The sequence below is a fragment of the Mytilus edulis genome, chromosome 6, assembly GCF_963676685.1.
Source record: "Mytilus edulis chromosome 6, xbMytEdul2.2, whole genome shotgun sequence".
Classification (NCBI taxonomy): domain Eukaryota; kingdom Metazoa; phylum Mollusca; class Bivalvia; order Mytilida; family Mytilidae; genus Mytilus; species Mytilus edulis.
The window spans coordinates 93,106,433-93,178,521 of NC_092349.1; the positions used below are offsets into that span (position 1 = coordinate 93,106,433).

At 32.0% G+C, this 72,089-nt stretch overlaps 1 protein-coding gene across 1 annotated transcript; it reads right to left on the reverse strand.

Annotated features, from left to right (window-relative positions):
• Positions 1-1,414: 1,414 nt before the first annotated feature.
• Positions 1,415-41,147, reverse strand: LOC139526770 (uncharacterized). Its single transcript, XM_071321937.1, has 11 exons — positions 41,076-41,147; positions 40,479-40,531; positions 30,793-30,845; positions 30,031-30,091; positions 29,300-29,495; positions 26,250-26,561; positions 23,003-23,069; positions 21,244-21,299; positions 20,020-20,094; positions 8,481-8,543; positions 1,415-3,360 (listed from the first exon to the last, which is right to left on the reverse strand). Exons 4-11 carry the CDS (start codon positions 30,073-30,075, stop codon positions 1,415-1,417), a joined length of 2,760 nt encoding a protein of 919 aa, XP_071178038.1. The 5' UTR covers positions 30,076-30,091; positions 30,793-30,845; positions 40,479-40,531; positions 41,076-41,147.
• Positions 41,148-72,089: the final 30,942 nt, after the last annotated feature.

Here is a 72,089-nt window from a genome sequence, read left to right on the forward strand (position 1 = left end):
CAACAGAGCTGCAGTCAGTTGATTATTCTTTACGTGTAGCTAAGTGCATTCATCATTAACTATATAGTTAAGAAACGTATTCTGTCTTCCGAACACGTTATAGCTTATGCCAGTAGTTAGGAATTTTAACGTAATCATACTCACGTATTATTTTCATTACCTTTAGCAAATGTTTAGGATAAATAAACTCTACTAAAACTATACAATGTATATTTAAATAGTGGTAATATATGAAATCGTTCAAATCCTTAGATTTCAATTCTTCTACTATTGATGGTAATAAAGACATAGTTTTCAATTAATTATTGCACCCTCAACAGAGTTGGGGTGACATATTGTTATTCTACGTTTCTTTTTTTTCTTATTCTTCCACACATTTTGTCCACGCTAGTTCTTGGAATCCAATGAACCAATGTTGATTGAACTCTACTATATTAAGTACCCTCATGTAAAGTTGTGTACCTTGCTATTGAAAGGTCTAAGATGGCCTCCGTTTCCATGGAAACGGTAAAAATGTAAAAACAAAATCAAAATTCCAAATCGTTCATTATAAGACCCAACTGAATGAAACTTTATGGAAATGTTCCTTGGTATGCCTAGATGTACTGACAATATTTAAATATTCCAGAATGGCTGCCATTGTCATAGAAACAGGGCGAAAGTTTTACATTGGCCCTATGGGAAAAAAACATTAAAGCTGCTTTTTCTTTAGGAATATCCTATTAAACCTATAAAAACTTTAAGGGTAGGTAACATGTAATGAGTCAAAGTGGTATATGTCTTTGGAATTTTGAAAATGGCTTCCGCTACCACGAAAACTACAAAAAACACCAAAAATGCACCAAACTTTACAGAAATGTTATATGGCATGTGCAGAGTTGAATTTGATTTTGGAATTTTCCAAACGGCCGCCGTTACCATGGAAACAGCCAAAATGCCAAAATTTTCAAAATACTCAAAATGGTATAAAGAATTACTATAATGTTAACTGGTATGTTTAGATGCGACTTTCGACTTTAGAATGCTCAAAATGGTTGCTGTCACACTGGCAATGGAGAGACGAGGGTGCCATCCGTTATTGCTAGCAATTACAAATCTAGTTTATGATTTGTGTTTTAATTATTTAGATGTTGTCCAATGTGAACCCTGTATTGAATTGCTCCTGATTACAAAAGCATTTTACCAAGCTAAATTTAGTAGTGTTACTTAGAAATAGTACAACTATTGAAACAAATAATGGCAGATTTCTGGATAGAGGGAAAGCAGAACATGTGTTATTTCTGTGTGTCAATTTTGTACAAAGGAATCCAAATCATGGTCTGTCCATTAATCTCTGATTTATATTTATAGCTAGAATATACAGGTACATGTGCCGGGACCAATTCGGGACGTAATCAGTTGTTTAAAGACAGTATTATCTCATATATAGGGAACTGTTCCGTGACAATAACCTTATTATATCAGTATGGCCATTCTGACTTGCTATGTCCAAAGGACTGAATCCATTATTGTCACGTTGATCAACTTTAGGATTCGCCTCTAACAATAACTTTACTATTTCAGTATATCCGTCTTTACTTGCCATGTGAAGAGGACTGCATCCATCCTTGTCGCAAAGATCAACGTTAGAATTCCTCTCTAACAGTAACTTTACTATATCAGTATGTCCTTCTTTACTTGCCATGTGAAGAGGACTACATCCATCCTTGTCACAAAGATCAACGTTAGGATTCCTCTCTAACAGTAACTTTACTATATCAGTTTGTCCTTCCTGACTTGCTATGTACAGAGGACTACAACCGTTACTGTCACATATATCAACATTAGGATTCCTCTCTAGCAGTAACTTTACTATATCAGTATGTCCATCCTGACTTGCCATACTTAGGGGACTACGGCCATGATGGTCCCATTGATCAATGTTAGGATTTCTCTCTAACAACAACTTCACTATGTCAGTATGACCTTGCTGACTTGCCATGAACAGTCCAGTAACCCCATCATCTCGACATTGATTCACATCCACATCATTTTGTAACATCCACTGTAACATATCAGTATAACCATCAAAACAAGTCAGTATCAGCGGAGTAGAACCTGAATCGTGGTGCTCTTTTGGTAATACTGTATCACTGGTTTTGGCTAAAGTTTTTTGCTGTGATTTGTCCAGTTCTTTTAAGTGCTGTAAAAGATGTTGTCTAAATAATAGTACTTTCATATTGTTGTTAAGGAACGAAACCCTCACTTTTCCAGTTGACCAGTCCTTTATAAATCTGTTTAAGTATGTTTCCAAAAAAGCGTCAGGTATTTCGATAATGAACTCTATGTTACTGTTCTTGTCATCCTGTGATTGTTTCCATATAAAACGTTCATGTACCAAATCACTATCACCATGGTCTATTAAACATTCAATCATTTTCTGACCAAAGTAATGAGCAAGGAAATCAAACAATTTGTCATGTAAAGTTCTATATATACCATCCTGATAATGTACAAATGTACCTTCTAGAGTGAGAAGGGCCTCTTTAAGTTTTGCCTTGGAAGTACCTCTGTTTAATCCACAAGCATCACATGTAGCTTTGATAATATGTCGTTGCTCACGTGTTACTGTACCCTGAATCCATTTGTCTTTCAGTTGATTATTAAAGAGAACTACTAAAGCTAGACTGCAGATTTTATAGTTCCCTTCATCTCCAAGCCTACTCAAACAGTCTAGTTCATTTTGATAGACGAAAAATGGATTTTTGAAAAATTCCTTAACATCTCCATGTTTTTCCCAATGATATAAAGAGCACAAAAGTGGAAAGAATTCATTATTTTGTGATAATTTATCAATTTCGTCCAAGCTTGAATCAATATAAATGCTTGCCATACTATCTTTTTCTTCAGCTGTAAGACATAACTTATCTGACATTAAATTGCATTCACATGATTTAAAAGGTACTAATATATTAAACTTGTCATCTTTATAAACTTGTGATCTACAACATACAATAATTTTACAAAATTTGTTTGCAATAATAGTGTAAATTACAGGTAACAGTTGTTGCCAGATTTCTATATGCTGTTGGTTTGCTGTGAAATTTCCACAAATATCATCTATGATGAAGACTGTCTGTTTGCCAGGTTGATAATAATCTCTGATATCATCTGGCGTTCTCACAGGTATTATTTGGTACCCTTCCTTCTTTAACACAAGTGCTGTGTGCCTGGCAATAAACGATTTTCCTACTCCTGATGGGGCCGTTAATGTCAAGCAACTGTTGTCCTGTAAATATTCCATGACATACTTACTGGCATTAGTAGACACGAACATCTTATCTTTGTTTTTCCAGTCTTCTATTTGAATGTTTATCTGATCTGAAAAACAAAAACATATGTAGCTATCAAATATAGAGCAATGCTTATATATATTAATTTTGGTTTTGTTTTGGTATTCGTCTACCGTAACAAGAGAACTTGCTTTACGATATTAATCAAGGTTCGACCTTATTTTCTTAATACAATAGTGTATGCTTCTTTTCAAAATTGTATTTAAAATATTTTTTTCGGTTGTTCTCGTCCGAACCACTTTCTTAACGTTGTGTTTGTGGAATTTAGTTATCCGCAAAATGAAAAAAAGTAAAAGAACTAAGATAACGAACTCTAAAGAAAATAGAAAACGGATAGTCTCTCATCAAATGATAAAATCCAAAGCAGAAACACATCTAACAAATGGACAAAAAACTTCATATTTTTTTACTTTTCAATTTAAAATCAGTTTTGATTTTTATTTAGTAAGAATTCTACAAATTGATTATAAAATGTTTTCACTAGTGATTATTTGTTGGAGGTACGTATAAATACCCTGTCACGTGTACTCTGTGTTTTCTTAGATATAGTTCTTTGTATTGATCTGATGAGCATTAATGAAAGAAGGTTTCGGAATAGGGTTTTAAACATATATATACTCTCGATTATTTTGGGAGCAGGTAACAAGTCAAGGTCAATTAACACCCTAGAACACAAAATAAACCCACAAAATATTCGTTAAAATGATACCTGTAAGACTAATATAAATCTGAAAAATGTCCGGGTTAAATAACTACCGGCCGACCGTCATAGAAAGATGATAAGGTATGACTAAAGTGTCATCTGGCATGGAGACTGTCAAAATTGGTCAAGATAAATTTTAATTAAATCTAATAAAATAGGCATCAAGTTTTGGTTGAAAATTGTTTCATTGGCAGTCATACCACAACTTATTATTTGTATATTAACTATAAGAAGGTCCGTTATGGTGTCATATTTCACATACGCACATAGGCACAAGCATGCGAAAAGTAAAAAGACTAGAAGATGTGATATTATTGCAAATGAAAAAAGTTTCCACAAGGAAACAAACAAGTGAAGTTACAACTGTTTGACGGATAGAGAAATCAAACATTAAGGTTTCACCTTGTTTCCATTGTCCGACAGACTCGGACACCGAAATACCTTCATGTCAAGTTACACGTGTTATATAAATATCAACACACACATAAGGACCAACTTCAGTAACACATGCAAGAAATGATTCAAATAAAAATATGGATGATATAATGACAAAATGATATAAGTCAAACAGGCAAATACACATGATATTGTTTCTTTGAAAAAAAACCTGTACCCTGGCATACAGATAACACAAATATACAGTTGAAGGATATATGTCAGACAGGCATACACACATAATTATAATTAAGTTAAGTAACACTTAGAACTTGTTTGGCTTTATAAATATTTTGATTTGAGCGTCACTGATGAGTCTTATGTAGACGAAACGCGCGTCTGGCGTACTAAATTATAATCCTGGTACCTTTGATAACTATTTACACCACTGAGTCGATGCCACTGCTGGTAGACGTTTCGTCCCCGAGGGTATCACCAGCCCAGTAGTCAACACTTCGGTGTTGACATGAATATCAATAATGTGGTCATTTTTATAAATTTCCTGTTTACAAAACATTGAATTTTTCGAAAAACTAAGGATTTTCTTATCCCAGGCATAGATTACCTTAGCCGTATTTGGCACAACTTTTTGGAATTTTGAATCCTCAATGCTCTTCAACTTTGTACTTGTTTGGCTTGATAAATATTTTGATTTGAGCGTCACTGATGAGTCTTATGTAGACGAAACGCGTGTCTGGCGTACTTAATTATAATCCTGGTACCTTTGATAACTAATTAGAAGGATGATAGAAAAAAAGTATGGTCTATGTTAGTTGTCAAACAGGAATGAGAACACAAAAAGGCATAATAAAAAAGGGAATAGACAGTATCAAGTAACTATCAAAAGTTGTTCAAGTTAAGGGATGAATGCCAGACATAAATATACAGATAATTGAAAATTGTCAGAAAAAACATAGGTCAGATACCATTGTCTGTCAGGCATACATTGGTAGAAAATAAGATCAATGTCATTTTCAAAGTACTACACAGATAGGCTTTATTTGTAAATTGGCATTGCAAAAGGTCAAGTTTTTCTCTAACTGTTTATGACGTCTTTACACAAAAACTTTTGAATGTTGGATGTGTACGGGTTGATAGTTTAGTCTTAGATGCATGATTTTTTTTATAAGTTGTGAGTGGCTTGGAACTAGCTGTCAGATAACTGCAAGTACTCTCAGATCTGTTCATAGTGTCTATTTATTGTCGGGATATACAAGTACCCGGCCACGTCCACTTGTATTTTTATCCATCTGATGAGTTAAGCCTTTTTCAACTGGTTTTTATAGTTCGTTCTAATGTTGTACTGTTATACCACTGTCTCAGGTTAGGGGGAGGGTTTGGATCCCGCATTTATTGTGTAAGTGCCTGTCCCAAGTCAGGAGCCTGTAATTCAGTTGTTGTCGTTTGGTTTTTTTTTTGTTACATATTTGTTCTTCGTTAATTTAGGCCGTTAGTTTTCTCGTTTGAATTGTTTAACATTTTCATATCGGGGCCTTTTATAGCTGACTATGCGGTATTGGCTTTGCTCATTGTTAAAGGCCGTACGTTGGCCTATAGTTGTTAATGTCTGTGTCAATTTGGTCTCTTGTGGACAGTTGTCTCATTGGCAATCATACCACACCTTCTTTTTTTATATTTTGCAGCAAATATAGAAAAGGTCGAAAGAAAATCTGTTGAACAAGCTTACACATTAAAATGGTCAAAGTCAATAACCATGCGTCCTTCATAGACATAGACAGACAAATAAATTTTAAGTCAAGTGACATATCTTAGTGAGGCATTTAGAAAATAAATAATAAGACACAAGCATAGTGACACTACATAGAAAGGCAGAGTATTACACAGAAAAAAAGGTTAGGTCAAGTGATCCCTGTTAGACAGAAATATTCACTTTAAAATGACACTGACAACAAATGTGACAAATTACTTCTTCCATTAAATGCAATGGGATATCTAGATATGTTGAGGATAAATTCCCCTGCAAACAACTTCCTGTTTTCTAATGAGAAGATCGATGGTGGTGATATTCATGTCATTACAAGTGACGATTTGTCTGAAATTTCAAATATTTACACCAAGCGTGCATGGAATAGACAAAAACCACAAAAACTAGACTCACTGTTCTCTCCTAAGGGGTAAACGTTATAGTTCCAATTCCGTCCATTGATTGGGACCCTGTCGACGAGAGAAAAATAAATGGTGTGGTGTTGAATATGAATTAGCATAGCGGCTGTATAATTAGAACTAAAGTTAGACAACTAAAGGGATACTTTTTAGTAGAAACCAAATTCTTATGTGTGCAATTGCAACTTAAAATGTGTCTATAAGTCCCATTGAATGATATGAATGTGACAGAGATAGAGCGTAATATATCATTGAGTTGAGGGCAAGGTTTAGTGCATTATCAGTTGCAGAAAGGCAGTTATAATTCTGGTAGGTGTATATGTAGAAGAATGAGTTAAGTGCAACTCAAGGGGTCACATGTCTCTGTCTTGTAGCTACAAGTAAAAAAACAAAAAAACATGGTTTCAAAAATATGTGAAAATGTAGTGTTTGTTGCATGCAGTAAACTATGCAACTTCTTTTGCATTTGATTATCGTTCTTTATTATGTAATAAATTTCAAACCATAATCCTTTTTTTCTAATTTCATTTTCAAATTTTGTACAGGTTAAACCCATTCATGTTATACCATGTAGAAATTATTGCTTAAAAGTAATAATTTCTACATGTTATAACATGAATGAGGTACTCTTGTTCATGTTATAACTTTGATATTTGTATTGTACAAACTATAACAATTTTTTACATGTTATAACATGTACGAAATCACAACTTGTGCACACCCTGTTGATTGCCATTGATGATTGCAAAATAAATTGATCACAAGGTATAACAAAATTCTATATTGATTTAATAACAAGTAGAAAACAATAAACTTGCGGCAAAGATGATAAACCACAACATGAGGTGCTATTTTTTTACACAATATCCGGATTTCGACAATTAATGTCTCTTCAGTGAAAAGCTGAATCGAAACGATATTTGGAAGGCCATATAGTCGACCTCAATTTTGGATAGACAATGGAATTTTAAGGAGTCGAAATAGGATAAACGGATCATTAAAACCCGAAGGAAAAAAAAAGTACAACCTCAAAAGAAAAACATTTAAACACAAGTCTAAATTGAAAGTTCAAATCTATGATTGCGTTGGATAAACACCAAAATTATTATATGTGAGCAGGCAAAACAAATTTCATGGTACAGCACAAACAACATTTTTAAAAAGATCAAGTGAAAAGTTTATTTTTAACAAAACGCATTGACTAGCAGGTCGAAAAACGGATGTTCTTTATCCCATTGACGATAGTTAAATGAACGAATCACCAGATGCAACACGATGGTTCTTTATTAATAATTTAATTGCAAATAGAAAAATAAAAGACTTGCAGAAAATATGGTATACCTCAAACAAAAAATACAAAATGTAGTACTCTATATCTTCATTTCGACACTAATGTCTGTTCAGTGATGTTGGGCATCGAAACAGTTTTTGGAAGGCAATAAAATTTACCTTTTGATTTTGCAGAAGTCGAAATAAGATGAGCGGATAATATTAACCCGAAGGCTCATATAAAATAAGCTCACACGAAAAAATATAAAAAGTTTAAATTGAAAACAACGCTGAAAGATATGATTGCGTTGGATAAAATCCACAATTTTTATACTGGTGCATGCCAAAAAAATTTCGCGGTAGAGGGGTCTAAATACAGCTAGCACAAACAACATATTCCAAAAGACCAATAAAGTGAATAAGTGTATTTGGCAAACAGGTCGAACAATGGATGTTCTTAAACCCTGCTGACTGCCATTAGCGATTGGCAAATAAACGGATCACCAGATGTTTCAACGTTTTTGTTCTTAATCTTCAAACATGTTCAAAGATTGGGGGTTCTTATTGTTATGTTAATTTATCACAGGCTGTCAAAAATACATAAATTAATAAAATACCTCTTATATGCCTTGGAATCAGTGTTTCCTGATCAAATTCTAATTCTTTTTGTTCCTCTTTTTCTGTAATAAGAAAACTTATAATAATAATAAAAAATTCTTATACAAAAAAAGCAATGATACGAAATTAACAAGAATCATGCAAGACAAACATTAACTCGTCTAAACATCAACCCAACAATGTTAGATCTGTAATTTTGCTCTCGCAAATTTTTTTTTCTTCCCTCGCCGGGATTCGAACCCATGCTACTGTGATATCGTGACACCAAATCGCCTGCACTGCAGCCGTCCCGCTAGACCACATGACCACCTGGGCTCTACAATAATAAAGCTTTCAGCGGCCGTGTGTTACCTTTCCTCGTCAGTTTTAATCTAGCGGCGTACTACAGTACATGATATATAAGGCATGGAGATGTTATTGTTACATAAGTATAATGAGTTGCGCTGCTATCAAACTATTTTGAATCAGAAGTTCGAAAGTCGAAGATCACTGAAAACCAACATTTTTAATGTTTCGAATATGAAGTAAATTTCTAATGGCGAACCCTAGTTTTGGTGGGGGTTCGTTTTGTTTATTCTTTAGTTTTCTATGTTGTGTCAGGTGTACTATTGTTTGTCTGTTTATCCTTTTCATTTTTAGCCACGGCGTTAACAGTTTGTTTTAGATTTATGAGTTTGACTGTCCCTTTGGTATCTTTCGTCAATTGCGTAACGACATACGATACAATTTAATACAGGGGATGTAATGAACGTAATTAACAACTGTACAGTACATACGTAACTCTTCATAAGGTATGACCCTTCTAGTTGTCACTTCAATAAAAAGACAACACGTCCCTCTTTTGAAACCCGTAAGTAATTCAAATGAATTAAAGCATTTTTTGTAATTAACAGACATAAGCCGTTCAACGCTCAATGTTGGTTTAAAGATCTTTTTATTTAAGGAACATGTATGGGTTGTTAAAACAAGAGAACCCTTCAATAACTCTACTAAGTCAGGTTATGACAGGTGTTTTTTATTAGCTTTATGCTGTTTGAGCTTTTGAGTTTGTTATGATGTCTTAAATCTCATGTGTAGGAAAATTACTTACGTCGCTAAATAGGAAAATGTGGAATTATTAACGTTGAGAGAAACATCAAAATATATGTTATAGAGTATGTCAGTCAAAGATCAAATGTATTGAGACTGCGACGTTATGTTTGTTTTTTCACTTGTATTTCTGCTTTTATGGCGAGAGTAAAATAGGTGTTTTTCAATTCTCGTCTTTTATATAGATTAGACCGATGATTTTCTTGTTTGCATTGTTTTACAAAAGTCATACTTTACCCTTTAAGGGTTTAATTTTGAAAATTAAGATTTGGATGAAGAGTTGTTTCTATGGCACTCATACCACATCTTCTTTTAGTAATGAATCATTACTGTAGTATTATAGAATACTTTTTTATTAGTACGACTAAATATTATCAAAACTTATTTATTGATACTAGAAATTAAATTTATCATTTGATATATATATCAAAACAAACCCCAGAGCTTTATTTTCGAAATGATCTGTAATTTAAAAAAAAAAAAACATGATAATAATTACAACCAACCTTCCAGTTTTTGAACCACACTCCACACTACAAAAAAAAAGAAGACATGCGTACACTATAAACATCAAAATAATATACAATTGAAACACAATTCATTATTTTTTGTGCTGTTTTGGTTATCTAATTGTTATGGTATTGGAAAATCATCAACTGTTCTGAGTAAAGTGTGTTGTCTACACTTTTTTTCTAAAATAAACAGATTAAAACTTGCTTTCGTAGTCTTTGACAAATTCATAGTATAATGTTTTCCTAGTCAATAATCATTGGTATGTGTAAATTATAATGTTTTTGACTCCAATACATAACTGAATCGCTATAGACTATTTACCCATCCATCAATCCACTGAAAGATCAATTTACTTAATTACAATGTTTTAAATAAGCCAACCAAGCGCATATAACGTTTCTTCCTACAAACATACTAAAATCGATTTTTGTTATAGTCACCACGGGTCCTTCTCTCCGATCTTACATTCTGTAACTAAAATTCCGCCTACCTTAAACATAGTTGACTATCGATGATTTAGGTTAAGTTTTGTGGTCAGATTGAACTTACAGTGGTAGAGTTATATACATCCTTATCTTTCAAATGGTTGGGTTTCTGGAGAAAAGTGCATCGGACATACGAAATAGTTAAGATGGTCTTTTGATTGTAGGCAGAACATGTAATAGCATTTTGTCCACAAACTGGTAGGCATCATTAAAATCGGGAGATCTTCATTATATAATCCTTTTTTTTTGGTAAAAATATTCAATTTGACAAAATCTTTCAAATGAGTAGTTTTGCTACCCTGATTTAATTGACATTTTTATTAATTTGTTACTGAAATAGTTTCCTGTCGCAAGTATTCGGGTTCGTGTTGCTCATTAACAAGTTTTCCATTTTTTTCTTTTTTTGGTCTTTTTTCGCCATTGCATCAGTAGTTTGTTTTCGACATTGGAATGCGAATATCCCTTTCTGATCTTCTTTGCAAACTAATATAAATTTAATTTTGAAATAATCATTGTGATAACGGCCTTTTTTTAAAATTTAGATCAAGAAATGTAAATGTTACTGTAGTTAACAAGTTTTGGGAACTCATTCCATATTCGAGTAAACTATAGCTTTTGACTATCAAACAGATATTTGAATCTAATGTCACCCCACCAAATGGCATTTTACATGTCAAAAACATTCCTTCATTGAGTGAACAGATACAAAATAATCATTTTATGCTACATTTAAACTTAAATTTCAATTATTACACGTTTATTTTTGATGCTATAAAAATAACTGCATTACACATAAAAGAGGGACTAAAGATACCAAAGGGACAGTCAAACTCATAAATCGAAAATAAAATGACTAAAAATGAAAAAGACAAACAGACAAACAACTGTACACATGACACAACATAGAAAACTGAAGAATAAGCGACACGAACCCCACCAAAAACTAGGGGTGATCTCAGATGCTCCGGAAGGGTAAGCAAATCCTGCTCCACATGTTGCACCCGTCGTGTTGCTTATGTGATAATAAATCCGGAAACTAGTCTAATTCAGTAGGTCACATTCATGAAAGGGAAGGGGATGTAGTTACGACGTAAGGAACATATACGATATCATTTGTGAAACGGTTATTCCATAACGGTCAATCAGCTCGTGGTGGCGTCCGTAAAATTTACAGAGGACAGTGTTTTGAAAATATTTCAAATAGACGCTACTCATATGTAACTGTTAAAACACACGAATCTGATGTACAATAGTTGTCGTTGGTGTATGCAATTTATACCTGTTTCTTGTTTCTCGTTTTTTATATAGTCTAGATCGTTAGAAGTCTCGTTTGAATGGTTTTACAATAGTAATTTTGGGCCCCATTATAGCTTGTTGTTCGGTGCTAACCAAGGCTCTGTGTTAAAGGCCGTACATTGACCTATAATGGTTTACTGTTATAAATTGTTATTTGGATGGAGAGTTGTCTCATTGGAACTCACAGCACATCTTACCATGTTTCTTAACATACATTTGTTTAAGATTTGAAGGTCCAGAATAGTTTTTTTTCTTTATTGAATTCATCCACCATGCAAGTAATTAGATATAGAAAGATGTAGTGTGAGTGCCAATGAGACAACTCCCCGTCCAAATAACTTTAAAAAAAAAGTAAACCATTATAGGTCAATGTACGGCCTTCAACACGGAGCCTTGGCTTACAGCGAACAACAAGCTATAAAGGGCCCTAAAATTACTAGTGTAAAACCATTCAAACTGGAAAACCAACGGTCTAATCTATGTAAAAAAACGAGAAACGAGAAACACGTATAAATTACATAAACAAATGACAACTACTGTACATCAGATTCCTGACTTAGGACAGGTGCAAACATTAAACGTAAGCATAGTTACTCAGACAGACAAAATAGATAGGTAAATAATCATCAAGTGCTTTCGTTACGATACATCTCAAAAGGATTTCAAATACTGTAAATTAAGAAATAGTGGCAATTAGTATTGAGCATTGTGATCAGAAATTGCGTTCCGTACCGATCATCATGTTGTCTGCATATTGATATTGTAAAATATCAGATGCATGTCCCAATAGTACGATTCTTGTCGAATAAGGGCAGCGAGTTCAAAAAGTTTTTAATTGTGTCAAACAGCTGATATTTTCAACAAGAGGATTTTTCTGACAATCGAATAATTGGTTTATCGGGTTGTGTTTGATAAAATTGAGAATGGAAATTGGGAATGTGTCAAAGAGACAACAACCCGACTATAGAAGAACAATAGAAGAAGGTCACCAACAGGTCTCCAATGTAGCGAGAAATTCCTGCACCCGGAGGCGTCCTTCAGCTAGCTTTTTAACAAATATATACTAGTTCAGTGATAATAAACGCCATACTAAACTCCAAATTGTACACAAGAAACTAAAATTAAAATAAAACAAGACTAACAAAGGCCAGATGCTCCTGACTTGTGACAGGCGCAAAAATGCGGCGGGGTTAAACATGTTTATGAGATCTCAACCCTTCCCCTATACCTCTAGCAAATGTAGAAAAGTAAAGGCATAACAATACGCACATTAAAATTCAGTTCAAGAGAGGTCCGAGTCTGATGTCAGAAGAGGTAACCAAAGAAAATAAACAAAATGACAATAATACATAACTAACAACAGACTACTAGCATTGAGTATTTTTATGATAGAAAACAACTGTTTTTTTTTAAATTTCTAGCAGACTGGAAGATGACATTACAAGTTGAATATATCAACGTTTGCTTATTAATTCATTATGACGTTAATGGTATATCTGGGTCAACGTTACAAAGGCCGGGTAAACATACTGTAAACCAACTTATTTTCGCGAGCGATTTAATTTCGCGACTTTCTCGAGTAGATAAATAACGAGAATATTAATCGTCATGAAAATTGATTTCCTGATCTTACTACATACATTGAATTAGAAAATCGCAAAAATAAATCGCCGCGAAGTGGTCTAGAAAAAGCTGAACGCGACATAAAGTATCCGCGAAAATAAGTTGGTTTACAGTATTTGAATTCACGATGAGTAGATATGAATTTTATTTAGCGTTAAATCGATTGATAAAACAGTGGAACGACCGATAAGATATTTTTAATGGAAGAATCTTCTAAATTTATTTATCATGTTTATTGGATTTAAAATACAAACCAACATCGTATTTTTATTCAGTACTATAATATTTTCTAAGAAGGACATTGTTTTTTAAATTACATACTTGCACTAAATATGAAGATTATTTCTTGGTAAAATTTTACGGCATAAGATTCGCATTTCGTCAAAAACTTATCTTCATTGATGCGCGAAGCCATTATATTTAAAAAAACAAAATCAAAATCTTATAGTCAACACATGAGTGTAAAATTCATAAAGGACACAAGAAATAGCCAAAAAAGAGGACAGGGAACCAGCGCTTTCGATGTTAACAAACTTGGTTGACTAGTTAAGTTTAGGTAGCTATAAAATCATGATTAATCCACTACATAAGAAAATACTTGTACCAAGTCTGGACTACAGCAGTTCTTTTCTTTTTGTTTAATTTGCTTGCTATTTGTGATTTTGCTATTTTATAAGGGTTTTTCCGGTTTGAATTTTCCTTAGAGTTTGGTACTTTTGTTATTTTACTTTTACACATACGAACAAGATATTCATGTTGAAATACTGCAGCACACCATTTTTCATTGAGTTTAGACATATTAAATTATAATTTCTAATTTAGGGAGTATGTTCATTTATCAATCTACTTTTCTTTATATAAAAAATGCATATAAATATATAGAGCATTCTTACTAGTTTCATATCTAATAATCGTCAATTTTTCATATAAGCTTAACCATTTTGATGTTACATTTCATAATAGATAGTATTGTACAAATAATATGTCTTGTCCAAAAAGTAAAAGTTAAATATGTTTCCGTATCCCCCAATACATATTTGATTGTCCTTGTATTCTTTTGAACATTATATTTCATGTTTATCACAGTCAAATTAATGACTTACCGTTAAAAACATGATTGTTACAATTATTTTGATCGTTCCATTTTTATACGTTTTAGTTATGACATTTTGCTTTGTCACTGTCGTTTTTTGGTTTTGCTTCGGAAGTTGAAAATATCGGTTCAAACAGAACAGTGACCAACCTTATGCAGATATTATTGGTGAAATTTACACATTGATATATAAAAAAATAAAAGAATGTATATGTTGCAAATTTGATGTATTAAGATATCGATATACTACAAAACATAAAAGGAAATGAAATAAATACAAACCCTCATCCAAATCTTGCCCTACAAAGTTCAAATGTTTATTAAGTATAAATCTTATCATACAAACAACATATTATTACTATAAATAATTTTTTTAACACCTTTCTGTCAATTTGAATTGGTATCAATTTTGGTTCAATTAACAACCATTATCATGTTCATTAAACAAGTCGAGTACACTTACATTTCAGGCCGGTAACTTTGAATTTAGTAAAAACAAATATATGTATTGTTTTACTGCCTCAGGGCAGATAAATCCTAATATGATGAACATTTTTGCAACCTATAATATTTGCTGTAAATGGTTTAATTTCAGAGCATTGCATAGAAGAGCATAACTGCATTTAATCCCTATGTTATATTTTTAGCCATGTCGGCCATGTTGTTTGGCAGGTGGGGTCATCGGACCCATTTTGTAAACTATATACCCTAGTGATAAATGTGGCCAATTTTGGTTAAAATTTGGTTTAGAAAATTCAGATGAGAATTTTTTTGTAAAAGTTAACAGACGACGACGACGACGGAAGACAGACGACGGACGCCAAGTGATGAGAATGAAAAAAATGATAACACATCTGTTACTCTGACTTTGAAATGCTGTAATTTTCAGGACGAAAACAAGTTAGCGATAAATTCAATAGGTAGGTTTTGTCATAATAGAGGCCATTTTGGGATGATGGTCAAGGAAATTTGGACTGCCAATGGAAAATGAGGGTATATTGGATAGAGACACAAATTTTGCCTTGCAACAGGCCACCTACGGACCCCTGCAAAAGTTGTTGCAAGGGTTCTTAACGTGCAAAGAGCCACTTCGGCAAGCGTTTTACTGCTAGTCGGGAGAAGACCGAGTGACCATATTTCGTTTCCCCAGTCATCCTTGGAGGACAAATCAGACGAATATGTTGACCTTTTACGGAAAGAGTTCTTATTTGCTCTGTAACGTGCTGCATACAGAAGGACTAAGTTAAATGTAATAAACATTTAAATATTAGATTGAAAGCGTTTTGTAGTAGTTGAAGGAATAAAAAAAAGATTGAGGATATCTTGGATGACGAATAACGAACCGAAGGTTGACTTAATATACATGGGAATATTGATTAAAACTTTAGCTTCAAAATAAAAGGTTTGTTCGTTGATTTGCATATTGAATAATCAAATGTAGTTAGTTTGAAATATAAGTGGACAAGAGTAATAAGTATCATTTAGCTATTTAGCAAATCAAAATTAAAGTGGACTGGATTCTATTAGCGTGCATGCGTTCAACAATCAAATAGAATATATGTTTTCAGCAAGCTTTAACATATTATATCCTTGACACCCGACTGTTATTGCTGTTATTCATACAGTTAAGATAGAGATTTCATGGAGCACATTGGAGCCCTATCAGTATTACGCTTTTTGTAACGACATTATCATAATAAAGTATTCACTATGTATAGTAAAGCAAGATCCAAAAAATAAGTTCTTTTATTTTTGTTTTAAATACTCAAAGAAACAAAGAGCAAACTGTTAAATGCGAAATTCCTTTATCGAGCAGGTTTATTCTATATGAATGATATACGAAAACGATGTTATTTTGGCTTAACCTGCATTGACATGTTATTTTTCATTTTAGTATGACATATGCTTAGAAACATTTAGGTGTATAAAAATTATCTAACATTTGTTAACATAGACCATTATCCCCAACTCATTCTTGGCTTTCTTTTAAAATGTGCTTCTTGAAAGGTTAAACCATTGATACCATCATTATTGAAAGTTTGATTTCAATAAAAGCATGTACGGATGAAGGCTCAACTCACGATAGTTCAGTCTTGTATTATTAGCGATGTTCATGTCACCAGTAATAACGTGACCAGTAGGAGTATGATACGATGGTGAAACTAACTGAGTCAATAGGTCAATACAGAGATTCTGCTCACTTTTTTTTTAATTGAGAACTTAAGTCAAAAATGCTTTGTTAAAGTTAAAAGAGTTAAAGCAGGGAATTATGTTCTATTGAACTACAAAAATGTATTAGAGTATGACGAAAACTGCACAAGTTGATGATCTTTCTTGGCAAATTAAACTTTTAGAAATAATGTTTTCCCCGTTCTATTAATTACAATGCAAAACGACCTAAAAAGTTTGTAAATGAATGCAACAGTAGTATATCGCTGTTCGAAAGTCATAATCGATTGAGAGAAAACAAATCCGGGCTACAAACTAAAACTGAGGATGCACATGTAAATGATACATGTAGCTGTACATTTTTATTAATTTGAATCTTGAACTAAAACATAAGTTGTATAAAAAAAAGTTTTGAAAGGATACTGAATATTGGACATTTTGTGGATGTTATAAATATTTCACTACCCCCTATATATATATCAGATGTAAATTGCACACAAGAAGCAAAAATAAACAAACAGTAATTAAACATTGTTTAAAAGTCATAAATTAATAGAATGAACTTGAACATATTTTTCTGATTTGACCTAATGAACGAATAGGCAATAATAGTAACGAACACATGATGTACTTACTTGTATTTCTATTAATCAAAAATGCGATAGTCGTCATGAGACCTGAAATATGAAAACAACAAGCGATAAAAGTAGCAACCTACTAGTAATGGTGTCCTTTAAAAGAGGGACAAAAGATACCAGAGAGACAGTCAAACTCATAGATAGAAATAAATTGACAACGCCAATGCGAAAAATAAAAAGACAAACAAACAAATAATAGTACAGAAGACACAACATAGAAAACTAAAGACAAAGCAACACGAACCAAATAAAATAAAGGCAACAGTAGTATACCGCTGTTCAAAATTCATAAATCGATTGAGAAAAAACAAATCCGGGTTACAAACTAAAACTGAGGGAAACGTATCAAATATAAGAGAACTACGACACAACAGAGACACAACACCGAAATGTAACACATACAGATACGAACTATAATGTAACAATGGCCACTTTCCCTAAAACTGGGGGTGACCTCAGGTACTCCAGAAGGGTAAGCAGATCCTGCTCCACATGTGGCACCCGTCGTGTTTTTGTATGTTATTACAAATCCGGTAAATAGTCGGTATGTCAGATTCGCGAAAAGGGAGGTTATTGTAAGGAAAAAAGGAACATATCCGATATCATCTGTGAAACGGTTATTCCATAACGGTCAACCAACTCGTAAAACGACCGAAGGATGACTTCAACCTGACCACTTGGAGCTCTTGGTTTGATAGCTTCCATATGAGCAGCAACCTTCTATCAAGGAAATCATGATAGGAAAAATAAGCTCTTGAATCCTGCATCAGCTAGGAGATATATACTTTATATGCAGGCGCTGCTAGGGTGTGGATACATAGAATTGTAAAGTTCACAATCGCATGCGTCCGAATTTCATTTCTGGATTAATCTCATTTGTATAATAAACAATTGATAATTTTTGAATTTGAACGAAATTGAAGAGTTTAAATTATCTTATTTTTTTCTCGAAAGTTTCATGCAAAGATTTCTCTCATACATTAATAGATTCTTTGAATGATCATAATTAATACAAAATCGTATGGTAAATTTTCTTTTGACGCTTAAAATGACCAAAATGTGTAAAAGTCTCGCCAGATCGGGAAAATTTATGTAAGCACAATCCCGAATTTAACTATTATGCTATCGAAGACATATGATATAAGTTTTTCTGCGGATTTCGTAATATTCCATAACAAAACTGTTTCAACAATGTTCCGTTTAATCGATTTATTATTCTATTTTGGGAGAATTTACTTGATTAAAAATCAATTTAGCCATATTGATTATTATGGACAACTGAAACTGCTTGTATAAAATAAAGCAAGCTCTTACATTTCCATTATCAGTATATCAAATCATCAATTTTGTCATATAAGGCTCGTATAAATGTAGATGTATGATCGTCTTCAACCTACTACAAAAGGTACAATCAAAATTTTTCGATATAGAGAATCCGTTTATCGCCAAATTGCAAACGAAGATTAATTGCGCATCACTTATTGCGGACATGTCTCAGCATAAATAGGAATCAAAATGTAAATATAAAATCAGTAAAAGATCTATCGAAACAACACCTGATGCAAAAATGAACGAAATGGTAGATGGAAAAAGTCTATACAGAACTAACTGTTTTTTTTTCATCTTGGGTAAATAAGGGAAAATGTTTGTTAAGTAATGACAGAGGTACGGAATGACCAAAGTACGAAATGACTACCCCGTAAATAAGAGTGAATACTGCCCAGTACAAAATTTGATGTTCATATCATCAACGGGAAGTATATTACAAATACTTATATTCCTATTGTTAATTACTCGTTTTTATATTTATAATACTGTGACCTATAGTTGTTAATGTCTTTTTTTAATGATAGTAATTTTAGTCTCTTGTGGACAGTTGTCTTATTGGAAACCATACCACATCATCTTTTTTATAATGTGTTGATGAGATTAATTAAAGTCTGGAGTTTGCATGTCAGTAAATGATAGAAGTCCTTTTGCGAGTTTCTACTGTTACACCTTCTCAAATCAGGGTCAGAATGAATTTTCTGGCATATTTGTTTTTCCCACATTGTCTAGCGGTAGAGGGGGTGGTTGAATTAAAGTAGACATTTTAATCCCGCCACATTTTTTAGTCTATACCAAGCCAATATCGTGCTTCATTTGTGTGATTCGGGGTTCTGTGTAGCATACATTTCACAAAGTTTATGTATCTTATTGTTTAGATGCGGGTTTTTTTCTAGCTGCATTGATGATCTTAGTATGTTGTAGGCTCTTATGGTATGATTGTTGATTTTCTTTACAACATTCCCTGTTTCTATTCTCTATGCTACGTGAGATATCCTGCAGCTATACAGTATCATTGATATAGGTGTATGGATGAGGTCGAAACAATTCGATGACTACTCTTCATGTTCATCAAACACACAAGAAAGATCGAAACGTTTATTAATTCTCAAAGTTTGAAAGGTTTTATAAAAAGAATCTTAATCTAAAATCCCGCGAATTTAGCACGTCAAACGAACGATAAAACTAGATCAATGCTTTTTGCTGTCTTCTGCTCTTTATTCAGGTTGTTGTCTGTTTGACAATTCTTCGTTTCAATTCTCAACTTTATTTATTTTCAAATTGTAAGATACGAAACAATACTTGCCTAAAATCATGAGAACACCAGATGTCAAAGTGACTGCTATACGTGCGTGTGATTGATAAACTGTTCCAGATAAGTCTGCAATATATACATTATATAATAATATAATCAAATCAAATCAAAATCAAATATATGTTATTGTCAATTAAAGACGCCCATTACAGGCAGAATAATCACAAGTTAAATTTGGTACAAATGATTACAAAATGATTATAATTATTTGAATACTAGTACAACTAAATCAATGATTACAATGAAGAGAAAAGACAGACACACTAATGCATATTCATAAAACAATGTATCATGTTTCAAAACAGTGATCCTAAAAAATATAGGAATCTGAATTTAAATATTCTGGTTTTTCCCCTGATTATACAATAAGAAGCTAAAATTACAAATATCTAAATTATGCCTTTGTCTTTTAGACAGTAAAATATATAAATTTACTTACTTTCCAATAGTTGTTGTTATAAACTAAATTGCTCACTTGATTAAAAATGTGACTATCTTCATTGGACATTAGCCAAAAAAAATTTGATTGATAATCTAAATTGTGAAAGTTTTGTAACTTTTGACAATGTTGGAAATAATGGAAACTCTCTCACTTTCCAAAGATGAACATTTTACAAAGATTACAAATTCTATCCATTGCCTGAAGTCCCCTGTATCTATCTCTCTCTACTTCTAGATCATGGTTACTAATTCTGAATTTTGTCATCTGAATTTTTAGATTCCTATTACCTATAGCCAAATAAGATTCAAAATATATATTTCTCGTAAAAATGTATGTAAGTTCTAAGTTTATTTCTAAATGACATATTTTTTCTGTCATCGTTTAAAGAGGAATACCACAACTTATTATACTTTTAATAAGTGATTAGATATTGCACTCGTTTTACTAGCGACAAACTTATAGTTTGTGGGAGAAAATTAGAAGGTGACGAAGGTCACACCCATCAGATACGACCCTATACGGACTGTGTAATTATTTGGCGTCTATACATGTCCTTCATTATTTCAATTAGTCTTAAAATGTGCCATATTCAGTGTAATGTATGTCAGAGTTATGCATTAAAGAAAATACATGTCTGTTTATGTCCAATGAGTTGTAGTCAACAAGAATGTCACAATGAACAGATACATATCTACATGTGTATAGTGGTATACATATAAATTAAAGCTAATAAGTACACATTTTGTTGACAAGCAATATTATATGCAACTAACCTTTTTCAATATCTGGGCATACTGTTATTTGTTTCATCTTATTATCGTCGGTGATTCTGATAATTTTATAAAAATAAAAATTGATTAAATATTTTAATGTACATAACTTATAACGTTGTCTTGATGAATTTGTATCTATATCTTCTGTTTGAATGTGACATGTATTGCTTATTTAACGCGTCATAGCTTGATGCGACGATTTAATACATATCAGAATAAAACTGGCATATTGATGACAGAGAAAATCATGTAAATGTATTCTTGCTTTATCTTGCATTTTTAGGTTGATTTTTTTTTTTATTAAAATCATAAAAAACTTAATCTTTCTTAATGATAAGTTGTTGGACCTATTAATAAGCAGAAACATGTTATCAGCTTCTCAAGTACGCTTATTATAGAACTTTGTTTCTTAGAACAACAACACATACTACATATAAGGTAGGATCTGCTGGCAGGTGTTCCTGACATCACTCACGGCTTTTTTGTGTGTTTCTTCTGATGTGTTTGAGATTTTGATTTTCTCCTTTTGATAACGGAATTTCCGTTTTAAATAATCTCGGAGTTCGGTATTTTTGTTATTAACTTTTTTAGATTACTCAGAAAATAGAGTACAAGGTAGAGAGTATTTTTTCGTCGTTATTTTATTCGCAACATTGTGTTGTCGATTGCTCTCGACATATGCCTATAGTGGTGCTTGTCCTTGTTTCCTACGTTCTTATTATATCTTGCATATACCCGTCAGCAAAAACGAAATCCTAATGTTTATATGGAAGCCTATTCAATGAAATAATCTGCACGATTGATCTGCGTAAAAAATTGTGTTTAATTGGGCTCTTTTTGATTAATCATAAGTTTTGCTTGTATTGTTTTGTGGTGATCTGTAGTCTTTTCGATGTGCTATTTTTAGGTATGGTTAGCATTTAATTGAGTTTACAACTTTTGGGAAATTTGAATCCTCAATGCTCTTCAACATCATACTTGTTTGGCTTTATATCTATTTTGATATGTGCGTCACTGATAACTTTTATGTAGACGAAAAGCACGTCTAGTGTACCAAATTGTAATCCTGGTACCTTTCATAACTATTTTGGTTTACTTGAACCCTTTGTACTTTTTGCTTTCTTAATTGTTCAAACTAGAGACACCCTGACATCAATTGGATATTTGATCCAGATGATTACAAAAATCGACAAGAAAGCATTCAGCATCCTTCATGTACGTGTACTAAAACAGAAAATATCAGTTTCGGTGAAACAACTTAAAATGTTCTGAGTTGTTCGATTGTGATTGAAATATCATACTTATCATGTGTATATAGTAAATTAGTTCGTCTTAGTTTTTAGCAAATCAAATTTTGTTTAACAAAAATGTAATTAATATGTGATTGCTAATGTTTTACAAGACATTGGCTAAGTTGAAAGTTCACAATCTTCAGCAAATATCAGGAATAATTCGAAATTATCTGGCAGGTGCTAGAGAAATTGACTCACGAATGCTAAATTCAGTCAAAGGGATTTTCACTCATCAAAAATGTAAATTAAATTGAAAATCATTAGACATGTTAAAGATACAAATTCTTAAATATTTACTCGTGTACTTTTTAATTTATCATATCTCGATAACTAGATTATCAAATTTTAGTGTCCTTAACAAGGCTTGCACGAAATTAAAATCTGATAAATTTACGATCTCGATTGGATAAATTCGTTAATCTGCTGGTACCAATGTACAAATCAATATAACTATCATGAATTCTTACTTCGGTTGTTTATACTCAGGACAAACATATCGACCAGTCCATTGATGAACGCCAACACAACCATAATCTTTAAGTATAAAAAAAGTATAACTATAGAATAGATTAGCTATGTTACATATGCAAAACGATGTCTGTTTAACGATACAGATAAGTGAAACACTAAAATTCAATCAACACTTACACATGACAAATAATTGGTACCACTCTTGACAGAAAGGGGCAGGAAACCTATTTAACAAAGATTGTACATGACATGAAATTCCGTTGAAAGAGGGATAACTGGTATAAGTTGCAGCAGAATAATCGATCGATATTATCAGCAAACATTGAAATGTATGGAAAGGCAAAAGTAAAATCACAAAAATACTGAACCCAGAGGAAATTCAAATCGAAAAGTCCCTAATCATGGCAAAATCAAAAGACAAAACTCATCAAAAACGAATGGACAACAACTATCATATTCCTGACAAATCGGGGACAAAATTCTTAATTCGTAAATTGTCAATTTGTACCTTGTATCTATGTAATGTCAAAATTCGTAATTCGTAAATTGTCAATGTGTAAGTTGCATCTTTGTAATTTTCAAAATTCTTAACATGTTAATTGTCAATTTGTAACTTGTAACTGTGTGAAATGTCGATGTGTTAAATGTCATTGTTGTATTATGCTAACGATTATTATGATGACATAATTTTGAAATTACAAAAACACAAACTATAAATTGACAATTTATGAATTGAAAATTTGAAATTACAAAGATACATATTACAAAAAAGCGCCGAAAGATACCAGAGGGACAGTCAAACTCATAGATTGAAAATGAACTGACAACGCCATGGACAAACAGACAAATAAAAGTACAGCAGACAAAACATAGAAAACTAAAGACTAAGTAACATGAACCCTACCAAAAAAGGGGGTGATTTTAGGTGCTCCGGAAGGGTAAGCAGATCCTGCTCCACATGTGGCACCCGTCGTGTTGCTTATGTTATTTACAATTTAGGAATTAAGAATTTGAAATTACAAAGATACAAATAACAAATTGACAATTTACAAATTAAGTATTTTGAAAGTACAAAGATGCATGTTACAAATTGACAATTTAGAATTAAGAATTTTATCCTCGTTGGGTTTCGTATATTTCAATTTCGGAAATTGCATTATATTTGTTCTCACACCTACATTTGTCTATGAACGATTTAAATAAAAACAAATTAAAGAAAAAACATATAGAATAAAAAAAGATATAATGACCATTGACAAATACAGTATGTAAAACGCGAGAAGGAAAGGAGGGGGACATTGGAACTCTGTTTCTGTTCTTTTGATCATTTTATTTGCTGTTTTAATATATTGTGCTTATGAAAATGTATTTTAATTACTTGTTTGCTTTTGAAACACTTTTAATTATTTTCCTTCATCATGTTCATCGAACCGCCAATCATTCATTTACACTTAACTGCGACTAAGCTTAGCAAAAGTAGTGCGACGTAATCAGTCAAACAAACTTTGTTAGATTAACTCGTAAAGTAACGATCGTTTTCATTGGTCAATTCAAACCTTCGACCTCACACCTGAGAACTGGAACACGCATGCTGTAAAGTTGAATGGACTGATCAGTATTCATGTAACCGGTCATGGTTGTTTTAACCTTTCATCGTCGTAAGCACGTAGTTCATGATTGTGTGCTTGATTATCCTATAGCAATTCTTACTTTTATACATGTGCATGTAAAATCATTGATTTTATAATTTTGTGTAATAGTAAATTTTAAACTTTAAAATCTTAACATTTTTCAAGTGGAAATATTTAATTCAACTGTCTCCTACTATTGGGCCGCTACCATTTTATTTTTATGTTAGATTTTTAATTGTAATCTCAGTCCTGTCTTTTTATTTTTCAGTCTGTTCGCTTCTGCCTTGTTTTCATTAATTTGTCCAGATTTTTTTTTAACATAAATCGTCATCTTGCCTTTTTTTGCCAAGTTGCTCATCCTGTCTTTTCATATCTTTCGCAAGTTTCATGTATTTTACTAAAGATAGTGTGATTTTTTTCCTGATTCAGTTTACTTGATTTTGAGAAGAAAAAAAAAACACATAATTTTAAGAAAACTCAGAACATCTAACTAACCATGCTTTGTTTAGAGAGATGGCAAACAATGGCACAGTGGAAGGAAATGTACTTTATAAGTTCCACCGATATATTTGATGAATTTGATTAATAACTATTTTGCTATTTTCTGTTGAAAAACAAACGTAAATTTTATATAGAAATATTTAATAAATAGCTACATAGAAAACAATCAGTTTTTAAAAGGTGTTTATTTGTTACATGTATTGATACAAAAAAATTAGTCCCTTCTTGTGCATCCATTCAGTTATCGTTTTTTTTTTTAATATTTCGTTGATCAGTTTATTACACATAGTTGTAGGAAGATGTGGTATGAATGGCAATGAGTCAACTCTCTATCCAAATTACAATTTATAAAAGTAAATCATTATAGGTCAATGTACGGCCTTCAACACGGAGCTTTGGTTCACACAACGAACAAAAAGCTATAAAGGGCCCAACATTATTAGTGTAAAACCATTCAAACGGTAAAACCAATGGTCTAATGTATGATTTTGTATTTCATTTTGAATACGCATGTATACTACACGTCACTATTGCGGATAGTTCAACAATGTTATGCAAATCACTATTCTTACGGTATGAAATGGAAAGATACATTTGTAAGTTTTCATCCAATTAAATTCGAAAACAGTAAATTTATCTGATATTGTTCCTTATAAGCTACGATATTTCTCACCAGAATTTAATCGGAAAACGGCGTGCATCATAAATAAGATTTTATTGTAAAATAAAAACGATAGATCCAGGAAAATCTTTTTAAATGGGATATCTTTACGATAAAAATCTCTCTTCTTCAGACAATTGTGAATGTGTTTATACATTATAGTTCCCTTTCTGTCATATTTTTCGCATTATTATATCCTTGTCTTTAGGTGTTCGGGTGTTAGCAGTCCTGGAGAAGGTAAATCTTGAAAAAGCTCTTCGGGTTTATGTAAATCACATTTCTCATATCAATCTGTATAAATTCGTTTTTAGTTGTATTCTAATTTATGGTTAGAATTTTTTTATGTATGTTTGTTTTGGTTTAATGCTTTGCTAAGTTTTGTGTGTGTGTTTCATATTTTCAGCTAACTCATTACTGTTTTAACGTAAACTTAATATATATCGGAATTACCTGGTGTAAGAACTTGATCTTCATTACATCTTTTTCTGTAACAAGAACAATCTTCTTCTATAGGATCGCAGTGACATTTATTTCTTGTACTATTGACAAAGGTATAGTATTTGGTATAGTCACAACGACATTTCCTATCACTTGCTATTGTTCCATTGTCGTAAGGTACCTGTCCCTCTCCATTACATGATGACTTAAGATATTGGCAGTCACTGCTACCATTTGTCCACCATTTATGTGGTTGGTATCTATTAGCGTAACAGGGTCTTCCAGCAAAATACTGTAAATTTCCACTAATAACAAAAACGTTTCCTAAAAATTTGAATTGTATGATTTCAGCTTTATCTTTTGCTACATTTCATTTTCTGATTGCAAATCAAACTTAAAAAGTTGATCAAAAGTAAAACTGTGAATAATATCTAATGTCAAATTTTCTATGCATGCATATATAAATGTAGGTTAGAACAAGAATAAGAGGGAATAGTTTGAAAACCAGTTTTCATACAAAATTACAAAACTCGTATCGTGTACGCTCTTAAATCATTTTGGTTTTTGACGCAAATTCAAGTGATTAACATGTTTCGTACAACGCGATTGGTATATCAAATTATTCCGAATTTCTGGTATAATTTCTGTTATTATCTATATTTCACTTTGTCCTTCATGCTTAAGGTCCGCGATAAATTTGACAATGACTCTTCTTAGCATTTCTCTACAATGACGTATGCACCGTTCAACTAACGTATGTTTTTTACTAGTTACAAAAGAGATAGGGCCAATTTGTCGTGATTTTTTTTCACAGAAGGGCCAATTTCAAAAAGTGCCGACAGAAACGAATTTACTATAAAAATAAAAAATAAAAATGCTTTTTGGTCAATACCTCGATTTACATATATTCTGACATGTGTGATAAACAGTTAATTTAACCCTCAAAAAGGATGAAAGTCCAATATGAAGAATGTATGGTGATTTTAGGTGGGAAAAACAGGGAATCCCCCTAGAAGAACATTTCAAACCAAACAAAAGTTAAGTTTTTTGTGACTGTTTTAATTCATACTACTTTTTCCCTAAAAAATGAAATTGTGTTGATGTGTCCTTATTACATAATAACAACTTTTTAATAAAAGAATTGTACCATCGCTAAATTGTACTGATATAGCTCCTAAATAAAACAGTATAACCAAGCGTCGCCGTGGCTCCATCAGTAGAGCATAGAGCTACTAATCAAAGATTATTTTGAAGATAAGGTTCGAATTTCGCTTAGACTTTTTGCATTTTTTGTGTTGTTACATTAAATTTGTTTTTAATGTTTCTATCATATTTTTTCGGATGTTGGCTTAATTCATAGAGTCATTCTGGTTCATTTTGACTTTATAGTATACTAGTATATCATTAAAGAAAAAAATAATGTATCGCTTATTGTGTGCATTCCCATGACTGTGCATACTCTTGACTTACTTTCTATTCAATGTTTACATTTATTACATATATGCAAGGAACAACTGTCGTCAAACTGATGTAGGTGCCTGTACATAACCAATAACACGAGAATTTATTATATAGCAATGAAGCCCAAATGCTGCGTGTGTAATATACACATAACTGAAAATGAGGCCATTGTATACAAGTTTCAAAACAACACAAACAATTTTTCGAAACCTTTTTTGAACATGGTATTATGTGTAACAAATGCAGTCAACAGCAATTTTGTCGCACATTTACTGACTGTGTATATACTAGTAATGACATTTTTACCGCCATCCCTGCACCGGTACATAAGTCATCAGAAAATAAAACAACACTACAGAACAAATCAACTACACAACTACAAATCGTGATTGAAGATAAAGCATCAAGAAGCTATTGCATCTGTATCACAACCAAGGGCCGCTTTGTTAAAATGCCAGAAAAGGCCATATAACATGTGTTAGTAACACACGGTGTTTTATGACCAACTGATGTAAGATGTTCTCCGGTTAAACTGGATATTATTTTATCTTATCTTATAGACAATAAAACCTTAAAAGACAAATACAGATATACATATATTCAAAATTAGAAAAACAGCATCCCATTTGAATTTGTTCGATACTATTTGGCTTGTTGACAAAGTACGTGGTATGGTACCTTATGCGCATAGAGGGGGTTAACAATTAAACAAAGGCAAAAAAAAAATCAATAGTCTTGGCCTTGTTTTTGGTAGGAATACCTGTTAAAGGTATAAAAATAAATAATATGACGTATGTTCATGTACTATAATTAGCATCTATCTGGCTATTTAAAACATGATTTACCTATCTTATCGAATGGAAAGAATTCACGGTAAAATGGCTCTGGCTCTTTTAGTATAGTGAATAGGAATAGAAATTTTGCCTTACAAATGGCAAGCTACAGCCCCCTTCCCCAATAAGTTGTTGCAAGTGTTTTTTAAGGGCAAGATAGTAGCAATGTGCTGTTCACCGACTTCGTAAATTAAGAACCATTTGATTCTTTAAATAAATGTATGATTAGTGTTAACTAGTTTCAAAATTCAACTAAACTGTTGAGTATTAATTTGTGTGAATATTGATTTTGATTACAATAAATTAAACCAAATAAACTTTACTGGTATAAACACATAATTATATACACGATCTGTACTGTTTGGTTTTAGTTAATTTGTGCTATTAATCGATCTGTTGAGTTAAATAACTCTTTTGTTGTGCTGTTAAACCTCTGTTCCAAATTTGGTGAGGGTTAGGTTGTTTGCAAACACATTTTCGCCTTTTCAAAGTAAGCAGCATGCACTTTGTGGTTGTCTTTTATTGCTGTGTATCATATTTGCTTTTTGTTTATTATTTTTAAGAGCAAATGGTATTTAATGTAAACAATATGGTATAGAACCGAAAACGTCAACTTAAAATATCACATTCTGTTTTATTATATTGATATACAGGAACAACCTGCAATCCTAACATTACTTCCGTGATATACATAAAAACTTTAGTAATTGCTACTCTTAATCATTTTCTTAGTAAACATTAATAACTATAGACTCTACATAAGCTTACCTGGTCTGTGAAATTCAGGTGATTCCTTACATAGTTCTCTGAATGAGCGTTCGTTTGTATCATACAGACACATATATTTATCTTCAACTCCACAAAGCTGTTTCGCTCTTAAGGTCCACATCAGTTTTTCTGGGCACTCATTCAAAAATAATGCTACTGATATTTGCACATGCACAGTCATAATAAGTACATGTGACTGGAATAGAAAATGTTTTCCAACATTATCTAACAATTTTTTTGTTTACCAGAAATGGTTTGATGTAAAATGTGTTACGTTTACCACTTGTATTTCATAGCTATGGTCAAAAGGTTTTTTCAAAAGCTTTAAAATTGTTTAAGATCATTTGAACTGAATGTTACTACGAGAACACTAGAGAAATAACTTTCTTATTCAGTTATTTGAAATTCCAGGTTGATGTACCGTTGAATAAAAGGATGACAGCTACCCTTACTCATCATCATGGAAATGTTTCTCAAGATAATGATAAATATTATATGAATTTTGTACTATTCTGGATGAAAAGACATGTTTTTTTAAAAAAGATTATAAAAAACGTATTTATATTTGTGTTTGATGCTCATGTTTAGTTCAAGGGTATGACTGAAGTAATGCAACTGATTGTAAAAGATTTTGAAATGTTAACATTGCCTTAAATATAACATGTAAATGGTAAATATGTACTTCATGTATGTACTATAATTTTTCACTGTGCAATTGTTTTGACACTTACACATAACGAAAAGAATTTCCACATTGTTCCAATTTCAGGCTTCATCTTAGGAAAAAGGATCCTATAATAAAAAAAAATTGTTTTGCTATATTTTCGTATTTTTGTTAGTCCAAACCTTTTATTTATAAAACACCAAAAATTGAAAACATAGTGTGAGTACTGCCAATGAGGTAACCTTTTTGCTAGATATAGAATGACTTGGATATGAGTAACTACTGTACGGAATCAACAATAAGCAAAACAAATACCGGAGAAAAAAAGATATAAAAGCATGTTTTTGACAAAATAGAAAACATTTCATCATGATAAAAAATCAAACAAACTAATTCATATTGAGACAAGAATGAAAATGCAATATGTAAGAGGGGGAATAACATGCAAAATCACCAAAGGAACACTAACAAAGGTATGCTAAGTTGAATAGAAACAGACAGGTTTTTAATGAAACATAATATATTCTACCCTTTTATCACAGAACATCGTTTTAGATGCATGACTTTTATAACGTGTTGTTTTCATTATTTTCAGCACTGGGTCGTTACCTCTGCTGTTCGACTGTCAGTCACTTAGTGTATCATGAGATCAGTTATCAGTACGTCGTTCATGAATTATAACACTTTTTTTTTATTGGCTATTGTGTTTAAGGTTGTTTTTAATCATATAGCTCGTTAACTGTTCTATCAACATGACAACTAAGGTTTATAATACCGATATAACCCTATTTGTTCATATAAGGAGCGATATACATAATTATGGACTTACCTTGCTACCCTGTGTCTTTGTTACACCAGTATACAATACAATTCAAATCCTTTCTACAATTAAGTATACACATGTACACACATATATTTATAATATGTTAAATATTATTGTGAGTTATTCACAACACCATACCAGTAGTCAACACTGGAGAGGAGAATTGTCGACTCGGAACTGTCGAGTTGTAACTTTGAAGTGAAAATATTCGAATTAACGATGTGAATTCTCAAGCTTGAAATGAGACCTAATTAGATGAAATTGAGAAATTTCAATTTGGAATGTAAAAAATTGTCAAAGCGGAACTGTCAGGTTTGAACTTGGAAATGTTAACCTGGAACCGATCTGTGACTTGTCAATTCAGAAATGACAAATGTCACGTTTGAAAAGAGAAATATAAAATACAGAACACTACGTCCCTAACAGTTTCCTATAAACGTTCGAATTGTATAATAAATAGACATTAACTGGTTAGTGTCTTTAGATATCACCTGTATGTGTACGAGGCTAGGAAACAAGGTGTATGCGAGCTTTTAGCGAGCTACTACACCTGTTTCGAGCCGAGTACAAATACAACCGATATTCAAAGACACTAAACAGTTATTATCCTGCAATTATTTCTGTATATTATTTGTGTTTTGAAAGACACAAAAACACATGTGTTGTATTTATTTTCGAACTGAAATCCCTTGAAGCCTGTGTAGTAATACGATACAGTAATCACATATTCAGCTGAAGACGGGTTCGCAAACAAAAAGAATCTTGAATGGTCAACAATAATACATCGCTCAAGGTGAATAATTATCCCATGAAAATCAGTTGAACGGCAAACGATTTAATGGCTTCTAAGGTCAAGACATTGGTCACGTGATAAAAGGTCAGACTTTACGATTTCTTAGTAAACGTGCATGTCTCGTGGTTTTTGGACTCGTATTGACTTATTTGTACACGTACATTAATAAAAACCAAAGTGGTCAATTCTAGATTGAATTAGCTTCCTTATTTTATATAATTATTATTAAAAAGTGTTGTTAAAATGTTATAAATTCACGAGTGAAGTGAAACTTTTTTTCTGAAAATTTGCGTAGGTCCACGGTAAATCCTTAATAATTCCTTAAATAGGTTTGGTAACGTGTTGAGGGGTATAAAATATGAAGTAAAACCATTTTTTGGTTCTCAATTTACTCTATCAGATAACAAAAACCCCGGATACGCAATTGTGTCAGCTTATTCGTTGCGAAGCGGAGATCAAAGGGGGATAACTCGGTACGTGCATCGTTGGATATTGCAAGTTTACAACAGTAAATTCGAGTAAAAATAATGATTGCAGATATATTTCGACGATTTCTTGAATAACTTTTTAATATTCCATGTTCCTCTACTGTTGTAACATTAAAATAGTCATGGAAAGGTTGAATATGACATTCTGTTCAAGTACTTACAGGTTATTGCACACTTCCAAAGAAGAAAATTATATATACATTTAACTGACTTTTCTCTAAAACTTGGACTTATTGTATATTCTCAAACACCTTTTGGTAGATAGAAGGATACAAGAAGGGTTTATCAGTCATTTGTCAGCAGAACCTGTGTTACAATAGAATTGAACTTTTCATTACATTAAAACAAAAATATCGAAAAAAGGAAATATGGTCTTCAAAATTGTGAACATTACCATTGAATGAAAATAAAATCAATTTGCAGTGGACAGAAGTACATGCACAATTTTTGTTTTATCATACCTACTTCAGGCAAATGAGGAATATAAGAGTAACAATAGCTTTAAGTTTGTCTTACTACATGTACATGAGAATAATAGAAATGATAATATAAATTAGGAAATATCAGAGACAAAAAAGACAGGACTAAGCCACTGGACTATGTGTAAAGTATTCCCTTACTAATCCTTATAGGAGCTTCTGTATACTTAGACAAAATGATGTTGAGGACTTGGCCCCATCAATCAGCATTTTAGACATTACATTATAATCAATTGCAATCTGCTCTATTTGTTCCAACCTATCATGCATGTATAATGAGTATCAAAATTTATACCTAGGGTGGAAATTAAACCCATGTATGTTCATTTACTCTATTGTTCTTAGTGTACATAAAATGTACATGTTTATGAAATATATCAAATGCAAAAAAAAATGCTGTAATGTAAATATGGTAATTTGTAAACATCAGTACACCCTCATTATATAAAGTTCTAGTAAAGGAAGTCCTTGCACCTAGCTAGATGTGTTTCTTGGGCAAGATGTATTATATAACTATTGAAAGTATAACACGATAAAGGTTGTAAGTATATAGTAACATCAACGTGCAATTAAGGTATACAAACTATCAAACATAAACAGTCTACCACGTGTTTGTCTGCTGTGCTTGAATTCAAAACGACCCATCAGGCTTATTTACACGATTTATTTGCTAAAGCAGACAGTTAAATATGTCTGTTTACCTTATGAGATCTATTAAGAATGGATTTGCTGTTATGACTTGTGAATTGCATGGAAATTTAATGAAGAAAACATTGATTTTTACCGTAACTTTTGAATACACAATATTCCCAAGGTATCCCTACAAAACACATGGCTACTTTGTAACGATGGCTGGTAACGTGTAGCCACTTTCTAACGGTAAATGTGATTGGATGATCTTCAAAGATCAATAATAAAATTGCTAATAAATGATTGGATACGAAATTCTGTCAGATTATAAATAGAGGAAAAAATGTATACATTGAAATCCGCCATTTTGACGTAGGAAACAAACTAATTTTCAATCTTGGATTAAAGGACATTGCGCACATTGCCAGCGTATCATGCATAACCAGTCATCTGCAAATAGATCTTTCAATTTGTTTTTTACACTTACGTTTCTATGTTTTAGTTAATTTAATGTTTTAATTTACTACAGAACGGGACATCGTTCTCAAAGATGACGTAGAAAAAATTATAGGGGGCGCTGTTTATGGGCGTAAACATTTTACATACGGGTCTTTTTTGTGTCGACAAGTTGACCTTTATCTGTCAGATTCAGGCGTTTGTCGTCCAACTGAAATATGTATACTAGTTCAGTGATAATGGACGTCATACTATACTCCGAATTATACACATGAAACTAAAATTAAAAATCATACAAGACTAACAGAGGCCGGAAGCTCGTGACTTAAGACAGGCGCAAAATTGCTGCGGGGTTAAACATGTTTATGAGATCTCAACCCTCCCCTACACATCTAGCCAATGTAGAAAAGTAAACGCATAACAATACGCACATTAACATTCAGTTCAAGAAAATTCGAGTCCGATGTCAGAAGATGCAACAAAAGAAAATAAACAAAATGACAATAATGCACAAACAACAACAGACTACTAGCAGTTAACTGACATGCCAGTACGAGACCTCAATCAAACTGATTGAACGATTATGTCTTCATCATATGAATATCAGGCACAATCCCTCCCGTTAGGGGTTTAGTATCATACTATCATAAAATATATGAGAAGAACAAAAATAAATGGGTTTAGTTCCGATGCATCAAGTGAATCAATATTAAAACCAAAGTCTGTTTAAAGGTTTTGTAAGCTTTTGAGGTGAATACTGACATTTTTGTGCTTTGTAAAGAATATTACCATAATAGATTGGATGTGAAATAACTGAACGTATAAGATGTCTGCATGTTGAGTTATATTTACGAATTATTTCCTTATACCGATATTAAAATTTAGTAAATGTTTTGACTAGTTTGTGACATCGAAAACTCTGGTGTAATACTTTTTCAGTAATACATAAATTTCTCTCACTGAAATCTAATACGTTGTTACATACACGAGCGAATCGTACAAGTTGAAATATATAAACACCATAAGATGGTGACAAGGGAACGTCACCATCTAAAAAAGGATAATTAACGATTAGAAATGAAAAATCATCTCTTTTATCATAAATTGTTGTATTAAGCTTTTCGTTAATGATATAGATATCAAGATCGAGGAAAGGGCAGTGGTCATTGTTCATTGTTGTTAGAATGAGCTTTATTTAAAGTAAGTTCAACGGGATAACTTTCTTTAGTATACATACTGAAGACGTCATTATTAAGAGCCAATATATCATCCAAATATCTAAAAGTATTGTTAAATTTTTGTATCAAATGTTGTTTCGATGGGTCTTTGCTAATTTGAGTCATAAATTGTAACTCATAACAATACAAAAACAGGTCCGCAATAAATTAGTTAGTTTCCATTGGAATTCCAATAACTTGCCGATATACGGAATCTCCAAAGCGAACGAAAATGTAAAAATTCAAGCGCATATATAGTATCAAAGCATATCCAATTGACATAGTTCTTTTGTTTATTGCTACTAAAAAATGACCTAAAAGAGTTTGAATATGTACTCGCATTTTGACTTTTTAAATGCCCAGTTAATTAGGAATGTGATTGTTTTCTTAATAGGAATATGAGACAAAGTGGTATATAGGGTAGAAAATTAAAACTTTGAACAGTTTCAAAATCACCAATATAAGCATGCAATTTATCAAGTACTTCCAACGAGTTTGTGACCCTTCAAAAGTAATTAATTCCACTTTTTTGAAAGGCCTTATTTGAACAATTTATTTTCAGGTTTTTTATAGTACCAAGTGTACTAGTAAGTATGATAGACAATTAAGTAGTGGAACAATGGCTTGGAGATGAAATAAATCTATATTTGTAAGGATTTTTGTGTAGCTTCTGAAGCCATTGTATTTGGTTCTGCTTGTAAAGAAGTAGATACAAATTTGTGTTTGTTACAGATGTCGTTTTCTGAAAATGAAGTTAGTTGTAATGTTGGTGAATTAGTGATTTCCTTTTGCAGAACCTCAATACAAAATTTATTTCAAACAATAATGATATTATTAGCAGCTTTATCAGCTGGGACAAATACAAATTCCTTGGCTAGTTCTTTTAGTTTATGTTTGATCCGCGATTTTGTATACGAATATCAACTATCTTCATTACTGAATTAAAAAAAAAGAGACCAAAGATGTTTTGCCATCTTTTTCCCGTTTTACCCGTTTCAAACAGTAAGTACGGAGTGAGTCGTCGATGATATAACGACACTCATTCCAATTTATAATTGACGGGGAACGCTATTTAGGTCCTTTATTGAGGTATGATTTTAACTATCGGTCACGAACGGTGTTAAAGTCTCCTGTTTTGACATGGGAAATGGGGCCATAACTGTTTTCGGAATTACTGCAATTACATGGCATAGGTGTATTTTCACTGATATTTACATCTTTACACAATTAGCTATAACTAAACACATATTTCCGGGTAGATTTCTTGTAAATATAACAAATAAGAGGGAGTTCAGTTTTATCAAAATATCCAGGAATTGGTCTTTAACAGAATGGTCGTTAAAAATACCGGCAATATTTACAAAATAAAAACCTTTATTGACATACTTTATTTTAATAAAATGTGTTTTATGATCTTCAGGGCGAGTTTAGAATAACAATATGACAGTATGATTTGAACGATTTTATACTAAGGAGTGCAATATGGAATTATGTTGCAATCCTATAGAATTTTATTTAATCTATTTATAGGTAAAGAAAAGAGCTTGGTTAACAGATAATGTCTGCCGTTGTTTTTTTAAATAGAAATTAGATCCGAAATATTTGTGTGGTTGGTCCAAAATTTTCTTTGATTGCGAATTTGTTCTTTGGCCATGAGAACAATTTTTACGAACAGTTTATTAAACTATATCCATTCAAGTTTTGAAATCGATAGTTGTCATCGTAAAAAAGACTGCTGTTCATATGTGTAAGTTATCAGAAATTTGGTGTGATTCTTATTGGTCTTAAGAAATGTTTGAAAACAAACAGAACGTGTAAAAGAAATCGTTAATTCGCAATTAGTACGTCATTGGAATGCGACTGCAATACACATTCGGAGGTCACGCAGGTTCATACAATACTCAGTCCGGCAGCGGGCGGAGTCTTAACGCGATATGCGTATAGTATACAGATACAGCATAGCGATATATGTAGAGGACTGTATCTGTATAGTAGAACACCCAATTGCAGGATAAAGGATATTTCCTTCATTTCATATACCGTTTTTAAATAAGTATTTCTTTTTATTTGTCTGAATATATTTTAACCTAGGAAACTTTAAAATCATACGAACCGAAATGGAAATTTATAACGGAAAGTACCTTATCAAATGACAAAATCAAAAGCTCAAACACATCAAACGAATGGAAAATAACTTCAATATTCCTGACTTGTTACAGGCGTTTTCTTACGTAGAAATTGGTGGATTAAACATGGTTTTATAGCTAGCTAAACTTCTCATTTGTACATTTTAAAATGAACAGTTAAAATCGTTGCTCACGACACGGAGTTAAAAAAATTAAATCACAAAAGTACTGAACTTGGAGGAAAATTCAAAAGACCCTAATCAAATAGCAAAATCAAAAGCTTAGAACCTGGATTCATATCTAGCTAAACCTCTCACTTGTATGCCAGTTGCATCAAAATCCGTTATATTGACAACGATTTATGAACCAAACCAGCAGACATATTAGGTAAAAATGTCAAAAATTGGGGTACAGCAGTCAGCATTGCAATCTTAATCACTATAAAAACAAAAAGACAGACAAGAATACAAACTTTTACCATAGTACAATAACACAATGACGGGATGTATAAGTACATATTCACCTTAAATGGATATAACCAAAAGCAGACTAAACAGTAAAGGTAATAGTCATAACGACAAATAAAAAAAATACTATAACACGTTATCTGGTTATTAAGATGATAAAATTATAATCTATACTTCAAGACCATCATGTATTATTTGTGAAGTTGATACGGACTATTTATCAATTATGTATTAGGACATACAATCTCATAGATCGAAAAAAAATCAAAATGCCATGGCTAAAACAGAAAAAGACAAGCAGACAAATAATAGAACAAAAGGCACAACATAGAAATCTGACGACTAAGAAACACTACCCCCATAAAAAACTGAAAGGTGATCTCAGGTGCTTCAAATAGCTCTCCGCTAGAGCAATCATGCTTTTCAATGGTTTAAAGATCATATTTTTTTGGATATGGTGACATCACGAAATGTTTCAAAAGATAACGATATAGTATTTTAGACGCAAGGATACTCAAATATTCATTAAGGTCAAGTCTACTAATATTATCTGGACAAGTCTATTTTTAATTCGTGATGACAAAGAACATTTCAATGTAAGTTCATTTTTGTTTGTGGATCAATGCTTCATTATTTAACACCTTGACACTCTGTATCTAGTATAAATTGAAGTTATGTGCATTTTCCCATCCATTGTTAAGACAAAAATAGGGTGATAAAAAACGTCGGTTCAAAACTGGAATGATATGCAGCGACATAAGAAGGAGTGTGTAAAAATCTCCTAATATCTCAAGCTGTAGCTAAAATTACAGATAAATATATATAAATATATATAGTCTAACCTCAATTTGTTATCAAGAATTGGATAATATTTTTTGTTTGAAGCGTACGATCATATTTTAAATTAAGGTTAAGATTCATTTTCGTTTGAATATAAAAATATGTGAATTGTTATTTTAGAACATGGTGATATTGAAAATTACCTACAACTGTCATGTATGCAAAATCAGTTTTAAATTTCAATAATCCTAGAGCTTACGACAGTAAACTAATACATATGGTGTTTTTTTTTTTCGAATGATGGGGATAATCTGACAATCGATCAATAGAGATGTGGATTGAGTGCATATGAGACATTTCCATGCAAGTCACAATTTGTACAATTATATCAATGTTCGGGTTTGAGTTCTCCTCATAAAGATTAATCCCAAAAAAGCGTTTGAAAGCATGACATCTACAAAGCATTGGTTTTTTTTATTTGTTAATGATTGTTTAATAAAGGCAGCTGTACTTTACCGGTGTTCAATTTTAATCAAATATTCAATATTTTATGTATCGGAAAAGATTACTTTTGTCAAGGCAATACTCCTTTTTTCACTCAACAGCTTCGAATAACTTAACAGGTCTCCAGCGATACATTTAATTGTATCCATCCAGAAATGTGTCCAGCTACGACACACAGACTGGGTTATACACACAATTCGTATTTGTATTAAGTTGTTTTTGTGTACAGTCCTAAAATAATTTTAGTTATCCGTTGTTATTCTGTGGTTAACATGTCAAAATCTATGATTATATTATTTAGCTATATATTTCATTGTCTATGATGTTCTTGCATTTATTTGTGCAGTATTCTCGTCATGTAGTCTTGTCATTTTTATCGGTATATTTAACTTATTTAACATAACAATTGAAAGTGGCAATTTCTTGTAAAATTTTGTAGACGCAGTTAACATAATAATTGATTACATTATTGTTGAATAATTCTTACATTGTATTAATTTGAAAGAGTAATCTGTTAGTTATCCATAAATACCACTTTTATAAATTTCCAAGCATTATAACAATGTATAAAGAAAGTTACAGCATGTTAAAACTAGGGAATTAGATAAAATCTGTGTATTGTGCTACCTTAAGGATGTAAACCTCTGAGGAGCCAAACATATCTAGAATTTAACTTTTTTCTTAACCTGATTTTGGGGTTTATATGTCTGTAAAAAAATAATTGGTGAAGGAAAATTCATACGGTGGTGCACTTCTTTTATTGCTACGGCCCTTTAAAAATACCCAATGTTGATGATTTTCCCATTTTTCATAAATTTTTACCTATTTTTGGGCTGTTATCGTGAAAAAAATCACAGTTCCACAATTAAACTTTATTCATACTTTCAATAAAGATGAAGCGTAACAAATAAATTTAACTTAAAAAAACTATAGGTAGGTGTTAATATAAGAAAGTTTTATCATATTCTGATGCCTTTTTATATCAAATTTACCATTCTGTCAATTTTGTAAATTTGTGATTTTTCTCATTTATTGAACAAAATGCATATTATTTGAACTTTTTTGTTATAAATGATTGACAAAATACATATCTAAGAAATTTAAAAAGAACAATGATATAGGATGTACATGATTCTTGTAAAATATTTTTTTGTACCCCTTACCCATTTTATAAAATATTTGGCTAAAAAGACTGACTTGATTGATCGTAAAATTTGAAAACTGGATTACTCAAAAACTAATCATTGTAAATACACATTTTTTTTCACAGAGTTATGTTCGATTATCATATTTTTAAAATTCATTAATATTTTTCACTTGTTTCACATGCTTTGGAAAATATTCCAGAACTAGATTTCAACGAGACTGAAACGTCCGACGAATACACCTCTAAGTCAGGAATATGGCAGATGTTATCTAATAGTTCGTTGTTGTGAATGTTACATTGTCGTTTGTTGCACTTCAGTGTTCTGTTGTTTCGTTGTTTTCTTCTCATAGTTAATGCATTTCCCTCGGTTTTAGTTTGAAACCCGGATTTGTTATCTTTAAACCGATTTATGACTTTTGAATAGCGATAAAGTACGTTTCCCTTCATTTAGAAGTAAACCGTCTCAACAATATTTCTATAAGTGAACAATATAAATGATACTGATATTTTAACATTGAACAAATTTATGAACATGAAAATTAAGACACAAAGTTTGAAATAACGACATAATCCAATTATCTTAGAAATTGTATATATTGACTTACCTATTTTCCATTTGTCTTTGTTTAAAAGTTATTCAATACACTTCAACACATTCCTACAATTAAACATAAACATGTACACACATATGATCCTATATTGTTAAAAGTTACTATGAATTATTTACAACACCAACATAGCAAACACAGACTTCGATATTGTGCATTAACCATTTCGTCAAGGCTGTTTTGTGAATTGTATTACGAACATGATCATTGATTGAAAAGATATTTTAAATATCCATTGTTAAATGTACACAAAAAAAAACCACCCTGAAATATGTCTAGAATCGACTATATCTTTTGTGATTAAAGTCTTTCAAATAAAGTTTACAATGTTGGGAAAATCGCATTGCCCTGTTAGCGATCATCATCTTGTGTCGTTCAAGAGGCCTACATGTAGGTAAATGAATAATGAGTAAAAGTACAATAGAAAGTCAGGAATTGAAGGAGGCATTTGAAAATTGCTGGGAAAACTGGAAAAATGAAAAAGAAATAGGTAAAAAAAAAATAAAGATTGGTCACAAAATCACAAATAAAAAATTTAACTATGGAAGTAAGTAAAACCTCAAATAAAAATTATCAAAAACATAAATTAGTTACCTTGCACAGGAACCAGAAAAACTCAAAGCAATTAGTATTACATCTGGGGTGGTTGAAAATAATATTTGATATGGTGACGTCACGTGATGTTAATTGAGATACTTCCATATTTTTTTGTTGACACAATGCCACTTAGATATTAATTTAGGTCGACATTATTAAAATATATGCCGAGAATTCAAAATACAAATAAATATGAGTCGACACAATTATTTGAATAAAAGGTTAAGTCTACTAATTTTATGTAGACAAGTTTTTTTTTAATGAATATAAAAAAGAAGATGTGGTATGATTGCCAATGAGACAACTATCCACAAAAAACCAAAATGACACAGACATTAACAACTATAGGTCACCGTACGGCCTTCAACAATGAGCAAAGCCCATACCGCATAGTCAGCTATAAAAGGCCCCGATAAGACAATGTAAAACAATTCAAACGAGAAAACTAACGGCTTTATTTATGTAAAAAAATGAACGAAAAACAAATATGTAACATATAAACAAACGACAACCACTGAACATACAGGCTCCTGACTTGGGACAGGCACATACATAAATAAAGTGGCGGGGTTAAACATGTTAGCGGGATCCCAACCCTCCCCTAACCTGGGACAGTGGTATAACAGAACAACATAAGAACGAACTATAAAAATCAGTTGAAAAAGGCTTAACTCATCAGATGGACAAAAATATAAGTGGACGTGGCCGGGTACTTATATATCCATTTCTGCTTTTTCTAGGGTCAATTTTTTAAATAATTGCCAACGAGACAACATTCCTACAGAAGCCAAATGATAAAGACGTTAACCAATACAGATCAACTTCAAACATTGACATTTCCAGTTTGTGGTCTCCTGAACATGTCATTTCAACTTCCGTTGTGGCTCAATGTTTACCTTTCAAACATCAGTATGCACTTTAAGTAGTATAAATTGAACGATTTATGCGTATTTTACATCCATTGTTTAGACAAAAGTAATAGTATAAACCCATTATGTTCAAAAGAGGAATCAATATGTAGCGATATATATGTAATAGTGAACATGTGTGGATCTCCTATTATGAATGTCGATAATTTCATGTCAACATATATTTAGTATTTGTTCATCTGATGATCTTTATTTTATACATTTAAAACCATTTCTAGTATATATCGTTTACGAGTGTGACATGAAAGTTATCAAAGGTACCATAGGTTGCATTTTTTTTTTATACTTTAAACAAAAATGTAAATTAGGCATTGTGAAATATGTTTGTAACGTTGGTTATTACTCACATTTTCCCAATCACTTTTCATTTTCAAGATATTAAATTATTAAATCTACTATTAAAATTCTTATCTAGAAGTACTATCTCTTTCTAGTCTTTTAAATTGTAAACAATGAATTAGTATGTGGTTAAAATTAAAGATAATATGTAATCTAATCACAATCAGTTACCAAGAATTAAATAAATGTTCAGAAGCTTTTGGTTAGATTTAAAATTAAAGGTAGCACTGAACTAATACATTTGATATATGACACAATAATAATAATTAAAAAATATAAAAAAAGACATCGATAAACCCTAGACCTATTAGGCGTTAAGTTAAATAAGAATGCAAGTACGAATTGTAAATGTTAATAGCCCGTTTGTATCGATTAAAATATGTCTTGTTATGGATATGGTATACTCGGAACTACAGATACTTTGGTCTATTATTACCACTGTACATTCGGAAGATCAACACGTCATATTAAGGAATTCCGGGGTTTCCCATGGTATATTTGGCAGTCATTACCCTAGTTATCATCCAGATCTTTATTCAAGCTTATCGCTTTCTTATTTTCGAAACTGCGTTCTACAGTAAAGTTCATACCACCGAACTTGCTTTATATTACACACAAAGTTACATACTAACCGAAATTCAAGGGACTTTCATTTTAATTAGTTATACAGTGCTAACAAATTTGACAAACTCTGCTCTTCCTCATTGTAGTGTCTCATATTCAATAATGTTGCTGATTATTAGGTTGTTGTGTTGAAATATATATTAGTAAAACATCGAATTAGCTATTTTTGCTAGACCGAGTTATATCTACTAAAAAATAGTTTACGTTTCTAAATACTAAAAGCATGTGTAAGATATATAAGAAACTTGTAACTTTTACACAACAGCATCATTAAGCTTCCTTTTCACTTAGACCTATAACACCAGCACTCCATTTTGAATGCACCCAAACTAATGCCAGGGTACATCAGCGTCTTTTTGTTTAATATGCAGTTTCGCGTAAACGCAAAAATTCAAGTGATATCTATATACCTGTTATTTGAAAGTTGTTAAAGGAACTGAACCCTTTCAACGTGATTATGATCTCTTAAAAATACTGATAACCTTCAACGACCAGAGGACTACAAGCATGATAACTCATGTATTGGGTGCAACGGTTCGTCCTACGTGGTATGCAAGTTTAAAAAAGAACTTTTGTGATTAAAGTCTATAAAAACAAATGATTGATGAGAATTCAGGAAACCTGTCCTTCATGGTAATAGATATAACATAATCGAATGTGACATTCCACCATAAGACTTCATCATCACACTTGTACTCGTCGGCAATCAAGCTATGATCACTTTCAAAGATAACCTTAAACTAAATCCAAAGTAGGCGGAGTTGATTGGATTTATTTTCATCAGTCCACTTTAGTGTCGTAATATAAAAAAGTCATATGTAAGTCGTTGCCTTGCTATTTAATAATTTCACTTTTAATGTCAATGAATATCTCAATCGATGTTATTTGCGTTCATGGATTGCACACTTGATCCAGATATGTCTTATCAACTAAACACTTAGTTATAGTTACATAAGATAAAAGTCATGTAATAGAAAATAAAAGGATACGGAATAAATGTGACACAATCGCACACAATAGATAGAAAAAAAAAAAAAATATCAATGAACAAGGCTTTTATTCCTGTACTGCATCTATAATTTGATGTAGTGTCTTCAACAATGTACGAATCATTCATACACTATAACAAGGTCATGACGGACTGTAGCGTCGACTTAAACGGTACTGTTTACAGTTACAGTTTACTATTTGTTTGACACCTTTGAACTTCTTTTCATCAACGAGAAAATGTAAACATTGCATCATTTCGGATTTTAGTTTTTGTTGTTGTGTATTATAACTGCCTGTTAAACTGTATAGTGATTACAATTGTATTGTCTTCCTTGTGAGAAAATGGAAATTGAATTGACTTGTCCATCTTAATTTTAAATGTTGATATTTGTCATTGAGAGTAAAGAGGTCTTCAGCAAGTAAGTATGTATATATGTATATATATATATATAACTCGTCTAAACATCAACCCAACTTACAATTGCAATTTACAGATCGAACATTGTTGGGTTGATGTTTAGACGAGTTGTATATACATAATTTACACAGCCATGTATCACTATCACTGCTAGTGATCCGATGGATACATCTGTTGTAGAGTTATCACTAGCTCAGACGTACTTATATATATATATATATATATACAACTCGTCTAAACATCAACCCAACAATGTTAGATCTGTAAATTTGCTTTCGCAAATTTTTGGTTCTTCCCTCGCCGGGATTCGAACCCATGCTACTGTGATATCGTGACACCATATATATATATATAGTCACTGACTCAGACGTACTTTAAAATAATTATTTTCTGATAATGTATCTTACATTAATTTGTAGGATCCTTTACTATAGATAATTTAGCTGATCTGTAAAAATAACATCTCCATGCCTGACGTGGAAAGGAAACACCCGGCCTCTCAAAGCTTCATTTTGAAGCCCAGGTGGTCATGTGGTCTAGCGAGATGGCTACAGTGCATGCGATTCGGTGTCTCGATATCTCAGTAGCATGGGTTGGAATCCCGGCGAGGGAAGAACACAATTTGCGATAGCAAATTTACAGATCTAACATTGTTGGGTTGATGTTTAGACCAGTTATAATAGATAAACGCCTAAAAGTGTACATAACAACACCAATAACATAAAAAGGAACTATAAATGTAATTATTTATAAATATTTCGGATAACAGATATCCTTCGTCAGTCAGATTCTGATGTTAAATGAATCATCTTTGGCACCGAATGGGATAAATGAAAAGATGTAGTTCGACACCATGCAGTGCTTCACATCTGGGTTATATTACTTATTATTATAGTCTCCGTTTCTATTTCTTTACCTTACTCATCTCTAAAATAAATCTGTTGTATATAACAATTGAAAATACTTAATTTTTTGAGGGATGTATAAGTACCAAGCCACGTTCAACTAGTTTACTTTAGTCAAAATTTATTATTATATTTTAACGGCCGTTTGTTTTAAACATTGCAGACTCTTATGTAACTACACTACCGTTGTCAAATCTGAAATATTTAGAAATTTAGAACGTTCAGTGCTGTTTATTTGGAATTCTTATTGATGCAATCTTTCTTGTAACATCATAATTATCGACACCGTTAAAGCTTTAGAATTGTGCTGGTTCATATCGCACATTATTATTTTTATTTAAAGCATATATTTGAACTCTCTGATGTAATTAGTCATATAACCTATGTCATGTTCAACAAATTTTTAGAATAGTGCAAGCGTCTTAACTGATGTTCGGTTTGCCTTTGTTATTGTATAAATTTCAAGATTTAGTAAAAGTTTAATCTAAGAAGACTTAAAGATGATTCATTTAACATCAGAATCTGACTGACGAAGGATAAAAAAGACCAACCAGTAAAATTACTATGTACTGGATCGTCTAAAATAGGCGCTACTATGCAGATAAGGAAAATATTATATCAGTCTCAAGATTTGCACAACGGTACTGATATAAGATGTTATAATACGAAAATGTTGTTATTAAATCGTGTTGACAAATATTTCTGCTCAACAAATGGCCTTCTTTAAGTGTCACAAGTGTTAACTATATTGATACATAATGTATAAGGTGTAAAAATATATCAGTAATAATACAGGTAAGTTTTGGTCGATTGATTTTAATCCAAAATCCTGAATATCATAATATAAACAAAACACTATAATTCAATATACGTGACTGTGTATATTAACAATAAAAATGAGTGAAAAACAAAACTGTTAGTATTTCTTATTGATGCCGTTTGGATGATGTACATTAAGTTCCTTTATCCAAAAGCTTTCCCGAACCTGTCGCTGGGCATCACTCCAGTGAATATTCTGTTCAATCACTAGAATTTTCATGCAGTTAAAGTCATCAGGTTTGTGACCCGACTGTCTGAAGTGCTGAGAGACTGGGAGAAGTGGGTTCTTAGAGATATTACTCCTATGGTCATTGAGGCGTTTGTGGAAAGGCTGCTTTGACTCACCAACATATTGGAGGCCACAAACCGAGCATTCTAGTATGTAAGTAACATCCATACTTTTGCAGGTAACATTGCAAAATATCTTATAGTTATTTTCGATTGCCTTACTGTAAAATGTTGATGAATGCTGCATCTGTAGGCAGCATTGGCAGCGTTTTTCTTCACACGAACGACATTCTCCAGAAGTACTTCTATTATCAGACACTTCAGCCCGCACCAGCAGGTTCCGCAGACTACTAGGTTGCCTAAAAGCTATCATTGGAGGCTCGGGAAAAATCTTGGATAGTTTGGAATTCTTTTCAACTGATTTCCAATGCTCACGAATGACACCAAAGCTGTTTTCGAGAGATGGGTGGTAAGTAAGAACACATGGAGTCCTTTTCTTTTTCTTTTTAACTTTGTCAAAATGTTGAAGACTTACCATCTCACATCAAAGATACAACCGACTATCTAAGAAAATGCAGGCCTTAAATCCACTCCCCTCCGACACGACTCTTGTTTCCATGGATGTCACCTCCCTCTACACTAATATTCCACATGCAGATGCATCGATGCATGTAAAGAAATTTGGAATTCCAGACCAGTGAAACATCCACCTACTGAATGCCTGGTCAAAATGCTCACGCTGGTACTTAAGAAAAACAACTTCTCTTTTGATGGAGATCATTATTTGCAAGTAAATGGAACTACCATGGGCACCAAAATGGCTCCGTCATATGCCAACATATTCATGGGCAAATTAGGGAAACAACTCCTTGAAACTTCCATCGAAAAACCGCTTTCCTGGTTTAGATTTATAGATGATGTGGATATGAAATGGAATAAAAGCGACGAGGATGTAGATACTTTTATCACTCATGCCAACAACATACATCCTAGTATCAAATTTACTCATGAGAAGTCTAAATCCAAAATCGCCTTCCTCGATACTTCAAGTTTGCTCACAGAGGGCATATCATATCTACAGATTTATATTCTAAACCTACTGACACTCATCAATATTTGTCCCCTAAAAGTTGCCATCTCGCTCATCTTACCAAGAGCATCCCATACAGTCAGGCGCTTAGAGTCAAGCGAATATGATCCAACACAGAAACATCTAAAAGACAATTACGTCAACTTGAAACTCGCTTGAAGCAAAGGGGCTACAAACACAGAAATATAAAAAAAGCTTTCAGAAAGCGGAGTCAATTCCGAGGAGTGAACTATTGGAATACAAAGTTAAAAATAAAAATAAAAGGACTCCATGTGTTCTTACTTACCATCCATCTCTCAAAAACAGTTTTGGTGTCATTCGTGAGCATTGGAAATCAGTTGAAAAGAATTCCAAACTATCTGTATTATTACTGATCTATTTTTACACCTTATACATTATGTATCAATATAGGTAAAACTTGTGACACTTGAAGAAGTCCATTTGTTGAGCCAAAATATTTGTCAACACGATTTAATAGCAACATTTTCGTATTATAACATCTTATATCAGTACCGTTGTGCAAATCTTTAGATTGATATATATATATATATAGGATCCTCTACTATAGATAATTTAGCTGATCTGTAACAATAACATCTTCATGCCTTATATATCATGTACTGTAGTACGCCGCTAGATTAAAACTTACGCGGAAAGGTAACACACGGCCAGCAAAAGCTCTTTTTTTGAGAGCCCAGGTGGTCGTGTGGTCAAGCGGGACGGCTGCAGTGCAAGCAATTTGGTGTCACGATATCACAGTACAGTCCGTGTAACGTAAAAGTTAACAATAGAACGATTCCCGAACAATGTACGGACGATGACCGAGCGATGTACGGACGATGACCGAACGCAAACGAAACGCTGACCGAATGTTGTACGGACGCTGAACGAATGATAAACGAACGAAACCATGTACCATCAACCGTACCATAAACGTTACTTTAAGTGCTCTTTCAGCGTGCATCGTATGAATGTTCGTTACATCGTATATGGTTTAGCGTACATCGTATGGTTGAGCGTACATCGTATGGTTTAGCGTTCATCGTAATTGTTTTGCCTTAATCGTATATGGTTTGCAACATCGTATGGTTTTGCGTACATCGTTTCGTTTAGAGTATATCGTATCGTTTTAGCGTTCATCGTATCATTCGGCGTACTAGTCGGTTTGTGGTTGGTCTAACGTACATGGTTCATGTAGGATTATAAATACCGAAAGAATTAATCGTGTAGTTCATGTTAGGATATGCATTTTTTTAAGGTTATCACGGACATTTAAACATTAAATTTTGTTAATTTATTTATTTGTTTGCAATTATTCAAGAATCATAGTTTAACTGACACTTGATTTAACAGGAAAATACTTATTGTGTGTATACAACCATCCAGGTGATTTTTTTTTACTAAAGATTATCAGAAATTATGTTTCTTTTTATGTCAGGTTTCTAACGCTTACTTTCGTATATATATGCATGTATTGACACGTGATATTAGCTCTAGGAACACGTGTGTGGTCTCTTTTTCGAGGTTTAATTTCAGAATTAGCCTTTTCTCTCGCCAACTGCGAACTGGTCAAGTTCGAGTATAATGTTGACTCATTATTTTATACGTTTTTATCATTTCTACTATATAGGTATATCATTTATATTAATATACATTGTCACCTCCCATTTCAATGAAACGGGATTATTATCATTTAAATAATTATTAAATGATAAATATGATTCAACATTGGTTATATGTTCTATATATACGTTTTATTTTTGTATTATATAATTTTATTTTATTTTTGTATTCTATTATTTTTATTTTTATTCCAGTTCATTTTGTATATTCGATATAAGTTATTCATTGTACTTATATATTAGATTTCTATTATTTGTATCTCATGGTATATGTAGATTGTATACGATGTACAATATTATAAACATATATAAAGATGCATACTATTGCATTGTGCAAATTGCATTGTGCATATAGTATAGTGTCGTACGTAGTTTCTCGATCAGAAATACGTCGTACCATAGAATAAATAAGGATAAAAAATTCTATAATGAAATAGAACCTGATTCAACGGGTGAGATCACAACAAGTGAAAAATTCACCGTATCAAATAGTTTTATAAATTGACCATAAACCCACTTATTCATGGTATGGTATCAATATTTCTGACCTGACACTACGTACTTTTTATTGCTTAATTCTTTAGAATTTAATATGCAATGTTTCGGGTTCTTTCGGGAATAATCCCAGATAAACCTTCATCAGAGGTCGACCTTTATATATTTATTTCGTATCTAGTATCATAGATAGATGTGTGTCTGTTTCATAACAGTTTTTTTTTCAAATTTACTACACGGGCATATAGGTCTACGTTGTAGCTAGTATTTTTACAGACTAAAGAAAATGACCAAGTAGATCAGCACCTTTGGTTAATTATTCATATATATAATGAAAAGACTTATTGTCTTTATTCACGTGATCTAATCTATCATAAATCTACACGAGATCTAATAGAGATAGTAGAATTATCAGTGCTATACTATGGTATTCAACAGCAGATTGTCGTGTATGTTTTAACACCTATTTGATAATATACAAATGTCTCCATGTTTAACAATTGAAGAGGTTTGTGTAGATACCATATCGGGTCTATACATGAATATAACAGGAACCATTCGGTTTTCCTTGTACGTGATCTCTTGAAATAAAACGGCAGCACGTCTTTTTACATCTGTTTCACAGTATAATGATTGTTTATTAAAGCCTCACGTGTTTGGGTATGTGAATCAATGTCTTTGGCTTAATGATTAATAATCATGCTGCCAATATTCTTATTGTTTTTTAAAGCACTATCTGGTTTGGATTTAGATAGTTTTTTTATTTATTTTTTTGGCAATCGGATCTTTCCGAATTATATACCAAAATTTTGTTAATACCGTGTTAGGATATTCAAAAAGTTGCTATATGCATCTATGCTATCTTAGTTTAACTGTTTCGTTAGGGTGAAATGTGAAAGACTTGTATACTTTAGACCGTATATATACAATATTCACATAAAAACATATTGCTATTGTTTCTAGGAATTCTCGTACCTTCAGAAGGGACGAAAACAATGTACTATTTCAAATAGTTGTTCACTTAACCTTCTTCATTAAATTTATTAAATCCATCAATTCTCATTCTTAAGTGGAATTTAATATTATTTTTATAGCATATTTCTCTGTTTTATGTCTATAATTATGGTCAAATATAGCAGTATCAGATATTTCCAGGGAGGCAACTCTGCCAATTGAAACGTCACCGATCTGTTGCTAGTAAGGTAGTATATTAACTTTCGTTGTTCATTGACAATAATATTTATTTCTTATAAGTTTCTATGTAACCTTAAACGGCTTGACATACTAAATATTATCGATATTAGTTGCTTAACGTCCTGTTGCCAATATTTCATGTATATTTAGGACTATGATATAGTAATGACAAGGTTGTTTGTTAGTATAATAGTATAACTTCTATGCATAGTTCATTGACAATCATATTTGTTTTAGTCAGTTTCCATGCTACCTATATATATATATATGAGAATAATGATGTTTGCTTTATCTTACATCATGTACAAATCGGTCGATTAATGTGGTCCCTCAAACCAACAAGTCTAAAATTTCAATTAATCTACGTATTTGCTTCGAATGTTAACAGAAAGTCACAGGACAAAAAGTCTCAGACAAAAAGTCACGGACAAAAAGTCACAGGGCAAAAAGTCACATTTCATTTTTTCTGATTATTTTCTTTGAATAAAAACCGCTTATTTCTACAAAATATTTTTTTTTCGGGAACTTATGTATATAAACTAACTTTATAAACAAAAATGTTCAAAAATATATATCAAAGATGATCAAATAATTGTTAAAAAACAAAGTGTCAAAGTGGCTTGGCACTTAAATGGCTTCATGGTACCACGAAATCTTTCTTTTACATGATTAAAATTAACTAAATCTTCATTTTTTCAAATATAATGACACATTTCCTAAATTTTAATACGAATATATGTATCAAAAAGTAAATATTGCAAGATATTTCTCTTATATATTCAAACAATTGTCAACAGTGTATTTGTGACTTTTTGTCCTGTGACTTCTTGTCTACCAAATTTGTGACTTTATGTCCTGTGACGTTTTGTCCTGTGACTTTCTTTCCGTTTACCTTTGCTTTGAGGCCAAAAAAATGTCGTTTCAATGTAAGAAAGAGTCCGGGAAATGCTCAGAATGCACGATTTTGCGTAATTTTTTCAGTGCTTCTAGGAGCCTTGAGCGGCCCCCGACCCCTCGCCGATTTTTTTTTTGGCCTCGCTACACTCAACATATACTTTGCCTCACTTTTAAGAGAGGCTAGCTATGGTTCGGCAGGTTTTAGCAACTACCAGACATAGTTCTTCATTTCTGAATAAAAACATAACGTGTTCGTCATTAGAAAAGTTATAAAATTCATCATTATGTTTAACTGCATCACTTACAATATATTTCGAAGGTGTGCATATAAAGGACATAAAGTAATTACGTGTTTTTCCTCTTCAATTTCATATTTACACATTTAAAACAAGATCTTTATGTTCATGTAAACTTCTGAAATTAAAAAAAAAATACAACAGAAACAAAGGCCAGAGGCTCCTGACTCAGTGCGACAAGCGCAAAATGCGGCACGTTAAACCTTCTCCTTATTCCACTAAATATATATCCTGTATGCGGTGATAAAAAAGAGACATTTTTAATAATCTAAAAAATATTTCATGACACAAATTTTCCAAATTAAAGTTCTTTAAATTTACAAAAACAATATAATCGATAAAAATTGATTCTGGTCATTGATTCAATATCCTCGTCCGTTTTTTTTTAAAAAAAATAAAGGCAAACAATTCATTTTTTTTTAATCCGAAGATAGTCTTCAATGAACAATTTTAGATTTTTTTTTTAATCCCCGCTAAAAATCAAATACAAACTTTTTGAGTTTAAAATATGATGAGAATCGTTGTACTGAATGATTCGATTTAATAATATAATTATTGTTTTAACAATTGTCTTGCTGATGAACGATTTTTGTACAATTTTGTTAAACTGTGCAAAAACATTTTCTTTTGATCATGCAAAGTGCATCTTTCGCGTCTTAAACATCAGTTTCTATGATAAAAAGTGTCCTTTTATCATGTTTATAAATAAAAAAAATCATGAATTTATGGTTTACGTCCTTCCCAAGGATTTGTATACTATACAAATCATTGTCCTTCCTAGAATTAACATAAGTAAAATTTTGATTATTTCATAGTCGGAGAGTAAACTATAAAATTAACTATAAACTTTTTTTTATTTTTCATTATCTAGAGCAAAATTTGTATACATGTACACTGCTGTGAGAGCCAAAAATCTGATAGGTATAGCATTCATTTTCAACGAGAGCATTGTTACCGATTTCTTTTTTAATTTTTTTTTTTTTTTTTTTAAATATATCAAATTTATCTACCTGTATGATTACATTTTGGAGTCTAGAGTCTGAAAAATCAGTGAATATACATGTATGACATTATAAGTTATCTACGTTCATATCCGTAGATATGGATATTTTAACACCCTGAAGTACCCCAGTACACCATGAGGCGTAGCCGAAGGGTGTACAGGGTACTAAAGGGTGTTAAAATATCCATATCTACGGATATGAACGTAGATAACGAATTTATCCCCGGTCTTAGTCCGAATCGGGCGAGTTTTATGAAAAATCGGGTACAAAGTGTAACGTGAAAACAACGTTTTTTTCATTATCTAAATTTTTTTTATTGAAATTTGGAAATTTTACACATTTTTTACGGGGTGTAGGGTACTACCTTTGGCAGAACCCTACAGGTAGTCAAATATAAGACGTTTTTAATACGGAGACAGAGAAACTGGATTGAGTCAAATTTGGCGCTCAATGTTGTCAGAGTTACGCCATAGATGGTGTGACGTCAACGTGTGTAATTTGCATAGCTAGGTCAGTAGTCCCATTCCTTGAAAATGTGGCAGTCAAGTGATGCATTTAATGAAATGAGTGTAAATGATCGCCATAATAGGACAAAATCGTTAATGAATTAAATATTTAATTACAAACATCATGGATACTCTTCAGAATTCAATATTTCACAAGGAGCGATCATGGAACTAAGGAAAACTTGCGTGAAGTTCCCCGGGATAATGGTTAGCAACGTCCGGGGATATGGGTTAGCAACACCCAGGGGCTATGGGTTTTGTAACGACGTGCGTTAACCAATCAAAATCCTAGATATATACTAAGCCGGGGATAATAAACAATATCTAGGGATATCACAAACAAAGAATGTCCGGTCTTTCGTTGTGTCAAAGCGACTGTTTATTAACACCTGCTTCGTGTCAATTTTCTTGGTGTGTTCGTCTTGACCGTATGTTTTTACAATCAACAAACTATACACCGTTCTGCATCATTGAATTGATGATTGGTTACAAAATTATTAACAGCAACAACTTCAACTAAGATTTATATAAAAAAAAAAAAATTATGAGATGATATATTAAGAGACTTTTAAATCATATATATATATATATAGGCTAAGCGATTGGTGCTGTAGTGCATCAAAGGTGTGAGTTCGAATCCCGCTGAGGGACGGACAAAAATTTGTCAGTATAAAATCTAACTCTGACACTGTTTGGTGTAATTTTCAGACTTATATACGTCTGAGTCAGAGACGAGTTGTATATATATAATATAGTACATACATGTATTTATACATTGTCAAATAAACAAATATTCGCTTTTATTTTTTTCTTCTTCTGATATGTCTACTTACCTTCTTTCCCAATAGTTTAAATGACGATCAGATGGTTAAAAGAAATAATAATCCACCGTACGTCCTAGAACCTTCAATAGTTAGAAAACCCAAACTATTATGTTTGTAATCTTCCTAGTTTTTTTAGTAATTTATTATTTGTTCTGAATTTATAGAAAAAGAATCGGAAATATCAAAGTTACTTCTGTGTACAAATGTGGTCCTGTTATATTTTTTATGAAGACATTTCTGAAAGACATCTCTATTTTTTCAGAAACGAATAAACATTTAGATATATGAGCGCAAATGCGATACTTGTGCAACTATAATAATACCATATACCATACGCTAAACGAAACCATAAACCATACGCTCTCATCATACGCTAAACGGTGGCTAAACGAACGCTGTACGGTCGTTACCCGAATGCTATACGAACGATGACCGTACGATATACGTACGATTCCCGGACGAAAAAAGTGTTAACTTTTACGTTACAGGGACTGTAGCATGGGTTCGAATCCCGGCGAGGGAAGAACCAAACATTTGCAAAAGCAAATTTACAAATCTAACATTGTTGGGTTGATGTTTAGACGAGTTGTATATACATTATGTACACAGCCATGTATCACCATCATTGATGGCGATCCGATGGATACATCTGTTGTAGAGTTGTCACTGACTCAGACGTACTTATAAATATAATTATTTTCTGTGACTGTATATTACATTAATTTGTAGGATCCTTTACTATAGATAATTTAGCTGATCTGTAACAATAACATCTTCATGCCTTATATATTATGTACTGTAGTACGCCGCTAGATTAAAACTGACGAGGAAAGGTAACACACGGCCAGCGAAAGCTCTTTTTTTGAGAGGCCAGATGTACCTGTGGTCTAGCGGGACGGCTGCAGTGCAGGCGATTTGGTGTCACGATATCACAGTAGCATGGGTTCGAATCCCGGCAAGGGAAGAACCAAAAATTTGCGAAAGCAAATTTACAGATTTTAAATTGTTGGGTTGGTGTTTAGACGAGTTGTATATATATGTAATCCCGGCGAGGGAAGAACCAAACATTTCTAAACATCAACCCAACAATGTTAGATCTGTAAATTTGCCTTCGCAAATTTTTGGTTCTTCCCTCGCCGGGATTCGAACCCATGCTACTGTGATATCGTGACACCAAATCGCCTGCACTGCAGCCGTCCCGCATGACCACACGACCACCTGGGCTCTCAAAAAAAGAGCTTCGGCTGGCCGCGTGTTACCTTTCCTCGTCAGTTTTAATCTAGCGGCGTTCTACAGTACATGATATATAAGGCATGAAGATGTTATTGTTACAGATCAGCTTAATTATCTATAGTAAAGGATCCTACAAATTAATGTAATATACAGTCACAGAAAATAATTATATTTATAAGTACGTCTGAGTCAGTGACAACTTTACAACAGATGTATCCATCGGATCGCCATCAAATGATGGTGATACATGGCTGTGAACATAATGTATATACAACTCGTCTAAACATCAACCCAACAATGTTAGATCTGTAAATTTGCTTTCGCAATTTTTGGTTCTTCCCTCGCCGGGATTCGAACCCATGCTACTGTGATATCGTGACACCAAATCGCCTGCACTGCAGCCGTCCCGCTAGACCACACGACCACCTGGGCTCTAAAAAAAAAGAGCTTTCGCTGGCCATGTGTTACCTTTCCTCGTCAGTTTTAATCTAGCGGCGTACTACAGTACATGATATATAAGGCATGAAGATGTTATTGTTACAGATCAGCTAAATTATCTATAGTAAAGGATCCTACAAATTAATGTAATATACAGTCACAGAAAATAATTATATTTATAAGTACATCTGACATTGTCTGAGTCAGTGACAACTCTACAACAGATGTATCCATCGGATCGCCATCAAATGATGGTGATACATGGCTGTGTACATAATGTATATACAAGTCGTCTAAACATCAACCCAACAATGTTAGATCTGTAAATTTGCTTTCGCATATTTTTGGTTCTTTCTTATATATATATATAAAAGAAATGTCTTCCCAACCAAAACCTTACTACGATAGTTGTTACTTAACGTGAAATAACCCGTTTCGCTTAGTATCTATGAAGTACATTATCATGTCCAGGCTGTCTAGAGATCTATTTACCTAGTTGTGCTTTATCAGGATTGTATATAAACACTTATATGATACTTGTTTGATAATATGATATGAAGGTGTCTTAAAGTCCATATATATAGATATCATAAGATACCCTCACGAAACTGTATTCTCTCGAAAAATTTACGACTAATGTATGTAAATGTTATCCAAGTCTAGATCACTTCGAATAAATTATAAATTTGTTGTTCAAATACTAAGAAGATTTCATTGATGATGCTTTATACTTTAATTTATTTTTTCACAGAGAACAAATTTCAGATATTTACAGCCGTTCGTGTTTGTCGGAGTTTAATTGAGCATGCTTATTGGCCATGATTTGATCACCTCTTTAAATTACATTTTACGCTTAGGTTTAATCCGGCAATATTTCTCATTTTCCCATCTCAGAGGAAGGGAGATACCTGTTTGACTATGTTCGTTCATTACATTTTTGTCTAAATTGTCGTTAGATATTCAGGGCTCCCTAAATTCCAGTATTAATCTTAATGATAGCAAACTAAATCATGTCATGTGTTTTGAAATCCATCACTTATCAACTCCCCGTTTATCAAATACTTATAGACCCTTACACTCTATGCCCACATGCATTAATTTCATCGCAATTGTGCTTAGAATTTCGATGATAATTCTTAAATTTCATAACAGACATGAAAAGTAAACATGTAAAAAAAAGTGACTAAGTTACAGACAGCATTATGTTATGCATCTTAATAAATACAAAAATACAAGAAATTTTTAATTTTATTTGGAACGGTAAACAAGATAAATATATTTTTCAGCGTTTCGCAGTATAGCGGAAAAATGCTGTCTTAAAGTTTCTGTTATATTTTGTATGGGTCAATGATATATGATTCGATAGGTCAGGTGACCTAATGTTTTGTTATGTAAATTTGTTTTTCGCGGGTTCGTGAAAAAATTGTCTAGGTGGTCATTCTAGCCGTAGACATCGTATAGTTAAAACTTCCTTTTTTGTGTATAAAATTGTTTTTTATATAATCATGATCATGATGGAGTACGGCATCATTACCCAGAAACGGTTCTTGCATTGCTCCGTGCGCAGGTTTCCAAACTTTATAAGTTGGTTTTTCCTGGGCGGCGAGTGTCTGTTTATGACGGGTATTCATAATATGATATTTATCATTTGGAATGTTATTGGAAGTTAATAGATATTTATTACTATCGTTGCCGGAAGTATATTTTTTGGTTCACAAAGTTGTGTGTTAAATTACTTAGTATAGATACTATTATATATGATGTATGCATATGTATATATGAGATTATTGTATTGTACTGAATTAAAATTCGATTAAATGCTGGCTCCAGTCTGTCTGCACGGCAAAATGCATATTTTAGTTGAGTCTAATTTAGTGGCCAAAATTATTGTGTAGTTAGGACAAATTAAAACGGTCAACTCTCATAGCAGATTACAGTACAGGAGGACTCAATGTGATAGATATCGACAGCTACTTTAATACACTTAAAATTAAATGGGTATCAAGATTAAACAAGAAAATTGGTCAATTATTCCGAGATTCTTTTTTGATAAATACGGGAAAAACTTCCTTATCTTCAAAATGAATTTTGAACTTAAAAATTTAAAACTACTTAAAATTACAACTGAATTACCAGAAATTTATCTGTATATTGTAAAATGATGGATACGGAAAGGTGGGGGTCAAACTAAATCACCCACTAACTTTAGAGACATACTCAAAGAAATTATATGGGGTAATAAAAACATAAAAATAAAAAATAAACCATTATTGATGCTCAATTGGATCAAAAGCAATATAATCTATATTAATGAAATTATTGACGAAAACGGTCAAATCAACGAAAAGACAGTACTGCGTAAGTTAGAAATAAAACACAACTGGATAGCCTAACTATCAATACTACAAAACGCTATTCCAAAATGTTGGATAGATATCCTGAAAACAAATAAATCTGTTAAAGCCCGAGTTAGTATTAACAAAAAAAAAATTAGAATGAATGAAACAGACATAAATTTAGCAGATCTTGATAACAAAACTGTCTATCAACAGTTTATAAAAAACAAAATAACTCCAAACATTGGAATAATAAAATGGCAAAGAATATTAGGCGTAAAACCATTACAAATTAGACACTCCTTATCATTTACAAACAAAGAAATATACACAAACAAACTTAAAGTTTATAAATTGAAATTATTTAGTTATATATTGCCGAACACAGAAAATCTTTTCAAATGGAAAATATTTAATACGTCAGAGTGTGCTTTATGCAAATGCACAGACAATTATCAACATTTTTGTGTCGATTGTGAGTTTTTAAAAGACTTGTGGAATAAAATAACAGAAAAAATGAATATCATAAACTTTTGTAAGAAAATAAACTTAATAGATATAGTCTTTGGATATAAAATAGGAGACCGACATATGACATAAATCTTATTATAACGTTGATCGGTTTCTCAATTTACAAATCATTTTACACGTCGGAACAAAGAACAAAATCCGCCGACATATACAACATCTTCAAAAAAGAATTTGAATTATATTTTGAAGTTAACAGATGTGTAAAAAAACGTAAAAGTAATCTAATTCGCAAATTTCGCAAATTTCTTTAAACTGTTAGATTATAAAATACGTAAACATAATATTCATATATAGTTTCGAAAAATAACGTACAAAATATTTTCTCAAGTATCTTTAAAATGAAATACTATAAATGCAAAATTAAAATTGACACCTCAGCGGCCGTAAAGAAAAACCTTTAAATAACACCTATTCTAAAACTTTAAATCAAAACACAATAAGGTACATATTATAGGGAAAGACAATAAATTCATATTTCGATAATAATAAACATATACTATCTTACCTTTTGACAATAATCCAAAAGCGAAAAGATTAACACATGAACATTATTATCCTTCAATCATGTCAGGATACGATTATTTGATCACACTAAGACCTTGCACGATTTTTCTGAACGAGCAATATGTGTCAGGTAGACTGTATCCAATAATGAGAATGTAAAAGTAAAGGTCAATTACGGAACAAAATTACGTAATTATAAATGTGAATGATTTGCAATTATATATGCTTATATTGTATTTTTTTCTATTTGTAATTGACTGTATATTGTAATTTTTTCTATTTGTAATTGACTAGCAATTAGTTGGATTATATTATAATTTATAAATGTATGTTTTACAGACAAATTAACTGACTAATAAGTACTAACAAAATTTACTATATATATACTACTAACGATTAACGAGGCCGGGATAAGGTACCGGTATTTGATGTATCCACTAACAAATGTGAAAAACTATAAATAAAACATGAATAAATACAAAAATGAAAATGACAAAAATTGCATGTAGACCATCAAAAGAAAACCAAAACATAATGGATGTATAAATAGCGAGCCACGCCAGAAGAATATTACAAAAAATAGACTACACAGTAAAGGTAAAAAATTTAAACAAATTAAAAAGGATTACTTTAACTTTTTCAATTCAATTCAATTCAAAGTTTTATTTTGAGTCGATATTCAATAAACTACATAACACAAGCTCTAGTGAGCTTTTCAAATCGACTTAATAACAAATAAATACAATACACACACACACAATACAATACACACATACAAAAGTCATGAAAACAACACAATTTTAAACAATAAATATGATAAACAACTGCAGTTCTTAGATTCTATTCGTAAAGACCATCATGAGTTGTTTGTAATATTTGTACGAATTATATATAAACAAGGTCTTAATATTTTCAGATGCACTTTTCTAGTTCTTTGACAAAAAATGGAAAGGCGGATGGATAGGAGATAACAAACCGACCAAAGAGCAGAAGACAACACAACGCCACCAATGGTTTATCAGCTTTTGCTAAAAAAAACCTAGTGACGTTAAATTCAGTCTAAGTAGCAGCTACAGGCTCTTTCATATCGAATGAGTTGGTAAATGTGTAAACAATATGCAGGTGAAGTTGTAATATTAGTGCTAAGGTGAGGACAATTCATAATTTCAAAATTTAGATCGTTTCGTTTTGACATAGATTCGGGTATTGAGATTACTAATTATGTCAAATGCAAGTTAAATTTCTAAAACACAAGGCGGAGGAAGCAGTGTCTATTGTTTCATTAATTTCCACTTTTGGTGATATTTCATTGAAACCCAATAAAAAAAAATTGTGATTGCTATTGAACAGAACAACAGTTGTATATCAGAATAGGAATTACAATGATCTGACTCTTTAATCTTCTTTTTTATCAAGTGTCTGAACAAATTTAGGACAAATTTTAAGAAATGTGTGATAAAAGAATTGCTGGCTTAATATTTTACTAGTAATCAATATATTACGTTCATTAAAAAAAGAACGATTTTAAAATTGAACGTTTTCTAGCTTATCTTAGAGCGTTTGTTTTGAGCATATAACTGAGTCCAGTTGAAAGTATAATAGTAAACTTTTATTTAACTGTGAAATTGCCTTATATGGCGAAATAAGGACATAAACTTAAAACGTTTGAATCAATATAAATACTCAAAACAATACAATTAAACTGGAATCCTTATTTATTTGTATTTTGTTAATGAAAATAATTAAACTCTACCACATCAATTGCGGATCTGTTATTTTTTGTTTTATCAAAAGAGATAAAAACAGATAATAGAATATTTCTATCAACAATCTTGGTTTTTTTTGCTAGTTTTATCTTGAAAACTAGGGTGATTATGTTGATTTAACTCCATGTCGTCAGTTTTGAAAGTTTGCACATATATTCGAAATGTTATTGGATTAAATATCAAGACATGTTTTGGTGAGGTAAAAATATCTTTTGTGAAAATTAGTACGTCTATAAATTAAACTTGGGATTACATCAATGGTTACATTATTGGCACATTTATAGTTCGAACCCTAACGAAGTGTTTCAAATTATACGACGTACGATCGATCTATAAACTTGTTTCACTGCTATCATGATGGAGGCTATGCTTTACTTTTTTTTAGATTGTAATATAAGATGGATATAACACTTACCAGATGTATGTGGAATGGCGATCTATATTTCATTATCTTTGAACAATACCAGTTAACGCATTTTTAGAATATTCCTGATTGTGTGAGTAAAATGACAGTAATATGATGTGGGTATCTACTTTTATTATATTTATAATCCAATTGTGAGGATTCTTGCATTAAATTAAATATGACAAGACCGTCACGTGACTTATTTACGCTTTATCAATTTCCTACCTTGAAAGCAATTCAATTCCTCGAAATTCATATAAGTATGTCATTTTGTTATATTTTTAATGATTAAGTCAGTTAAGAAAAGTTGTATCAATCAGATGGCGTTGTGTTTGCATCTTCTTCATAACTTATTACAGATGTTCACACTTTATTTTTTTTATCTGTAGCTATAAGTTTGTTTAGTTTTATATTATAGTACTTACTTAATTAGGTCTTTCCACCTTTCCGTTGAAAGACATGGTTTTTTTCTGATTATTATACTTTTACTTCCGCCTAATTTTTTTCTTGCGTAGTTTTGTTGTTTCATAAGATATCGCTTAGATATTTTGAATAGGATATCGTATAGTTAATATGCTTTTAAAACTGACAATTGCGTAACAAAATACTTGCCGTTGTAAGAGTTATCTCCTAAAACACTCTTTTTTCTTATGGCAACTACTCCTGCGCAACCGTAAAAGATTACGACAAATTTATTTTACGAAATTGTTTGTTACATCTTCAGGATTAGGATTTTCGTTTTGATCGAAGTTATCCGGAGACTCCATATGTGAGTTATTCCCCTTATATAAATAAAGGCAACAGTAGTATACCGCTGTTCAAAACTCATAAATCCATGGACAAAAACAAAATCGGGGTAACAAACTAAAACCGAGGGAAATGCATTAAATATAAGAGGAGAACAACGACACAACACTGAAATGTAACACACACAGAAACGGACCAAGCATCAGACAAAATCCCTCGAGAATAACAAACATAACATCAAAACCAAATACATGAATTTGGGATAGACAAGTACCGTGACACGTCTTATCGCAATGTGCATTTACACTCAAAAATAAGAGAAAACAAACGACGCAACGTTAAAATGTAACACACAAAGAAACGAACAATAATATACCAATGACCATCTTCCCGACTTGGTACAGGACATTTTTAAAGGAAAAAATGGTGGGTTGAACCTGGTTTTGTGGAAGGCCAAACCTCGCACTTTAATGGCAATGTTAAATATAACATTGAAATGACAACATAATATTACAGTACTGCAATACAAATAAATAGGAGACCATTTTAGACAAAGAAACACATGATTAATAGATAACAAAAAGCATCAGGTTTGAAATACAATACATTAGATACTAAGAGAGATATGCGTGATATAAGTGATATGCGTTTCTAATTGGTAAACCATCTGTGATATAGACCTAAGGTCTTTGGATTTGAGGTCCTTGGTTCAAAAAAATGAAATTTGGTCAATGTTAAATATCAATGTCATATTTTAAATTTGATTTTGTTTTGTTTTTTTACTTATTTTCAATAACGGTAAAAGATAACGAAGAATTATTTTTACTAAATTGTTTGTTGCGACATGTCGTAACATTGAAATTTTAATAGTGAGGCTACTATGAATGTACATGGGAGTTTTCTACCTTTTACATTTAGAATAATGCGTGAAGTGATATAATTCACTAACCATAACAGACCTAGTGTCTTTTGATTTGAGATCCTTGGTTTATGACCTAGAAATTGAGGTGAAGATCATAAGCAAATTGGACGTCTAGATTTAATCCTTTGCCTTAAATTCATATTTATACATAGTAAAGCCAGTGGAATTGACATTTCAACTGAATTTCAATGCTTTCATATCAAAATATACTGTTAGTGGTGGAAAGACCTTAAATTGTTCTCTGAACAATAGGGTTTTAATTCTTATAAGTTTGACGTTCTATGGTTAAATATTTTTGACATGTGCACAATACTAACATTTTATAATTAAGTATTTTAACTATAATTTCAATTGTGGTTAACTATACAATCTTTAAAATGTGTCAATGTTAAACCTTTCGAAGAATTATAAATAACACTTTAGCGCGTCTGGCGTATATACTAAAATTAGTCCTGGTATCTATGATGAGTTTATTTACAACCACTTGGTCGATGCCACTGCTGGTAAAGATTTATTTCCCGAGGGTATCACAAGCCCAGTAGCAAGCACTTGTTGTGCTGACATGAATCATCATTGATATGGTTATATTTATAAATTTAATGTTCACAAAATTTTGAATTTTTGAAATACTCAGGCATAGATAACCTTAGCTGTATTTGGCAAAACTTTAAGGAATTTTGGTCCTCAATGCTCTTCAACTTCGTACTTTTTTTGGCATTATTAACCTTTTGGGATTCGAGCGTCACTGATGAGTCTTTTGTAGACGACACGCCCGTCTGGCGTATATACTAAATTTAGTCCTGGTATCTATTATGAGTTTATTTAGTTTGATAATTTTGATTAACGTCAACCACTTTTGTAATCTCTTTTAGTATATAATGTGCATTAAAAGTTGTTCGTAAAATAATAAATATTAGTCGTGACTTGCATTTAAAAAGGCCGTACGATGACCTACAGTTGTCAATGTCTCTGTCATTCGGTCTCTTGTGCAGGGCTGTTTCATTGGCAATCATACCTTATCTTTTTTATGGATCTGATAGACATTTTGTTGTCACACACTGTCTTAAGAAAAAATGCGATTTCATACCATATATTCTGCAACTTAAACATGATTAATTAAGCTACAGCTAAACGAAATATGCATTTTAAGAATTAGATCACAGAAAATGATAGGAAGGTTTTGATAATAATAATGTAGCATCATGTATAGATCGTAGGGTACTCACGTGAAGCTTTATGTTTGTGACGTCATTGCTTATTGTTCTGTTGTATAGAATTGTGGATAAAACATCAAGCTGGTTGCTAATTAAAGATCATCTTTTTTTAAGGGTTCTACATATCACATAATTTTAAAACAATTTTTAAAACTCTTTTCTCCCTCAGGAAAACATAAGCTTAGCTGTATTTAGCAACTTTTTTTCATGAATTTTTACTTCTCAATGCTCTTCAAATAGTCATCAAAGGTACAATGTACCAGGATTATAATTTAGTACGCCCGTATAAATTTAGACTTTATTTTGCCTTGTTAACTGTTTTGGATACGAACGTGACTGGTGCGTCTTTTGTACACGAAAAGCGCATATGGCGCAGCTTAGAAATTTACATCCTGATATCTGTGATGATTTTATTTACAACCGCTGGGTCGATGCCACTAATGGTGGAGTTTTTATTCCCCGAGGGTATCACCAGCCCAGTAGTCCGCACTTTTGTGCTGACCTAATTATCATTGATATGGTAATAATTATAATATGTAAGAAACCAAACTTAGAATTTTGAAAAGAATAAGGTTTTTCTCCCTTAGAAATATCCTTGTGTCTATGATGAGTATTTTTACTACCAATTGGTCGATGCAACTGCTGATGGATTTATTTTTTCCGAGGTTATGACCAGACTAGTAGTCAGCACTTATGTGTCAACCTAATTATCATTGCTATGGTCATATTAGTAATTATAAATTAATTTTTTACAATATGACCTACCGAATTATACTACTTTACTTGGTCTCTAATAACATCAACAAAACGACGGGTGCCACATGTGGAACAGGATCTGTTATTATTTCCCGAGCACCTGAGATCATTCCAATTGTTTGGCGGGGTTCGTGTTGCTTATTCTTTAGTTTTCTATTTTGTGTCTTGAGTACTAATACTTGTCTGTTTTGTTTTAGCCATGGCATTTTCTGTTTATCTTGTGAGTTTGGCTGTCCCGCAGGTATCTTACGCCCTTCTTTTACAAAACTTTGAACTTCTGAAATACTAAGGCTCAGGAATAGATTACCATGTCTGTATTCAAGATACACAGTTAGTAAAGTTTGGTTGTCAATGCTCCTCAACTTTGTACTTTATTTGGCATGCTTAACTGTTTTGGAAAATTCGATAGTCACTAGTGAGTTTTTTGTAGAAATGCATGTCTATTAGAAATACAAAATTTCAATCCAGGTATCTATGATGAGTTTATTTATACATTTACGACAACGAAAGCCTTATTCGTATACCAAGCTAGGTGACGGAGGTGAACTTACGATCGCTGGGATTTATTTAAAGATAACTACATTGTTTATATTTACAATATTTAATGCCATTTTAATATTTTCTTAAATTTTTTTCGAAAAGGCTTTCCAAAGATCATAAATTTATTTGCATTACAACGGTCGGTGAAAAACCCACCTACAATCTCCGTTTAGAGACGATCATCGTCAAAACAGAACAATAAAATACAAAAAAAAACTGTTTGCTTATTATCAAAAGTGGTAAATTAAGAAATTTCAGTATCTACGCCTATACATAGCTAAGAAAAAATTGAATACTTACATCTTATTGAATTATTTGTAAGCTTCCAATTAGAGCATTTTGTTTTTTTCTATCACTAGGAATAAACAAATTCGCAGACTCATTTGTATTTAGAGAAGTTCGGAGTAAGCAACAATAATGCAAGTTGGTGGAAACTGATACACAACTTATTCAAGGAATCCAATATGAGCTTAACTGTATACTATGCACCAAAATCTAAGCCATTAATACTTTTTCAAAACTTTTCCAATGATTGATCCAATTGGAAACACAAGACTTCAAGTCGTGACGAACAGTTTTAACTGACTTATTTGCAATTTGGCTGTGCAATGCTGAAAATGCATCCATAAGTTATTTCCAAAGACTTACTCTATTAACATCTTAAACAGTCTGGTTGAATGTGTAATGTTTACGAAATAAGACAGCACTTTCAGTGTGTATCTAAGGTAAAAAGAGGATCAATTGAGGTAAAATTTAGATAGAATGTATACTCCACTGATTGAAGAATTGTTTATATTCTTGACAGTCCATGCAGCAACTAATTCAATAGTGCTTCATTTTACAGTTTATGATGTATCAAATAAAAAAATCTATGTTTTTCAGTTTCTACCTGTTATCAGGCCTAGGACTATTTGTGTTTGAAATGAATACTCCCATGGGGCTCAATTCAGCTTTTATAGACGAATATAGGCATTCAAGGCAATTTTAAGCTGTAGCTTTTGCATAATTATTTATTAACATGAGTATCAAACATCGTTGTCTTCCTAGTTTCTAGATATAAATATTCATTGCATAACAAGTTTGACAGCTGGGATTTTTGTTACTAAAATATATCATATACTTAAGCATCGGATCGCTATTAGTATGAACAATCTTGGTTTTGTGGTTGTAAACGGTAAATAAGATAAATAGAAATTAAATGTACTGTCCTTTTATCAATGACACTGTTCACAATTATGTAAGATCTGTAGAGAATATAACGTATTGTGATTTAGAATCAATATTCCATGGGAAACCAACTCAAGGGAAAAAACTCCAGTTCCTTTTAATGCAAGATAAAGAGAGTATTGGTGTATCGTTCTCCGATTGCAACTTTCTCATACATCGATGCAGTATGCAAATTCCATTTAATAGATGCAGTATTTTCATTTAATGACAGAGCATAGAATTAAAGTTGACAACTGCATAGACGATTGCTTAGATTCCCATTGATAGCAGTAAAAGATATTTTAAAATATGATGACACGGTATTTTAAGATATTCATCAGATATTTTGTTATTTCTTACTCGTTTAAGCCTTTACACAATGTTTTTTTTATATACGCCTTTAAGCCTTGGTTCACTAATAAAATCAGTCTAAATAAAAACCACGGATACATCTTGGTCTTCCTTCATACGAAACAGACGTCTCAAAATTACTTCATCCGATTTGTATTCTCATGAGCTACAATACGTATTTCATTTGTGTATGGTGAAATACGTTATTTAACCTTGCATCATAGTGTCATCCATCTCCCTTTCCCATCATTTATTCTGTGTATTTTTTCATTTTTGTGGTTTTTTTTTTAACATTGTCGTTTATTTGATATTTCTTTGTGTTTTTCATTTTTCTTCGATTTATGATTTGCAATACCTCGATAAAGTCTTCTTTTCTGTTAAACATGAGCATAACATCAAACCTTAATTTAAAGTAAAATTCCTTAGTTGTGTACCCAACTACTCGATAGTAAAATTTGCACAGTTTTGACAATAAACATAGTTCCCATTAGAAAATTGCATTGTAAATATACACACAAGTGAATACATAATAGATGAAAAGGACAACATATAGAAGTTTTGAGATTTTTATTAGTTAAGCTAAAATATGAGGTTTTATTGATATTTTATAAAGATTGAAAAAGTCCGGGGATTAAATATGTGGCTCAGCATGAATGGCAGTGAAATATAGGGTGACATTAACTTTCACAAACTTAACACTCAAGGGGATAACTATTCCAAAAAACTATGTGGAGACCTGGCAGTAGAGAAGGCTTATGTAAGCAACACATATTGCAGTTATGGGTGAACTGGGCAGATATCCTCTATTTTTGGAGGTTTTATCAAATATGTTTAAATACCATATACTTTTAAAAAATTTCTGATGATTTATTATTAAACATGTTAAAAGAGGCTTTCAACCTCTCAAAGTCTCTACATGATGAGCAGCAAAAAGAGCTGGTATACCAGTATTCAAACTTTATTTAAATACTTTAGCATCAATGAAAATTATGCACTTAATTTAAAGACAAAGATAAAAAACTATTTATGCAAAAAGATGCAATCAAAATATGATTTAATATGGCAAACTGAGCTTAATAATGATTTCAGAGGCAATAAACTATATGGGAACAAGCTTAGAACTTAAAGACTTTTTAAAAGCAGATTTTGCTTAGACAATTACAGGAAAAGTTTAGATATGAAAATTACTTAACGAAATTCTGTATTAGTGCTCACGATTTAGAGATTGAGAGGGGAAGGTACAAAAATCTGACAGTGTCAGAACGTATCTGTAATTTGTGTGGTACTGAGATTGAGGATGAAATTCATTTTCTTCTTCAGTGACACAAACTTTCAAATATTCGTTTCAACTTTTAAAATGAAATAAAACAACGGTTTAAAAATTTAAGTGCTTAAGATATTGAATCACAATATATTTGGCAAATGTCTTCTTCAGATATTTTCATACTCCAGAAACTCGGAGAATTGAAGGAAAATGTATCCTCATATAGGAAAGTTTTCTTAAATAATATATAGATATAGTAATGCCCAGTGACCCCCCTTTTCTTAACTTGGTTGTATTACTGAACACTGTGCTTGTTGTATTCTTCTACCTGTCTTAATAAAAATTTTCATTTTTTTTATAACATTGTGTCTTATCATCTCGAATTACTTGTAATCATTTGTATGTAAATAATGTTGATTGTTCTGCTCATTGAGGCCGCTTTGATTAGCAATACACGATATGTGAATTTGAATTTGAATTTAAATTTGTATACATTCATTGTTTACAGTAGACGTAGTGAAAGTTTGAGCACCGTACTCTACATTATTTTAATTTTGCATCTTATTTGATGCACTTTGTATATTACTTGTACAACACACATGTATATACATACACATAGAGACAAAAATATTGACAGCCATATTATTTAATCCCCTTTTTGACCACAATCTTTGCCCAATGAGGACAAGAGCAATACAGAACTTGCATTTATTCAGTCTGCGACACCATGAATATTTCTCGATCTACGAGTTTGACTGTCTCTCTGGTTGCTTTCACCCTTCTCTCATATTTATCATATTTAACTTTTTTTCCAACTACAGATACTTAACTTCATTAACAGTTGTTAACAGAGCCCCCTAATATTACAACAATGGCACTAAGGTTCTTCCCTGTTTTGTTAATTACCAATAACATCAAGGGATTTCATTGTACATTTTATTACTTTGTATAGGTTATTACCTTTTCAAAATTTTGTAGGAGTTATTACTTGCACAATTTTTGTTGAGAACAATATAATGACTTGTACAACTCGCTATCTTTTAGTTTTATTTGTTTCTTCCTTCCATCAGTTTTTCAATTAATAACTTCAGGAAACATGACACTGCGCATATTAGGCTAAACAAAAAGGTGCCACTAAAAAAGTGACTACTGGTGCAAAGTGACAAAGTTATCAAAAAGAATAAATAAAATGAAACTCTTCTTTTTGAGTTTGACTGTCCTTTTGGCATCTTTCGTCCCTCTTTTCTTCCAAAAAGTTTGATTTATTATTTTTTCAATGGAGGGAAATATTCAATTCTTCTCTGATAGTTGAGTTTAAATTATAATTTTTTATTTACTTGTTTTTTCAATTATGGAATTGCTCAATTTTGAATCATTCAGACCAGTGCCAGATGTTCTCATGTGTTCATGAAATCATCATACTCTTAATGTCAGCGTTCTATATTTTACGGACACATGACTTTGATACGATATAAACAGGCTTGTATTTATAATCATGATTTCCTTGATAGAGGATTGCTACTCGCAAGGAAGATTTTAAACCAAGAGTTCCAAATGGTAAAGTTGAAATAATCCCTTCGAACATTTTACGGACGCCATCACGAGTTGGTTTACCGTTATGGAAAAACCGTGTCACAGATGATGTCGGATATGTTCCTTAGTTCGTAACTATGATACCCTTTCCCTTTTCACGAATTCAACTTACCGAATTAGACTGTTTACTGGATTTGAAATAATATAAGCAACATGACTGCTGCCACATGTGTAGCAGTATCTGCCTACCCTTCCAGAGCACATGTGCACTCCAAGTTTTTGGTGAGGTTCGTGTTTCTTAGTCTGTAGTTTTCTATGTTGTGTATTTTGGACTATTATGTGTCTGTTTGTCTTTTTTAGCCATGGCACTGTCAGTTTATTTTCTATCTATGCGTTTGACTGTCCCTCTGGTATCTTTCGTCCCTCTTTGAGGTGGAAGTTGTCTATCATACATAAATTGAAGCGTTAGCCAAAGAAGAAAATTCCGTCAATTACCACTATGCAGGATATGTGGAATTCCAAAAAGTAAAAACAATGTCAGTGAGGTGGTTAGCCACTTACGCTGCTCTCTTTGCCTTTTACGGGTGCAGTAAACTGAATGTGGCACAGTGATCCTGATAGTAATGATTGATAATCAACATGGCTTACCTGACAGTAAAATCTTTGACGTTGACTTGACTACAAACATTAAAGACTGTAGGAATGGCAGGATGAGCTCTTTCAAAATATTCACACATTTGAGTGAAAATCCGGAAATTTTTTCTGCTTATAATTATATTGGCTAATTGTGATTTTTGAACTTTAATTTTCAAATGAGTTTATTGATTCCTGCTTCATTCAATTCTGTCATCTTAAGAATTATGCTTGAAGTGCTGTCTTTTTGGAACACACTACTTAATGTATCTCTTTATCTGTCACAAATGAATACTGAATTATAAGAAAATTTTATCGTCATATTTTTATTTATTTATTTCACCTTGAACTTTTTTTCTATGATATTTTCCATTTTTAGCCTTTAATACCCTACTAAACTGCACAAATCGGCTACCATATTTATCAAATAAAAATAACTAACATTTCTCAAGTTTATACTGATGCGCTTATTATAAATTATTTGTTTAAAGAGAAAGTTTTGTTTTATACAGGAAATAGGCCAAGGTAGAATAATGATTTGTACAAGTTATTATCTTTTTCTCAATAACAATTGGACAAGTACATAGTAATTACTTGTACAATTGTATTTGTACAAATTATAACTTATATGATGGAACCATACAAGTAATTATTTGTACAAAATGTTTGTACAAGTAATAACATGTACATAATAATAACATGTACACGACAATGAAAAAGGAAACGTAATTTTGACCGTCATTTGTTTAGCTGTATCATATTCATATTGACCACCCTCTCTTTTTGTTTTATATACGTTTTTTTTTAATCTGGTAAGTATCCGATCATGCTTGGTTATCGGAAAATTTCAATCTCTGCATATCGTCAGGAAGATACCATACCTTAGACTCAAAAAATAACAACACACATACATGTCATTGAAGACATTAACAAAAGCACGAATCGGCCAATTCAAACACATGAAGGCTATGACAAAACAACTGGTACATGGGATTTTACCGTTTAAAACAGACATTCTAGGCTTATTCAAAGCGTGTACCATAGCACACAAAAAATATAGGGAAATTTCAAAATAGATGAAAAAAATCTATTAAAAAAGCAACTGTACTATTCTGGAAATTCCTTTTTTTCTATTAAATGGTAAAAAAGCTTAAAGTAAAAGAATTAATCAAGTACAAAGAAACTAGATATTTTTATGAAAAAGACACAACAAGGAAACATATTGAGTATATATGCAACGATATGTTGTATCAAAGTTGAAACCATATAAAAGAGGGACGAAAGATACCAAAGGGACAGTCAAACTCATAAACCTAAAACAAACTGACAACGCCATGGCTAAAAATGAAAAAGAAAAACAGAAAAACAATAGTACACATGACACAACATAGAAAACTAAAGAATAAACAACACGAACCCCACCAAAAACTAGGGGTGATCTCAGGTGCTCC

Coding starts and splice junctions, on each gene's coding strand:
- LOC139526770 (XM_071321937.1), bottom strand. CDS start 30,075: ATGAAGCCTGAAATTGGAACAATGTGGAAATTCTTTTCGTTATGT. Junction 23,070..26,249: donor AGATCAAGTTCTTACACCAG/GTAATTCCGATA, acceptor TTATACTTAAAG/ATTATGGTTGTGTTGGCGTT. Junction 8,544..20,019: donor TGGTGTTCTCATGATTTTAG/GCAAGTATTGTT, acceptor TTCTTATTACAG/AAAAAGAGGAACAAAAAGAA.